The sequence below is a fragment of the Pan paniscus genome, chromosome 21, assembly GCF_029289425.2.
Source record: "Pan paniscus chromosome 21, NHGRI_mPanPan1-v2.0_pri, whole genome shotgun sequence".
NCBI classification, from domain to species: Eukaryota; Metazoa; Chordata; class Mammalia; order Primates; family Hominidae; genus Pan; species Pan paniscus.
In genome coordinates this window covers 26,868,510-26,940,598 of record NC_073270.2, presented here as the reverse complement: position 1 = coordinate 26,940,598, position 72,089 = coordinate 26,868,510, and the positions used below count along the sequence as shown (strand labels likewise).

Genomic DNA, 72,089 nt, shown 5'->3' with positions numbered 1-72,089 from the left:
TTCTGACCTCAGGTGATCCGCCCTCCTCGGCCTTCCAAAGTGCTGGGATTACAGGTGTGAGCCACTGCACCCAGCCCCAATGTACTATTTTTATTGTTCATTTTTTGTGCTTTTTGTGTCAAACCTAAGACGTTTTTGCCAAATTCAAGGTCACTAAGATTTTCACTTACGTTTTCTTTTTTTCTATTTTTTTTGTTTTGTTTTTGTTTTTGTTTTTGTTTTTGTTTTTGTTTTGAGATGAAGTCTTACTCTGTTGCCCAGGCTGGAGTGTAGTGGTGCAATCTCAGCTCACTGCAAGCTCCACCCCCTGGGTTCACACCATTCTCCTGCCTCAGCATCCCTAGTAGTTGGGACTACAGGGGCCCACCACCATGCCCAGCTAGTTTTTTTTGTATCTTTAGTAGAGATGAGGTTTCACCCTGTTAGTCAGGGTGGTCTCAATCTCCTGACCTCGTGATCCACCCGCCTCAGCCTCCCAAAGTGCTGGGAGTACAGGTGTGAGCCATCGCGCCCGACCAATTTTCGCTTATGTTTTCTTCTCTAAGTTTTATAATTATAGGGCTTTCATTTAGGTAAATTACCTATTTTGAATTAAAATTTTATATATGGTGTGGTAAGCATTGAGTTTCAGTCTTTCTGCATTAAGAATGATGTTAGCTTGGAGAGTGCTCTTTACTCCTGTGTTTTCTTAAGGGGTTTGTGTAGGATTGGTACTTTTCTTTGAGATGGAGTCTTGCTCTGTCATCCAGGCTGGAGTGCAGTGGTGCGATCTCAGCTCACTGCAACCTCCATCTCCCGGGTTCAAGCGATTCTACTGCCTCAGCCTCCTGAGTAGTTGGGATTACAGATGCGTGCCACCACACCTGGCTAATTTTTGTATTTTTGGTAGAGATGGGGTTTCACCATGTTGGCCAGGCTGGTCTCGAACTTCTGAACTCAAGTGATCCACCCACCTCAGCCTCCCAAAGTGTTGGGATTATAAGCATGAGCCACTGCGCCTGGCCTCTTTCTTGCTCTTTCTTTCTTTCTTTCTTTCCTTCTTTCTTTCTTTCTTCTTTTTTTCTTTCTTCTCTTTCTTTCTTTGTTTTTCTTTTTCTTTCTTCCTTTCTTTCTCTCTCTCTCTCTCTCCTCTTTCTCCTCTTTCTTTCTTTGAGTCTCGCTCTGTCACCCAGGCTAGAGTGGGCAATTGCGTGATCTCGGCTCACTGCAACCTCCTCTTCCTGGTTCAAGCAATTCTCCTGCTTCAGCCTCCCAAGTAGCTGGGATTACAAGCACCCACCACCATGCCTGGCTAATTTTTTGTATTTTTAGTAGGGTTTCGCCATGTTGGCCAGGCTGGTCTCGAACTCCTGACCTTAGGTGATCTACCAGCCTCAGCCTCCCAAAGTGGGTTCAGGTGTGAACCCACCACGTGTGACTGGGATTGATATTTTTTCATCCTTAGATATTTGATAGAATTCATCAGTGAAACTGTTGGGCCCAGAATTTTTTTGTGTGGGAAGAATTTAACTATGAACTCAATTTCTTTAATAGTTATAATTGAGACACTCAATTTTTTCTTGAGTCAGTTTGGGTATATTGTGTTGTTTAAGGTATCAGATTTATTGACACAATTTGTCACAATATTTCCTCATAATTTCAGTGCCTTTGAGATATGTTGCGATGTTGTTCCTCATGTTGATAATTTTTTATTATTTTTTAATCAGTCCGCCTAGGGGTTTATCAGTTTAATAGATTTTTGAAGAACTAGCTTTGGTTTCAATCATTTTCACTATTTTTCTAATTCACTGATTTCTACTCTTTATTGTTTTTTTCCTTCTCTAGTTGCCTGTGTATATATCATTTCTGACATCCTTCATTCTTTTTTGTATTCAGGTTTTCTTCTGATATTATTGTGTTTTTGCCTGAAGCACTTCATTTCTCTCAGTTTAGGTCTTTTGGCAATTAATTCTCTCAGCTTTTATTTGCCTGAAAAAGTTTTTATTTCTGAAGACTATTTTCACCAGATATAGAATTCTAGGTTGACAGTTTCAGTATTTTAAGAGATGTCATATCATTGTATTCTGGCTTGTATGGTTTCTGACTAGAAGCCTGTGGTCATTCTTAATTTTTCTTCATTAATATATAAAACACATTTTCTCCCCTGTGCTACTTGTTTTTTTGAGGCATTCTTTCTCTGTCATTCAGGCTGGAGAGCAGTGATACAATCTCGGCCCGCTGCAACCTCCACCTCCTGGGTTCAAGCAATTCTCATGCCTCATCCACCTGAGTAGCTGGGGCTGCAGGCACGCACTACCATGCCCAGCTAATTTTTTTTTTTTTTAGACGGAGTTTCACTCTTGTTGCCCAGGCTGGAGTGCAGTGATGTGATCTTGGCTCACCACAACCTCCGCCTCTCGGGTTCAACTGAATCTCCCGCCTCAGCCTCCCAAGTAGCTGGGATTGCACACATGCGCCACCGTGCCTGGCTAATTTTGTATTTTTAGTAGAGACGGGGTTTCTCCATGTTGGTCAGGCTGGTCTCGAACTCCTGACCTCAGGTGATCCATCCGCCTCAGCCTCCCAAAGTGCTGGGATTACAGGCGTGAGCCACTGTGCCTGGCCTCAGCTAATTTTTTGGATTTTTAGTAGGGACAAGTTTTCGCTCTGTTGGCCAGGCTGGTCTCGAATTCCTGGCCTCAAGTGATCTGCCTGCCTAACATATTCTAATATTTTTCCCAGTGTCTTTTTGTTTCAATTTTTCTTTTTTTTAAGCATACTGAAGTTTAAAATGTTTTTACTGCCATCAAATCTTTTTTCTATAATGTTTATTAACCTTTATGCCTAATTGCCCTTTCTTCCCTGATATCAAATAAATAAGTACCCCCACATTTTCTTTGAGTTTTCATGCAATGAAGAGTAATTTAAAAGATAATAAATGTATCTACAATTTATTTTCAAATAGTTCAGCCAAAATGAAGTTTTAGACACATACACAGACACACACAGAAAGCAAATATGTTAAAATGTTAACTACTGGTGAATCCAGATGAAGGATAAATGAGTGTCCATTATACTGTTCCTTCAACTTTTAAGTGAATTTGAAATTTTTTGGAATAGTAAGTTGGATGGGGAAAAATTCTTTGCCGTAAGCTAGAAATTAGCTAAGCTTCTAGGTGTTTTGTGACCCACCTTATCATGTGAAATATCTTTTATCATACAGTAGTCTGTGGGGTTTATAAGAAATGTTCTGCTGCATTAAAAAAAAAGAAATTTAAAAATATAGTGAATAAAGGTCATCTTCCATGGCTGAATACATTACCACAAATGTAATTTATAGAATTTTGTTTTTTAGCAGAAAGGTGTCTTAAAAACTCATTCATTAAAATGAGACGTGTTGTGTTGTAGTGTGATCCATTTCCATGTTATAGTTGAGAAACTGGATGTTCAGAAAAATTAACTGACCTAGTTAGTACCTCCTGAGTTGGAATTAACCCAGGACCCCTGACTCTAGTCCTGCTTTTTTTCCTCTAAAGTGTAAACCATGACTACTACTACTAACTAATACTTCTCTTTCCATCTCCCTCTCCCCATTCTCTCCCAACTGCCCACCTCCAGAAGTAAGGATTTAAAAAGAACTAAAAATTTTTAGATTTTTTTTAAATGTTAAGCCTAGGTATATCATTTATAGAAGAGTTAAATAAGCTTGAAAGAAAAAAATTACCTACAGTTTTACCACTTAAAAGTTATGAACATTTTCATGTTGATTCTTCCCTATTTGTGTGTGTATGATTTAAATTTAAATTGAATTGAATTTAATTTTATGGGTTTTTTTTTTTTTTTTTTTTTGCTGCTGCTCCTTGTGGAACAGGGCTAACCCCTAGGCAGTGTGTCCAGAGTCAGCCCGTATGAATACTTTAATGTGCTCACTTTGTACATTCTGTTTAACTTTACTTTTGCTTAAATACGTGCTTAGCTTCTTTTTGTGCCAATAAGTTTACAACTGTATTGTTAGTGGCTACTTAGAATTCCACATATGAATAAATAAAGTTCACTGATTAAAGTTATTTATATAACTTTATTTAAATATAGTTATTTATTTATTTATTTCATGCCTGTAATCCCAGCACTTTGGGAGGCTGAGGCAGGCAGATCACCAGAGGTCAGGAGTTTGAGACCAGCCTGGCCAACATGGTGAAACCCCATCTCTACTAAAAATACAAAAATTAGCCGGGCATGGTGGCAGGCGCCTGTAATCCCAGCTACTCTCAGGAGGCTGAAGCAAGAGAATTGCTTGAACCCGGGAGGTGGAGGTTGCAGTGAGCTGAGATTGCGCCATTGCACTCCAGCCTCGGGGACAAGAGTGAGACTTTGTCTCAAAAAATAAAAAATAAAAATAAAAATAAATAAAGGTACCCACTCCTTCTGTATCCTTGCTGACACCACACTTATTGTTTAACAAAAAGATTGTTAATTTGGTGATTGTTTTTAACTTATAATTTGTTAGTAAAATTTAACATTTTTTTATTTGTTTATTGGTTATTTTTCCTGTTTTGTAAATTATTTTTTCATATATGTTTCCCATTTTTCTGTTGGTTTGTTTTATATTGAGTTGTTAGAGTACATGTTTTGCAATGGTTTTCCTATTTAATCATTTGCCTTTTTAATTTGTTATTACTGTTTTGATAAGCAGAAGATTGTGTTTTTGCATGTGTGGGTTTTTTTGTTTTGTTTTGTTTTGTTTTGTTTTTGAGATGGAGTCTTCCTCTGTCACCCAGGTTGGAGTGCAGTGGTGCCATCTCTGCTCACTGCAATCTCCACCTCCCGGGTTCAAGCCATTCTCCTGCCTCAGCCTCCCAAGTAGCTGAGATTACAGGCTCACACCAACACACCTGGCTGATTTTTGTATTTTTAGTAGAGATGAGGTTTTACCATGTTGGCCAGGCTGGTCTCGAACTCCTCACCTCAAGTGATCTGCCTGCCTCAGCCTCCCAAAATGCTGGGATTACAGGTGTGAGCCATTGTGCTGAGCAGAAGACTGTTTTTTATTTTATCCATCAATTTTTCATTTTTGAAAACTAATGTCTTTTATATCTTTTGCTTTTGGCCTTCCTGAACCCAAGATAATGTATTCTTTTTTTTTTTAACTTGAGGCTTTTTGTGATTTGCTAATAAGCCTCTTATAAATGTTTGCTGTTACTTGGCTTTTTTTTAGGTAAGATATGAGGTAAGAATCTAATTCTTTTTCTTCAGGATTGGTATCTGGCTGTTTCAACCCAAGGTTGTAAGCTTCATGAAGGCAGATATCTTGTCTGTTTTGATCCACCACCCTATTCCTGTTATATAAGTAGGCACTTGAGGATTTGGTTTCTTATTAAATATTTAATATTTAGAAAGGAATTCAGTGGAATATATTCATTTGTAATATTAATTCTTTGGGCATGCATCAGAATCACCTGAGGAGCACTTTTGAAGTCTGCTGAATCAAAATGTAATTTCTTTTGCTATTATATATGTTTCTGTAACACAAATTTACTCATATGCATATAGTGGGAGAATGAAATTAATGTATCATGAAAGTCCTGGTGGTTCACCAAAGATCTTTCTTTATGCATTAACATTTCTAAGTTCTCAGAAGTACGCTGTCTCATAATGAAAGAAAAAGGCTTCACAACACATGAAGACTTAAAAATATTTGAACACTCTGCATTTAGTTTTCATTTACTGCAAGTAGTAACTGGCTTAGTGAATTTAGGAACTGTTGTGCTTCTCATAGTGTTAGTGAAGATTCGAGCACTGAAAAGACAATGTGAAGACAAATTTTCTTGTATGTTTTTTAATGTTGATAAAGGAGGGAGGGGGAGAAAAAGAGGTTGATAAAGATGGTTATATGCCAAATCTGACTTTTTTTTTCTTTTTTTTTTTTTTTGAGACGGAGTCTCGCTCTGTCACCCATGCTGGAGTGCAGTAGTGCAATCTCAGCTCACTGCAACCTCTCCCTCCTGGGTTCAAGCCACTCTCCTGCCTCAGCCTCCCAAGTAGCTGGGACTACAGGTGCCCACCACCACACCCAGCTAATTTTTGTATTTTTTAGTAGAGACGGGGTTTCACCATGTTGGTCAGGCTGGTCTTGAACTCCTGACCTTGTGATCTGCCCGCCTTGGCATCCCGAAGTGCTGGGATTACATGCATGAGCCACCATGCCCGGCCACTGATATTTTATTTAGATGAAACATACTGGTTTATTTTGGAAGCCAATGACCTCACGGATTTACATCTTAAGAGAGGGACATAAACTGTAGGGCTTAAAGCTGCCAAAGATTGACTGTATGCCAGATGCAAAGGATACTGGAGCTTTAACTCTATTAAGTTTATTAGAATTGTTATTGCTTTTTTTGGTGCTTTCCTCACAGAATTTTTCAGGTTTTAGGGTATAGCCATAATTTATTTTCCCAGAAGGCCTCTTAGATTCAGTGCATACTATTAGAGAATATGAGGCTTTTCATCAATGTATACTAGCTGAAATATCTGTACTAAGGTGTTTTGAAGCAACTGTCCAGTTATCTCCTGTATGCATTCTTGGCTCAGAACTATTGACTTTTCACAGTTCCTTAATCATTGTTTAATACATTTTAGGGTTCTGTAATCCTGTGAACCACCCTCATTGTAGGTTTCTCATAGTCTAAGTAAAATTAGTACTCTAAAATTTATCTGTTTCATAATATTGCTTATATCTTTACAGGAGACTGGAAATTAATAGGGTGTGTGTGGATGTGTGTTGGAGGATAGTGGATTTTGGGTGAAGGGGCTTTCATTCTGCTACAGTTCTGCTGATTTGGAGGTGCAATGGGATGTTTTTGGCTAAGGAAATGTTATGTATGCTGTAGTATGGGCTTTATGAAAGTAGGCCCAGAGATAGTAGCAGCTGAAGTTCCCAGGTCACTTCTCTGACTTGTGTACCTCACTTTTGATTTGGAAAGCCTGAAAACTTTTGATAGGAACACTTGGCCATGTTACAGTTGTTAAGTTGGGTGGACACACAAGTTTTACCTGGAATAATACTATTTCCCAGCTAGTTGTTCAGACCATTTGAAGAGCCATTGCAAGGAAATGGCTGAGAAGTTGGTATCTTCCTTTGTCATGATTGCATTATTTACCTATAAATTCTCTATAATTTCAGTATTGTTACACTAGAGGCTGATCAACACTAACTCACCTGACTTTGTATAGCTTTTAGGCTCTTCAAAATAGTACAGGGTATATCTAAACTATAAAAGTGAGGTGAGAATTTGCATATATGTAAATATGAAAGTTACTACTAAAGGTTTCATTAGACACATAGTACACATGGCTCTGCTGTGGTTTAAAACTGACTTTTTCATTTAAGGCAATCTGGACTCTATTAGTGAGAAATGAATTGTTTTTCTTGGTTTTATTCTCTAAAGGATCCAGCATTTGGAGGCAAACATGAAGCTCCATCCTCTCCAATTCTGAGGCAACCGTGTGGAGATGATCAAAATGCTTCACCTTCAAAACTTTCAAAGGAAGAGTTAATAGAGTCTATGGATCGTGTAGATCGAGAAATTGCAAAAGTAGAACAGCAGATCCTTAAACTGAAAAAGAAACAAGTAAAAGTCTTTGTCTAATATATTCTAAGAATGTATGTTTTTCTCCCTACAGAAGATATTTTTGAGTTTTCCATATTTTGAAACTTTACATAAAAGGAATCATTCCTTATATATTCTGACTTGCTGTTTTTTGCTACCATTGTGGTTTTCTTACATTCATTCATTTTCCTTGCTGCACTGTCTGATTATATGATTGTAGAGAGTGAAATTTGTTTGTCCATTCTATTTTTGATTTTTTTTAATAATCCATACAAACAATGGTGCTGTTTTTTGGTTCACATGTAGAGATTTTCCGTTGCATGTGCCCAGTAATGGCAGTGCTTGGCCCAAGATTATGCACAGTGAACTATTTAATAGATGATACCAAATTTGCTAAGAAGTAACACCTTTTTACATTCCCACTGGCAGCTTATGTGGGTACTGGTTTGTGAACATTCTTGCCTTTATATCATTTTTTCAGTTGAATATGAAATAGTCTTCTGTGGTTTGAAAGGAGGCTGAGCTTATTTTCATTTATTTGTGGGTTATTTGGGTTCCTTATATGCATTGTTCAAGTCTTTTGTCTATAGTCTCCTATTTCATCATTGAAACTTTTAAGATTTCCTGAAGTCCCTTGTCAGATATGTGTATAGAAGATTTGCCTAGTTTGAGGCCTGTCACTTCACTTTTAGCCCAGTATCCACTCTTAAGTGTACACTAAGTGCATTTTTTTTTCCTAGATTTGTAGTCTCACTGTGTCACCCAGGCTGGAGTGCAGTGATGTGACCTTGGCTCACTGCAACCTCTGTCTCCCAGGTTCAAGCGATTCTCCTGCAACAGCCTCCCGAGTAGCTGGGACTGCAGGCGCTTTAAGTGCTTTTCATGTATTCTTAAGTTGTACAGCTATCACCACTCTCTAACTCTAGAACATCACATCTTTATCATTTCAAAAAGAAACTCCATACTTACTAGCAGTTACTCCCCATTTCCCCCTTTCCCCAGCCCCTGGCAACCACTAGTCTATTCTCTGTCTCTATGGACTAGCATATGCCAAATATCAGAAAAAACAGAATCATATGTGACCTTTTGTGTTTGGCTTCATTTATTTAGCATGTTGTCCTGATTCATCCATGTTGTATCTTGTGTCAGCACTTCATTGCTTTATATGCCTGAATCCCATTGCATGAGTATACTATGTTTTGTTTATCCATTCATTAGTTGATGGATATTTGAGTTGTGTTCATTTTTTGACTATGATTATTAATGTACTGTGATGAGATTCATGTAATCGTTTTTGTGCGGACGTATTTTTACAATTTTCTTTATATATCTAGGAGTGGGCATATGGTAAATCTATGTTTAAATTTTTGAAAAACTTCAAAACTGTTTTCCGAAGTCTCTGTACCATTTTATATTATTACCAGCAGTGTATGGAGGTTCCATTTTTTCCTACCTCCTTGCCAACATCTGTTATTTTCGTTTTTTAAAAAAATATAGCCATCCTTGTAGATGTGAAGTTGTATCTAGTTGTAGTTTTCACTTGCATATCCTTAATGACTAATGATGTTGAGCATCCTTGCGTGTGCTGATTGGCCATTTGTATATCTTTTTAGAGAAATGTTCATTTAGACTGTTTGCTCATTTAATTGGGTTGTCTTTTTGTTATTCTAAGAATTCTTTATATATTCTGGACATTAGTTCCTCATCAGATGTATGACTTAATAGATATTTTCTCTCATTCTGTGGGTTCTTTTCACTTTCCTGATGGTATCCTTTGATGTACAAAAGTTTTGAATTTTGTTAAAGTCCAGTTTGTTTTTTCCTTTTGTCACTCTCGCATTTGGTGTTGTATCTAAGACCCGTTGCCTAATTCACGGTCACAGATTTATACCTATGTTTTCTTCTACAAATTTTATAGTTTTACCCCTTATATTTGGGTCTTTGATCCTGATAGTGTTTTTTTGGTGAACAGAATTTGTTTAGGTTTTATATGAAAACCCACTGGGGCTATTAAGGTAGTCTTTCTATATTATCTTTAGAAGTTTTATGGTTTTGCTTCTCATCTGATTCTTAATCCACTGGAAACTACATGTTGTATAGTCAGTGTTCATTTATATTTACTCACATATTTGTCTTCTTACGTACTCACCATTTCTTCTCGCAATTCAAGTCTTCCATCTAGGGGAACACCCTTCTAATGAAGAACATCTCTTAGAATTTCCTTTAGTGAAGGTCTTTTAGTTAGCAAATTGAGTATTTATTTGGTTTTTATGACTTAAATATTGTCTTATATTTGGCCTTTTTAGTAAAAGATATATTAATTTCATATGTGATTATTTTTTCTTAGTACATTGTCTCCTTGCTTCCATTTTTAAGACATTAGCTCTTGGTCTAAATCCATATTCTTTCATGGATAATGTGAATTTTCTCTCTGTTTGTTTTCAATATATTCTTTTCTTCAGGGTTCCATTATTTTTATGATGATACATTTAGGTGATTTTTTTTTCCCTTTTAAATTGAGCTTCCTGAATATGAAGGGTGGAGTTTTTCATCACTTTGGGAAAATTCCAAGCCATTATCTTTTTTACAAAACCTTTCTAACAGTTTATTGTTCTACTTATGAAATCCTGTTAGTTGTAACATCTTATCACTCTTGTCTTCCATGTCTTTTGTTTCTTTCTTACTTTTTACTTCTTTGGGCTTCATTCTGAGCAATTTCTTCAGCCTGTCTTCCAGTTTACATTTTCCTTTTCAATTATATGTAATCTGCTGTCAAATCTGTCTTCAATTTCAACAATTATGTTTTTATTTCTGGAATTTCTGTTTGGCTCCTTCTCAAATCTGCCTGGTCATTTTTTAAAATGTTTTTTTGCTTTCATTGAGTTGTATTAAATTTTTATTATATGCCCAACAATTCTAATTAAGTCTTTATTGGTTTGATTTTGCTGAGTCTCTTTTCTTTTTTTTTTTTGTCTTTATTTTCTTTACTTGTACAATGGTAATAATCTAGTAATAACACCAACTAAATCACATGATTGTTTTATGAATTGAGATAATGAATAGATTCATTATCTCATAATATGTGGTACATAGTAAATGTACATGCGATCCATTATAATAATTAGAAATAATGAAATATAATGTATGATTATTATGAAATGTACCAGAGCCACAAATTTTATTGAGTGATATAAAAGACAACTAGAGAAAACAAAGAAATATGCCATAGCTAGATGGAAACAGTAATAATAATGTTGTGTGTTCATCTTTGACTAAATCATGTCTCATACAATTTCAATAAAATTCCAATTAAATTTATTTTTAAAACATGGCAAATACATTGTAAAGTTAATGTAAAAGAACAAACAGGGCCAGGCCCAGTGGCTCAACCTATAATCCCAGCACTTTGGGAGGCTGAGGCGGGCATATCACGAGGTCAGGAGATCGAGACCATCCTGGCTAACACAGTGAAACCCCATCTCTACTATAATACAAAAAATTTGCTGGGCGTGGTTGTAGGTGCCTGTAGTCCCAGCTACTCAGGAGTCTGAGGCAGGAGAATGGAGTGAACCCAGGAGGAGGAGCTTGTGGTGAGTGGAGATCACGCCACTGCACTCCAGCTTGGGTGACAGAGCGAGATTCCATCTCAAAAATAAAATAAATTATAAAAAGAAAAAGAATTTGTGTCTTGTTTCCTCATTAATGTTGGTTGAAAGCATGTTTGCACGTGTCTTTGATTTGCATTTTATTAACATCGATTGGCATATTAAAAGTCCCTCTGAGCTTACCTGCTCTAAAAAAATGTAAGAAAAAGGGCCTGTGGGAAGGACTATGAGGCAGAGGGGCTGGTGTGAGCACATGCTGGGCAGGAGGAAAGAGGTAATGACCAGGACCAGGGAAATCCCCAAACCCAGCAAGTCAGGGAGCCAAATGAAAGCCTTTCATCCTGTATCGGCCACCTAACCCCATCGATACTACAAGTGAACATTCCCTTTTAGAGATACTCATTGTCCTGTTTTTTCTGTAATCTTGGAATCTGATTTCTCCCATTAGCCTTTCACAGGACTAAAATTTCACATTAGAATGCTATTCTTTAGAAGGCATCTTCTTAGATTAGGCTGCAAGGAGATTGAGGAAGTTACTGTCAGTCACTTATATCCCACAGGGACATTAATTCACCAGAGCTTTGGTGGGGGAGTAGAGGAGCTCATTACAAGCAGTTGTGGATGCTGCACAGAGTGTAAAGGGGGCAGAAGGATCCAGGACACCTAGGCCTGGAGATAGCGCTAATGCTGGGAGGTACCGTTATTATCCCCATTTTACAGAGGAGGAAACAGACACAGGCAGGTAATGTGATCAAGACCATGCTGCCGCGCAGTACAGGAGCCAGGATCTAAACCCAGGCAGCCTGCCTTGCCATCAGAGCTCTCACCCATAACCTCGTGCTGCCGTTAAGCAGGATTGCCCTGTGGCCAGGGGCACAGCTTCTGGGTTCACGTTCCAGCTTCTCTACCATTTCCAGCTGTGTGACCTCGGGCAAGTTACTTGCCTGTGCTCAGTGTCCTCTGCATAGTGGGTATAGCAATACCTGCCTCATGGAGTCCCTTAAGTGAGTTAATAGCTGTAACATGCTTAGAATGGTGCCATGCGCATCGTCACCATCCAGTACATATGGGCTATCATGCCTGAATCCCAGATGGACACATATCCCTGAAGGGTCTAAAATCTAGGATCCTGAAATGCCTGGCACTGGGATCCTGAAATCCTCTGGCAGCATTCTAACATATTTTGGCTGCAGAATTGTACCCTGCTTCCCGGGGCTAGAAGGTGTGGGATCAGCTGCTTACTCAGTTCAGCCCCAAAGTAGGCAAAGAAGGTTTTGTCACAGGCTTGCCTGAGGCCCAGCCCCTGTAACCTCCCGTTGTCCCTCCCTTGCCTGCTCCCTCACCCAGATTCACACATGCACTCCAGGCCTTCTGGGCCCCAAGGGAAGGAGAGAGGGTGGGGATTGGGTTCACTGGTCCACCAAAGCATGCTGCCTCCAGCCCTGCTGAACTGGTTGGTCCAGGGAATGGGCCTGGAGCTGAAGGGGTCTTGCCCTCCCTTTACCTTTAAGCCTTGATTTGCAGTGATCCAAGAGCTTCATATCTTCCTGTGAGCCTGTCTGGATGTTTATGCTGGATGACACGGGCCCCTTCTGGCAGGGGTGCACAGGGGTGCACAGGTGCACATGGCTGGCAGCCATGGCAGGTGAGGAGACCTTGGCAGATGAGAAGACCTTCTGCTTCAGCTTCAATGTATGGGTCTTCTGGCTCTCAGTACATTCCTCCTGAGCCATGATGGTCCCCAGTCCAATGAAACCTTCTGTGGCAGCATCATGGTGTCCAGGGGTATAATCTGGAGCATGTGCCAGCGCTGCCCCAAGGTATGTGGTTGTGGGGCTGAGTGGAGCCAGAAGGGCTGGATCTTGTACCTCCATTCCATGTTTCAGCCCCATCCTTCAATCATCTTCTTGTTCTTTTCATTTTGACTCACTGTTTTATTCTGTCTTCTCTTCTGAGCACCCATCCATTCATTTATCCATTCATCCATCTATTCATCCATCCATTCATCTCAGCATCAATCTATCAATCCATGCATGCATCCATTTATTTGTCCAACCACCCACCCATCTATCTGTCCATCATTTGGCATAAAGATTGATCAGAAGCCTCCTGGTTCTGGAGCCATAGACCAAACACAGTGGGGAGACATGATGAAAAACAACATATGATTTGTGTGCTTGAAACAAAAGTTAATGAGTGCTTACCACCTGCCTGGCAGTCCTGCATTCAGGGTGCAGTTCTCCCCTCATCCTGAGCTTTTTGGTACCTTCTATAGTTTCATTTTGTAGTAGAGAAGGCTGAGCCTCGTAAAGTGGGGTCATACAGCTATGTAGTGGAGTTTGGATTGGAGCTCAGATGTGTGTGACTTAGGCGTCACCCTCTGCCTTGAGTCCTCCACTCCAGGGTCCCAGAGCTGCTGAGCATTCTGGGGTTGGTCAGCTCTAACCTGGGTGGCATGCATTGAGGAACTCTCCATATTTTGGAGTTTTATTGTATTCCTAGCCTTAGTGATGGCAAGGACCCTGCTTTGGGAGACCTGGGTTCTAGTTCCAGTCCTGTCGCAAACTTCCTGTGTGATCTTTGTCTTTCTGAGTCCAGTATTTGCATCTGCATAATAGGACACAAGCACCAATTTTCACAGCCTCATAGAGGTATTACAGAGGTCAGAGAAGAGAAGAGATATATGAATATTTGTAGACTGTAGAGTGTTTTGTTTAGGTGAAGGGCTGTCAGGTCCTGACAACCCTCTGGAATGAACATGTCAGAAGGTGTAAACCTTCAATGCCCAGAGAGGTGGAGTGACTCTTCCAAGGTCATGTAGCTAGTCAGAGACAGACCTAGGGGAAAAAAGGGAGAGAAACATGGATTCTAACTTGGGCTCTGTCTCTAACTGCCTGAGAGACTGCTCAAGCCCCTTCCCTCTCTAGGCCTGTTTCCTTGTTTTTAGAATATGTGAGACAGGATGAGGGGATGGATGGGGAGGATATCTGGGGGCCCTGCTAGAACTCACCTCTAGGGCCCAGGCTTGGGAATCCCCAGAACCCCCATATTGTCCTTTACACCTGGGTGGCTGTGCTCAAGGGCTCAGGGAGGGGGGACTCTTGCGGCCCTGGACTCCCTAGCCCTTACCCTTCTGTGGGCCCACCCTGGGATATCAGCGTGTTCGGTGCTGAAATGGTCTGAGCTGGTTTGTAGTCATTTCCGAGGCAGTTTATGGCACCCTCACCTCTGTCTGTGCTATGTCCTGAGCAGAGGTCCGGGGAGGAGTCCTGGGGGCCAGAGCCACCCATGTCACCACTAGCCATGGTAGTCCTCTTCCCCGTGAGGAGGCTGCACCCTGGGAGATGGCATCGGGTGGAACGGAGCATCTGTCCTGACCTCCCCGTTAAGCAGAGGTGGCTCTGGGACTGTGGGCAGAGATATTGGAGTGGCAGTGGGAAACGAAGTGGAGGAGGAAATATTGCTGGGTACTAATGAGTCACAGTTGATAGACTCATGTCTTCATGTGCTTTGGAGGCACTGTGGTGGGATGCAGATGGCATATGTTTTGGTGACCTACAGGCTTACATTCAAATAGCTGTTACCTCATGTTTCACGTCTGTGACCTTGGCAGGGGGAGCTCCTCAACCCCGAACCTTGCACAGCTGAGTGGGAGAGACCAGAGGGGTCTTGTGTTGTCAGGGACCTGGCATCATGCCTGGAACAGAGCACTTGCAAAATCTTCATTCTCAAGATTGGCGTTTGTAGCTCTGGGGGATACACACAGAGGTCTCTCTATGTATGGGCAGGTACATGTGGATAGGTGTGGGTCTCTTTGTGTGTGTGGGAGTGCATGTTTCAGGGACACAGGCTATCAAAACCAGCACAAGGTGACTCCAATAAGGGAAGGGAAGAAAGCGCATGGTAAACCAGGAAGACACTCTAGAGATGAGGCTTCCTGCACTCCACATGGCCTCTTGGTGCCTGTGCCATTGTAGCCTTCAGTACTCATGCTTGTCCTACCCTCCGGGTCCTCCCCTGGATCTCAGTGCCTGGCCCGTGGAAAGCTTCAGTAAATGGGGAAACACAAATATAAGGGAATATAACTAGCTAATTAGGGTAATTAAGTGAGGAGTAGCCATTTCCAACATGCCTTAAGCTGTCCCTGATTTTTAGGGGCTGGAGGTCTAGTGAGAGAGACAATTTGCGGCATAATGGGGAGGAAGTAGGATTCACAGAGAAGGTGAGCTTGGCTTTGTAGGTTAAGTAGAAATTCACCAGGCAGAGAAGATGTAGGAAGACGCTCCAGGCAGAAGAGTAACAGGATCAAAGCCATGTGGTGAAAGAACAAGGCAAGTGGGTCAGCAATGCTACTAGAGGGGGAGGGGAAAAAGTCAAGGTGGAAATGGAGGGGTCTCAGGTCCTCAGTGCCTTGGGTGTTATGCTAAGGGATTTGGATCTTACCCTTTAGTCAAAGGGACAAGGGAGGGACATGACCAGGTTTGCAGTTTGAGAAGATTACCAGGCTGATATCTGGAAAGAGGAAGGTCTGGAGCAGCGAGACCAATGGGAGGCTTCTTTGCTCAGGTGAGAGACAGTGGTCATCTGGATTAGGCAGAATTTGAAGCCAAGGCTGTAGGAACTGAGAAGACAGTTCCAGTTTACCATATGAGGAGTACCTGCTGTGGCTGGCAGAGCACCAGCACTTCTACCCAGATTATCTCATTAAAATTCGAAAGTAGACCTGGTCAGATTGCTCAATGTTCTGCCGAAACACAAATCTGACTGCATACTCTCCTGCTGATAAATCTCCAAGGATGCCTCTGATTCGGGCAAAGCCTGAGCTTCTTAGTTTTCTGTTCTGGGGGTCTCCATTGTTTGATATCCCCTCCCCAGCTTCAACTCTGTCTGTTCCTTCCCATCAAAGTACCTGTATTTTAATATGCTACCTCCTCTTCTTTTCCTCCAAGATTTTCATAATTGTGGTTGTGATGATGATAATGATGGTGATGGTGAAGGTGGTGATAATGATAGTGATAGTTATGTTGAGGATGATGGTGAGGATAGTGATAGTGATAATGTTGGTGTTGATGAGGAGGGTGATGGTGAAGGTGGTGATAATGATAGTGATAGTTATGCTGAGGATGATGATGGTGAGAATGGTGAAGGTGAGCATGGTGATGGTGATGATAAGGATGGTGATGCTAAGGTGATAATGATGGTGATGATGAGGAAGGTGATGGTGAAGGTGGTGATAATGATAGTGATAGTTATGCTGAGGATGATGATGAGAATGGTGAGAAAGGTGAAGGTGAGCGTGGTGATGGTGATGGTAAGGATGGTGATGATGAGGTGGTAATGATGGTGATGGTCAGGATGGTGATGGTGATAATGAAGATGATGGTGATGGTGAGGATGGTGATAGTGAAGGTGGTGATAGATATTGATAGTTAAGGTGAGGATGCTGCCGCTGATGCTGGTGAGAATGGTGAGGGTGAGACTGATGATGATAATGAGTATGGTGATGGTGAGTATGGGGATGGTGATGGTGCACCCCTTGATTTGGCAATTCGACATCTAAGAATTGTTCATTTCTTCTAGGATTTTTGCTTTTGAGTCAAGACTTCTCTATGTTGCCCAGGCTGGCCACGAACTACTGGCCAGAGTGATCCTCCCACCTTGGCCTCCTGAGTAGCTGTGATTACAGGCATGAACCGTGGTGCCTGGCTTTACCCTAGAAATTTATCCTGAGGAAATAATCAGAGAAGTGTGCCAAGTGGTACTTAGAGAAGGGTATTTATTGTTGCATCGATGATAGTAGGTAAGATGTGGGAAGAATGTAAATGTCCAGCAATAAGAGATTGGACTGCATACAGCAATAATTGTGCTACAGCTAGGCAAGGGGCTGGCTTATGGCCATTCAGAACACAGACCCTCCTGATTGAGTCAAATCTCCTGTCAATGCTCTCACACACCACACACCTCCCTCCTTTTCAGCACAAATTACAATCGTAATTTTACATTTCTTTGTGAACCTCTTTGATGAATTTCTGTATCCCTCATTAGATGCTAAGCTCCATGGAGGCAAGGAGTATACTATGTTCATTATTGTGTCCTCCATGCCAAGTTAAGTTCCTGGAACACAGTACACTCTCAATAATTTGTTGTTAAATGAATGACTGAATCTATATTTCTTAGTATGGAAAGATGTTGGAAATATGCAATTAAGAGAAAGAGCAGATTATAAAACAGCATGCATGCTGTAGTACAGACTGCAAATTCCCTCCTTTCTTGACCTTCTTTGGGGGACCACATGCGCACTCTCAGTCAATAAATTATGATTGATCCAAAGTCAATCATGACAATGCTATTCTCTACTGCTAGGGATGGTCATGAGATCAGGTTCTGGCCAATCTAAACAGATTTCCAGACCTAAAGAGAAATCCTCTGGGGGTCACCTCTGAAGTTCCTGCTTTTCTAATAAGAATACAGAAGTGACTGCTTTTGCTGCCCTTGTAAACTCATGTAGTGGTTGGAGCTGCAGTAGCCGTCTTACAGCCATGAGCTAAATTCCAATAGACTCACAAAGATACTGGGCCTAACATTGTTGAACCAGTGAACCATAGCCAGGAACCATAGGCACTCTAACCATGTAAGAAAAATGAACCTGTCTTTGTTTAAGTGACTGAATTTTCAGATTAATTCAGTCCCAACAGATACAGAGCATGATCCCATATATACCTGTATGTGCAAATATGAATAGAAAAATAATTAAAGTGATTATCACTGTGTGGTAGGATTCTCCTTCATTTTTTTTATTTTATAAAGTTTTCCCAAAGGGCATGTAAATAATAATCAGACAAATATTTCTGAACATTCAGAAAATAAACAATGGGACTAATTTTATTTTTAAAAAATAAACAAAATATTGGGGCCCCAGAATGCAGTTCACTACCATATGGTAAGTTAATTAGCCATGACCAAGATGAACACTTGTGGGTGTCCTGGAGGACAGGTTCTGCAGCAGTGAGAGGTCCCCTCCAGAACAGTATGTGGTTCCAAACTCCTGAGGGAGGCGGGGCAAACCCCAAGGAAGTAGACGAGAACCTGAGTGAGGCTCTGTGGGGAGAGAGGATGTTCCTCAGCCCTCATGAGGACATGTCAGTTTCACTTGAGATTAAGCCCCAGCCTTGGCTGGGAAGCCTGCCAGGCAGGTTCTCAGCAGCATGGGGTGATAACAGGAGGAGGGGAAGCCTGGCAAGCTGGGGCAGCTCTGGGGTCTTCAGGTGGAGCTGTCTCAGGCAGCAACTGTGTTGGATGTAAACACAGATTTCCAGGAAGCAGAGCGTTGCAATCTCTCCCACCACAAACCTGGACCATCAGGGATGTTTCCATAGCAGCATGTATGCCAGTGAGGAATCTGGACATGATCTGTGATCCCCTCTCCCACTTTTCCTTTTCTCTTAGAATGGGACAGAGCAGCCTGGAGCAGCTAGTGTCCTGTAGTGACTCCAGTTTGCTGCTCTCTTCCTTATCTTCTTCCTCCTGCCCTCTGTCTCCTCTGCATCCTTCACCTTCTACATCAGGAATCTCAAGTCACCGGGCCGAGCCTGGGCTTCTCATCTAAATCACGGAGTGCCAGTCAATGCCTCCCTTCCTCTTCCCAGGGAGCAACTTCAATCTTCCCTGCCTGCAGTGGGGAGTTAGACCCTGCTCCTTATTCCCTGTGGGACCATCCGCAGCCTGTTTCCTCACCCCTGTAATGGGACTGCCGTCCTCCCTGCCCACCTGGCAGTGCTAATTCCAGGCCGGGGGCCCTCCTGGGAAAATCACCAGTGTGGGTGACACGATGGGTGTTTGTGTGTGTGGAGGGGTGGGGCTGCCACCTGGCCATTTACAGACCCCTTCCTTCCTCTCTCCCTGTGCTTGTCCCATGTCAGGAATCCCTCTCCTTTGTGCCATGAAACATAAGGCATTTTCCGAACCATCATGTCATGGAGCCTAGCTTCTCCTTGGTGAAGTTGGAGTTATTGTCACCATTTTACTGATGAGTAAAATGAGGCTCAGAAAGGGGAAAGTCGTTGCCCGGGTTCCGCTGTGGACTTACAGTGGAGCTGGGATTAGGATGCGTGTTCTGGATTCCTGGTGGGGTCCTGGCCCATCTGCAGCTAAGGCCTGTCTTTCTGCTCCCATGAGGTCCCTTTTCCATTCCTTTCCTCGCCATGACAGCCACTGTCAGTCACCACCACCCAGGGTCTGTGCTCACTGTCACACCACCCCTCGCTGACTCCTGCGTCTGGGCTGGAACCCACCATGCCCATCAGAAAGATTTTCCTCAATGGTGGTTGGGCTACAAATCCACTCTCCCCAGACTGACACAAATTGCACTACAGGGGGCCGCAACTGTAGGAGTTTCTGGTCTAGAGAGAGAGATGGTCCCATAGAAATGTCAACATCACTTGGTGAAGAGGAGAGTGGAAACACAGGAGAAAGTTCAGGGAATGACGTCAGGAGGAGATAGACCTTGAGTTGGGTCTTGAGGGATATGTAAGAGCTACCAGGCAAGGAACGCTGGGAAGGGCATTCCAGGAGGAAGGAGCAGCATTCTCCAAGGCTCAGACTGGTCTGGTGGCTACAAGATAGAGCTGGGTGACCTGGACCCCTTAAGACAGTGCTCCCTTTTCAGGAGGAAATCTGCAGCTCCCATACTTTGGGCTGTCTCAGAGTCCCCCAGAGATCTTGGGAAATTCCTGGGTCCAGTTCCCAGGGATTCTGGTCCAGGCAGAGGAATCCACACTTCTCACAGGCAGGGGCTGTGACCTCACCCCACAGTTCTGATGCAGTTGGTCCCTGGATCACTCTTGGAGAAATACAAGCAGGACTGAGAGGCTTTGACCCAAGCACTGTGCAGGGGGTGGGATGGGGATAGATGGGGAATGGGCCAGAGGAATAGTGGTTGGAGCTATACCTTCCTGGACCACCCTGTCTAAAATGTGGCTCTCCCATCCCCCTTTCCCACTGATACATTCTATCCTCCTTCACTTTTCCTTTATTTTATTTTTTGTAGATACAGGGTCTCACTATGTTACCCAGACTGGTCTCAAATTCCTGACCTCAACCATCCTCACATCTCGGCCTCCCAAAGTACTAGGATTACAGGCATGAAGCATCATGCTCTCATCACCAACTCACATGCTGAACATTTGACTAGTTTATTTATTATCTGTTTCACCCTACTAGCATGAGGGCTACATGAGGAAAGGGACTTTGTCTATGTCATTCACTGCTGTAGCCAAGTGTCTACAATGTGTAAGGACATGGAAGCTGTTTCTGTTTTGGTTTGTAATTTTAATTTTGGGAAGCAGAAGATATCTGAGTGGACTCAGTGGCTGACAGGAAAAGGGAGAACAGTCTTGGTGTGCACTAGAGTGACAGGGAGACCTAGACAGAGAGATGTCAGAGGACAGTTCCTGGAAGAGGCTGACAGAAAGGTGGGGCAACTGGGGAGGGTCTCTCTGGACCTCAATTCCTTTGAAGCTGGCAGGGAGGAAGGAAGTGCATGGGTGGAGAAGAATGCCTGAAGAAGACCTCCTTGGCTTCCATATTCTTCATGAAGTGACAAGTGAGGGGCTTCCTGGGAAGAGAGGGCAGGAGGGGAACAAATGTAGGCTGGTGATGGTGGGCCTGCAGCAGTGCCCCAGGGTGAAGGGGTGAGTGCATTACTGAGGCTGGACCCTGGTCATGACCCTTGCCTTGGCCTCAAGACTCATTAAAAACCAGCCTCCTCCAGTGAGCTTAGATTATGCCACTGCACTCCAGCCTGGAGACAGAGTGAGACTCCGTCTCAAAAACAAAAACGAAAAAACAGCCTCCAGTCCCAATGTGCCCAGCTGGACCATGCGCTTCTTCCTGGATGTGCCACCATCACAACTGGAACACAAATCCTGAGTCACTGCCTCTAGAAAGCCTGCCTGGATTCAGTGCCCATCTGACTGGGCTCCTGCAGCACCTGGTCTGACACTACTATGTGACTTGCCTCTGCCTGCCTCTTATCACAGGTGCCTGTGTTTTTACCTGCCTCAGTGAGGGCTTTTGAGGCCCGGGCCAGGCTGATCCATCTTAGGGGCTACAGCAGGTGCCAGCAATGGCTGGGCTGTGTCAGGGCTGGGCAATAGGCAGGCCAGGTTCTCACGCTGGGCAGGGGTGCCCTTTGTGGGCTCAACTGGGCATGACCACTGCTTCTGAGTGGCCAGAAGATTCCTGGGAGAGGCCCCTTCATCTTGGGCTGACCCTCACTCCCCAGTTCCTTCCTCCCACCCTCACTTGCTGAAACCCTTTTGCATGTCCTCAAAATCCTGCTCCAGCACCAGCAGCCCCCTGGGTTTCAGCAGCCTCAGGGAACTCTTCCTTTTCTTCCTTGCTGTGAGTAAGAGGCCCGATCCCCTGAGGACACTGCTGCCTTGCTGTCCTCTGCTGCAGCCCTTCCCTGGGCCTGAGCAGGATAGGTCCTCCTTGCTTCTCATTGCCTCCCTCTTTCAGCTCATCATCCTGCTCTCCCATAAAAATCCATTCATGTGCCACGAAATGATGTTTCCGTCAACCCAGACCTCATGTGCAGTGGTGGACCCATGAAACTATAATGGAGCCGAAAGACACCTACTGCCTAGCCCAGTGACATAACAATTGTAACGTTATGGCACAGTTACTTTAAAAATATATTTATTAAAAAAGATTTATAATTCTATACAAAAAGAAATATATATCTCATAGTGTAGCCTAAGTGTCCAGTGTTTATAAAATCTACAGTAGCGCGCAGTCATGTCCTAGGACTTCAACTTCACTCACCACTCACTGACTCACCCAGAGAAGCCTCCAGCCCTGCACGTTCCATTCATGACAAGTGTCCTAGACCAGTACCATACTATATTTTTATATAGTGCAATACTACGTTTTTACTGTACTTTTCATGATACGTTTAGATGCACAAGTACTGACCATTGTGCTACAACTGCCAATAGTATTCACTGCAGTAACCTGTGCCCAGGTGTGCAGCCTGAGAGCAGTAGGCTGTGCCATAGAGCCTAGGTGTACGGTAGATACAATATTGAGGTGTGTGTAAACACACTCTGGTGTTTGCACAAAGAAAAATTACCCAAGGACACGGTGACACATGAAGGGAATCAATATTGAAGCTCTTGCCCTCAGATTGCACCCAGGGCCACATCCCTATGCATTGAAGACTTGGCTCCCGGTTCACGGGCACTTTATCCTGCTGAGGTGATGTCAACATGCACATAGAGAGTCCTCCTCATGTTCTGGCTCTTGGTTCCTCCACTCCTAGAGACCTTGTCTCCACCCTCCCTGAGTAACCCACTCCTACCTGTATAATCTTGTCCTTGTCACTGCAGAAACTGTAGCTACTCCAGACACTCAATTTCAAACACCCTTTTTTTGACCACCACTTTCCTTTTTCCAGCTGCCTCCCAACTCCAACACACTTCAATGACTCCAAATTTTCACTTTTGTGTCTCACTCACTTTCTTGCAAATTTCCCCCCCTCCCAGCTGAGACTATATGGCCCAGCCTGTCATCCACCCTCTCTAACACTCTCCACTCTCTTGCCCCACAATTAATTGTACTCCCAGGGGAAAACTGCACTCTGCTGAAAACCAGGCATCCATTCCCTCTGCTCCTGCACTCAGGTGGCCGAGCACAGCCAGAGAGAAACACACATGCCTTTTGCTCTCATTTAATCATCAAGCCCAAACGTCCAGTGGGCCCTGGATGATGTCCTACAAACTCACTCATTTCCTGATGCCATAAGTCTGCCAGACTTCTTTATTTGTCATCTTAATAAAAATATATATAATCTAAGCATGTTATGAATACCAACTGATTTAATTATCATCAAACTCTATAAATCTGTTCTATAATAATCACTATTTCACAGCTGAGGAGATGCTGGCACAGGAAGAGATGAAGTGACTTGCCCTGGAGCCCAGGCACCCAGCTCTGGAAGTGCTGCCCTGTCCCCAGGCAACAGTATCTTGCCTTCTCCTTCCTCCTTAAACCTCTAAAACCTTCCTCAGCTTTCCTTACACCTGTTGCCTTGCTTCCTATTTCAATTTGAAAATAGATGCAATAAAGAGAGAACCTTCCCTGGATCCCACCCCCACATCTCCCCAGCTGCTTGCCTCTGTGCTTCCTTCTCCACCTTCACTTGTTATTGTAGCTGGAGTGTCTCCACTCATGTTAGGGGCGACTTTTCTCCATCATATCCACATCACATCCACATCATGTCCACAGTTCAACCCTCAGGTTCTTTCCTGAGTGTCCGCTTTGCACACTGCCCGGTTCCACAATGCAGGTCTCCCACCCATCTCACACCCTGCATGCTTACTTATTCATCATCTGTTCTGCTCTACTACAGTGAGGGGCAGGGATTCTGGGTATCTTATTCACTGCAGATTCCAGCATCTAGAGCAGTACCTGGCACCTAGAAGGTGTTGGTATTTAATGAAGTCAGTCATTTTATATGTCAGGCTCTGGCCTGGTGCTGGGGACACTAGGGTGATTCAGACAGGTCCCTGCTTATACCAAGTTTACAGTCCCATAGGGGAGACAAACACATTATCTGACAAATTTGCAGGCAGCCATTTATATTTTTCATCTTACAAAGCAGCCATTATTGTACTTGAGAGGAAATGCACTCAAGCCGTGAGCTGTAGCCCCACCTCCCCTACCTCAGGACAGAAAGCCCCAGGCTGCAGCCCTTACATTCCTTGGCCTCCATGGCTCCCTGGACTTTAGGAAACATCTAGTAATGGAGTCCAAGTCCACTTTGACTCAGAGCTGTGGGATGTCAACAAGGTGCTTCCCCTCTCTGGTCCTCAATGTCTTTGTCTATTACAAGAGATGATGGTGCCAGCTCAGTGAGCTCCACAGGGCTGGGGCAAATGGGACAGGGAGGGTGACAATGCTTTGTGGACAGAGAGGAGGAATTCTGTGTGGCTACCAGAAAGGCACCATGTTTATTTGACAATTTCAAACATGACAGAACTGCAGAACACAGACATCAAGACTCCCCTGTAATTCCATTTGGTGTCTAAAGCTTAGATTTTGTTTTGTTTAGGCAGTGGCAAACATTATGTATAGATATAGATGTGGGATCATAAAATGTGTTTAAAAGTTATTGATGCGGGACAACTTTGCATATCAATACAGAAGCATTTATTTGATTTGTTTTAATAGCTGTGAAATATCCCACTGTATGAAGCGACTAAAATCTGTCCTTGTATTGTGGATATTTGGATTGATGAACCATTGGAACAAAACAGAGAGGGCAATCAAAGCATTTGACAGCCTGGCAGATCAAAGTGAGAGGTTTATTACAGAAGACAGTAATGCTAAAAGGGGAGGAGAGCTAAGTGAATCCACCTGCTGCAATCAGAGCCCAGAATCCCACCACCCTAAGACGCAGGGGACAACGCGGCCAAAAGGGCAGAGGCCCCCAGGGCTCCCAGCCATGCCAGATGCAAACTTGTAATCCCACCCTGTGTGTGGGCTTCCTATGCCCTGGACAGTCTTTCCTGAGACAGAGGCTGTTTTAAGAGCTTAGAGCACCCATTCTACAGCAGAATTTCTTATGAATGAGGTCCCTGTTCTGTGCTCCTCATCTATCCTGGGCCCTTTTCCCAACTTGACTTTCGGTAGTGGGTGGATAGAGGCCCCAGGTAAACACCAGGCCCCAGGTGGACATCAGGGCTCAAGTGGACACACAGGCTCCAGGTGTATATCAGGCCCCATGTATATACCATTTTCCTGGTACGTATTAGTAACCAAGGGGACACTGGACTCCAGGTGTACATCAGGCTCACAGGTGAACACCCAGGCCCCATATGGACACTAGCCTACAGGTGAGCATCAGGCTGCAGGAGGATACCCAGGCCTTAGGTAGATATCAGGCCCTATAAGGACACCAGGCCTCAGGTGGACATCAGGGCCCAGTTGGGGACTCAAGTTCTAGGAAGACACCCAGGCCTCAAGTAGCATCAGGGCCAAGGTGGACACTAGACTCCAGGTGGACATCAGGCCCTAGTTGGACACTAGGCCCTAGGTGGACACCTGGGACCCTGGTGACCATCAGGCCCCAGATTAACTCCAGGCCTTAGGTGAACATCTGATCCCAGTTGGATATCAGACCCCAGGAGAACATCAGTCCCCAGGTGGATATCAGCTTCCAAGTTGGCATCAGGCCACAAGTGGACACTGGACTTGAGGCGTACATCAGACCTCAGATGGACACCCAGGCCCCAGGTGTACATCAGGCTCAGGTGGAAATCAAGGCACAGGTAACACCAAGGCACAGGTGGTTACCTAGGCTTCAGGTAGACATCAGACCCCAGGTGGACACCTGGGTCTCCGGTGGTCATCAGGCCCTAGGTGGAAACTCAGGTCCCAGGTGCACATCACGTTCCAAGTGGACATCCAGGCCCCATGGTGATACCCAGGTTCCAGGTGGGCACTGGGCCCCAGATGAACACCAGGCTCCGGGTAGATACCAGAACCTGGGTGGACACCCAGCTCTGAGGTGGATATCGGGCTCCAGGTGGACATCAAGCCTCAGGTAGATATCTAGTCCCCAGGTGGACATAAGACCCCAGCTCGACACCAGACCCTGGGTGGATACCTAGGTCTTGGGTGGATGCATCTCCAGCTGAACATCAGGCTCCAGGTGGACACCCAGGCCCTAGGTGAACACTAGGTCTTAGGTGGACATTAGGCCCCAAGTGGACAACCAGGTCCCAGGTGGACACCCAGCCTTAACATGGACATCGGGCCCTAGGTAGACAGCAGGTTCAAGGTGCATATGAGGCTCCCGATAAACACCGGTCCTCAGGGAGACCCTTGTCCCCAGGTGAACACCAGCACTCAGGAAGACATCCACCGCCACCTGCACATCATTCCCCAGGTGTATACCTAGGCCCTGTGGGAGCACCAGGCCCCAAGTGAGTACATAGATCCCTGGTGGCCATTAGGCACCAGGTTGACACCCAGGGCTTAAGTGGACATGAGGCCCCAGATGAATGCTAGTCCCCAGGTGGATAAATAGGCCCCAGGCATACATCAGATCTGAGATCTATACTCAGTCTTCAGGTGGACACTAGGCCCCAGGCAGACACCAGACCCCAGGTGGATACCAGGCCCTATGTAGACACCAGTCTGCAGGTGGACAGCAGGCCCCAAGGAGACATTATGCCCTGGGTTGACACCTAGGCTTCAGGGCAACACTAGGCCACAAGTGGTTACCTATGCCCCAGGTGGACATCAAGCTTTAGTGGAATTCCTAGTCACCAACTGAACATCAGGCCACAGGTGGATGCCCAGGCTCTAGGTGAATACCAGGCCTCACATGGACATTAGGCCCCAGGTGAACATCAAGCCCCAAGTGAATATCTAGGTTCCTGGTGAACATCAGTACCCAGGTGGCACTCAGGCCCTACACTGAGGCCAAAAGCAGAAATCAGAACATATGTGGACACTCAGGGCCCAGGTGGCTATCAGGCCCCAGGTTTATATCACTTTCCTGGTAGACATCAGTACCCACGTAGACACTGGACTTCAGGTATACATCAGGTTCCTAGGTGGACACCCAGGCCCCAGGTGGACACCAGCCTACAAGTGGACATCAGACCACAGGAGGACACCCGGGCCCCAGATAGATATCAGACTCCAGAGGAACACCCAGGCCTCAGGTGGACATCAGGTCCCAGGTTAATTCCAGGCCCCAGATGGAACTCAGGCCCCACCTGGACACAAGTCCCTAGGTAGATACATAGGCTCTGTAGGCCCTGGGGAACATCAGGCCTTAGGTGAAGTTCTAGGCTACAGGTGGACATCTTGCTCCAGTTGGACATCTGGTCCCAAATGGACATCGGTCTCCAGGTGGACACAAAGTCCCAAGTTGGACATCAGGCACCAGGAGGACTTTAGTCCTCTCTGGTGATCACCAGCTCCCAGGTTGACATCAGGCTACAAGTTGACACCTCGGGCCCAGATGGACATGTGACCCCATATGAACACTAGTCCCCAGTCAGCTAGGGCCTGGGTCCACCTGGAGCCTGATGCTTAGCTAGAGACTGGATATCCACCTGAGGCCTAGGTATCTACCCAAGGACTGGTGTCAAAGTGGGGCCTGACATCCACCTGGGGACTAGGTATCCACCTGGGGGCTTGATGTCCACCTCGAGCCAGATGACCTTCTGGAGTCTGATGTCCACCACAGGCCTGGGTGTCCATCTGGGGCCTGGTGTTGATTTGGATTCCAATGTCTACCTGGAACCTGGGGCCATGTTGTCCATTTGGAGCCTGGAGTTTTCACCTGGGGCCTGATAGACATCTGGCCCCAGTAAATATCAGCCTGGGGCCTGGTTGTCCACTTAGAGCCTGGAGTTTTCACCTAGGGCCTGAAGATCACCTGGGACCCGGGTGTCCACCTGGGACATCAGGCTCCAGGTGTACACCCAGGCTCCAGGGTACAACAGGCCCCAAAAGAACTCCAGACCATATTAAACATCAAGTCTCAGGTGGATGCCCAGGCCCCATGTGTACACCAGGCCCCAAGTAGACAGTGGACACCAGCTAAACATTAGCCCCAAGGTTGACACCCATACTACTGGTGGGTATCAGGCCCCAGGTGAATACCTATCCTTCAGGTGTGCATCAGTCCCCAGGTGAACATAAGGCCACAGATAGACATCACGTCTCAGGTGCACATCTGGCTCCAGGTAAACATCAGGCCTTAGGTGGATACCCAATCCCCAGGTGGACATCAGAGACCAGGTTGACACAAAAAATTCCCAGTGGGTATCATGTCCCAGTGGACGTCCAGGCTCCAGGTAAACACCCCAGCCCCACTGTAACCGCAACCACCATAACGAGAAATGGTAGGTCTAAGTACCATCATGCTCCTTGCTCACAAAAGGATGCGTAGATATTTTATTCAAAACACAACTCCATTCATCACTCTGAGCAGCGATGTGTAGAAAGGAAAAGAAAAATAAACCAGGCCTCAAGGATTCCATCCAAAATGAGGTAGATATTATAAGGGACAGAAATCCCCAAATGAAATGTTATAGTTGACATAGAATAGTCTTTAAAAGCCATTAACTTTCTCGCACATTTGATTCAAGGCATTATTTCCAGAGACTGAACCTAGAAAGAATTGCTTAAAACTAGGAGTCTTGTTCCAGCCTAGATCCCACACTGTTGAACATCTATACTTAGTACACCACATTATACACAGCACTGACATGACCTGTGTGCATTTAATTTTCTAATCCTTGTTCATCTCTGGCATATATATATATATATATGACCTATGTAACATACATACATACAAGTACACACACACACAAAAAGTATATAAGGGTAGGATAGTATAATTGTGCAGTAACGTTTTTTGTGAAAGTGGTGGAAAGTGGATTGCGTTGGCGACATGCTGTAATGTGCTTCCATTGGCAGAAGTGAGGCTTTCAAAACTAGTCGTTTTCATTTTTCTCTAGCAACTGGGAAGATTAATAATTGAAGATGTGTTGGTATAAAAATAATCATAATAATCACAATGAAGTGGTGTTAATAATTATATCACAAGATATAATAAACTATAGATTTTATAAGATGTCGAAAAAAAGATGCCATAAAATCTTTCAGATGATTGACATGTTAAATGCGGCCTCCTGTGCCGCCCTGGGGCGCCACTCTCGCTGGGTTCTTGGCGGTGCTCACCCTACTCCACCTGCTCAGCCCAGGCTCCTGCACCCCGGAGTCACGCCATGGGAGCGAGGACCTTGCCGCGGCCCTAGACAAGGACAATGAGGAGCGGGTGCACGTGGAGTCCCCGCGGATAGGCTGGACGCAGGGCAGGAGCCTTTGCAGGGGTGCACAGCCTCCTCTGGAAGCCCTGGTCTCTGCCCGGTGCCTGCTGAGCCCTGTGAGCTCCGCGGCGGTGGAGCCAGGCCTGCACTGCCTGCTCTCGGCCCCGCCTGCGGACCCTCTGCCCTTTGTCTTGCCCATGGGGCCCGGGGCCTCAGCTGGCCCGGGGTTCCTGAAGTTAGCTGACGATGGGCTGGCCTCTGGGACTGGGTCGTAGGCCTTGTGCACTGGCCGCCACTTCACCAGCACCAGGCCTACCTGCGATGCTGCTGGAGATGCGGGATGCCCGGGCTCGGGCTCTGCTGGGTCCCCTGGCGCTGCGAACCCCATCACCTTCCATCGCGGCCACCATGCTGCCTGCTGGTCAGCCCTGGTCTGCAGCCTTCCTGGGACCACTCCGGCCCCAAGGAGGCATCACTCACAGCCGCTTGCGACACCGGGGCCGCCTGAATCTCCGCCAGGGCTGCGCCGCGCAAATGGCTCCAGCCAGCCAGCCCTGGCCCATGAGCAGGACTTTCCGCTCCCCCAGAAGATTGCCCTGGGCAGGGATACACGGCTATGGAGGATGTAGCGGATACCTTCTGAAGTTTGTGGACACTCCTCTGCCACACCAAAAGTTTCACCATCAGCTGCGATGCCGACTGAGGCGCAGAGACCCCTTCGGGATGTGGACCAGGCAGTGACTTTGCTGGGCATCCGCAGTGCTGACCACCCCAAGTGCAGATCCCCACTTCGTGTTCCTCCTCTCCACGTTCCACATCCAAAGTTCTCTCACCATTTCTAAGCAGGAGAAATCAAAAGAAACTGAAATCAGAAAGAGAGAGAGAGAGAGAGAGAAAGCCATGAGCAAAAAAAAGAGCAAAACCTTTTGGAAAGCGTAAAACGCCCCAAAGCCAAAAACTAATTCTTACCTCTTTTAAACCTTCTGCACTTCTCCAATGATTAATGATTTATTTTTTTTAACCACTGGCAATTCGCAATTATTAACTTCTCTGGCATTAATAAATAGAAATTGAATCACAGGTGGGAGTATAATTTGTATTATATGAAGGTTTTCATATTTTAAAAAATAATTGTCCAGTTTTTCTCCATGGATTAACAATTAATGGGAAATTTTCAACATTGCTGTGTTAATGTCTCCTGAGATAATTAGATGTGAATAATTTTTATAAACAGAATTTCCTGGGTGGAATTTCTCATCTTCAGGAGCTCCATAAATAACCGTGTCCCAAGAGAACTGTGAATTTGGGGACTGCAGGAACTGAGTCCCAATCGTCCAGCCTGGAAGCTTTTGGGTGATCATTCTTGCAGGTGACTTCACTGCCTTCTGTTGAAGGACCAGTGAGAGCCTGGGGGTTTCAACCTACAAGAGCCTTACCATTTTAGGGTTAGCATTCACAATGAGGAAAAGGCATACTTTTTTGATATTCTCCGTATGTAATAAAAATAGTTACCAAAACAAAGCAAAGTGTGAGTGGTGACTATTGAGAGGACCCTTTCTATCTTTGCTGGATTCCCAGAGATTTCTGAGTTTCTTTTGGAGTCAATAGTATTTCCATGTTAATTCTGAGCTCTTAAAGCCCGCAATATGAGTTGCAGCCAGTGACTAGAGTTGCAGCCAGTGACTAGAGTTGCAGCCAGTGACTAGTGTTGCAGCTTGTTAAACTGATCACTGGTGATCAGCCTTTTCGTTCTGCTCACTTCTTAAAAGGTCAGCTTGGTCAGGGATTAGTGCTACCCTGCCAGAAATAAGCAGTTAGGAATCAAGTAAAGGAGTCAGCTAAAAGCGTAATTACTAAGTAGTGAGGTCACAGCTAGATGGTTGTTGATCTCATTTTCTCTCTGCTGCTGATTTCAAGGCTTTATACCGTGTTTTGATGTTACATAGAATGTATAGTATGAAGTACAAACAGTCTGTTAGCTTCTTGGAGCTATACTCCATTACTGGAGCAGGGGACAACAATTTGAAGGATATTACTACTTAGTTTAATCTGCCTTTGGCTAGAATAAACTTCAAGTTCCAAGGGCTGGGTTCAGTTGTTGTGCAAATTTAGATTGTTGCGGTAAAATTTCCAAAAAAAAGGATAGGACTCTTTAGATGAAATAAGAATTTAACCGTATTTGAACCCTGTTAAAGGCCAGACAAGTTTAGGCAAAATCCCATGACTGAATACTCTGATGAGTCCCTTTAAATTCCGACATATAATGTATGTTGGTAAATATGATACGTGCACTGGAAAAGGATGTGTATTCAGTAGTTGTTGAGTGTCACGTTCTGTATATGTCAGTTTATGTCAAGTTTGTTCATTGTGTTCATCCAATCTCCCTTTCTCTTATGGATTTTTTTCTCTTGGTTCCATCGGTAATTGAAAGGTATGTTAAAATCTATATTGTAGATTAGTCCATTTTTCTTTTAGTTATATCAGTTTCTGTATTAAATAACTTGAAGGGATATTTTATATTTATACATATTTAAAATTGGCATACTTTTCTAGTGACTGACATCGTAAAATCTTTATCTTAGCAATATTTCTTGGCTTAAGTCTAAACTGTCAATAATAACATAGCAACATAAGCTTTGTGCTGATTAGTGTTTGCAGGCATGTTTTCCATTGTTTTACTTCCAAATGTCTGGATTCTTGTATTCAGATAAATTAATTAAAACATAAAAATAAATACAAAGCATTAAAAAGTAAATATTCTAAAAATCCAGCCAGAGATGTTTCACTTTTAACTGAAGTGTTTAGGACCACGGCTCTCACACTGTGTGCTAAGGTGCCCTGAGATGCTGTGTTTAACTGACAGGGGCACCAGTGGATAGCATGTGAGTCTGCGTATGTGTGTGTCTGTATTTGAGACGGGGATCTCACTCTGTCCCCCAGGCTGGAGTGGAGTGGTGAGGTCTAGGCTCACTGCGGCCTCTGCCTCCCTGAGTAGCTGGGACAACAGGCATGCACCACTATGCCTGGCTAAGTTTTCTAATTGTAGTAGAGATGGGGTTTTGCCAGGTTGCCCAGGCTGTATATTTTTGAGAGAAACAAAGCAACATTTGCTGGAGACCTTAAGAACTACTAGCCTGAGGCAGTTCAGAGTTTCAAAAGTAGTTAGTTAGAAGTGCATTTCTTTACCTTTAAGGTGGGTGTTGTTAATTACCGCGATAAAAGCAAGTATTGTGCTAAAGTCAGTGTGGAATAGGAATAAGGTCCAGTGGTTGAGATCCAGTCCAATTTTAAGATTTGAAAAGTTGTGCTGTGTGCCCAACAGGCACACACATCCCATTAGTAAGTAAATTGTGCTTTTTTAAGAAAGAAACAAAATTACTGTTTCTACTTCCATTGCGTGTTATTTTTTATGTATACTTGCAAATCCATCACCAAAATAAAAATAATGAACATATCCAGCACTCATAAAAGTTTCCCCTTGCCCTTTTATAATCCCAAACTTTTTGTATCTTCCTACCTTACCACTCTCCCTGGCAATCACCAATCTGTCACTATAAAATAGTTTGCCTTGTCTAGACATTTATACAAATGAAGTGTACTATAGACCCATTTTAGGAGGGGTCTGGCATCTTTCACACAGCATAATTATTTTGAGATTCAGCTATATGGCAGGCATAAATAGGCCATTAATTTTATGACTGAGTAGTATCCTATTGTGCAGATCGGTCACAACTTATATATCCATTTGCCTGTTGATGGGTTTTTGCATTGCTTCTGGTTTTGGACTTATGCAAATACATTTGCAATGAACATTCATGTATATAAGTTCTTCTAACTTTGAGTAAATATTAGGAGTGTAATAATTAATAGGTTTAGGTTTAGTTTTAAGAGACTGTCAAAATGTTTGCCAAAATGGTTGTACCATTTTATATTTTTATCAGCAGTATATAAGAATTCCACACTCTTGCCAACATTTTGTATGGGCCTTCTTTTAAAATTTTAGACATTTTCATGTTTGTACAATAGTATTTTATTGTGGTTCCATAATGCCTAATAATATTTAGTATCTATGTACTTATATGCCATCTGTATATACTTGGTAAAGTGTATGTTCACGTTTATTTTGCTTCTTTCTTTTTTGTTTCTTTCTTTGCTTATTTTCTCATTATTAAATTTTAATAGTTTCTTTATATACTCTGGATTCAAATCCCTTATTAGATATGAGACTTGCCAGTATTTTCCCCTTGAGTTTTCTTTTTTGTTCTCATAACACTATCTTTCAAATAGCAGATGCTTTTAATTTTGATGGGGTCCAATTTATTAATTGTTCTTGTGCATTTGGTTTTTGGGGCTTCATCTAAGACATTTTTGATTAACTGAATATTACAAAGATTTTTTTCCTGTATTTTCATCTAAAAGTTCATAGCTTTTAATACTTTATTTTATATTTAAGTCAATGGTCCCATAAGCGACAGAGCTTTAACCCAAGTCGCTTATATAAAACCCAGGGGCTTATATAAAATCATCAAGAAATGTTCTCCTTCTTTCTCTTGACACTTTTCCTTTTGTTTTAGCCTCATTTTTTCCTTCTGAAGATGACTCTCTTCTCTCTCTGTAGCAAGAGATAGTGCTACAAATAACACACTTACTTTGTCCTCGCAGACCACAGTGGTAGAAAAAGCAAGAGTCCTTCCTCATGATTCCAAAAAAAAGTACTGAAACAGTTGCTATGATCCAAGGGTGGAGTCTTACACGGTTTCACTGTGTTAGCTAGGATGGTCTTGATCTCCTGACCTTGTGATCCACCCACCTTGGCCTCCCAAGGTACTGCGATTACAGGCATGAGCTACCATGCCCGGCCACAAGACATAGATTTTCTATATGCACATCAAGGGAGGTGGTGTTCTAGGTTGCTACAGGACAGAGCTATCCTGTATTCCAGTTGGTTTTTTTTATGATCACCTGTAGGGCTGGGGCTGGTAGGTTGGGTCAGGCTTAGTTGGTTCTCATTGAAATGGTCCTCAAAGAAAAGGGGGGCTCTCAAGAGGAGAGTTGCTGAACACCCCACCCAAAAATAGCCACTGTGTACATACCTACAATTCCTTGACATTTTATAAGCAACTGGTTGGGTGGAAAATGACTAGAAATTCAGTTGTCATTAACTTTCCTTTATAATGTCAGTAGAATGAGCCATACATTTCACATGTTGTGGGTTATGTCCATGATAGTCATTTCTGTATATTAAGTATCAATTTGGAGTATCATCTGAAGAAATATAATATTTTTTGACATTATCCTTAAATTAATATCTTTAGGATAAAGAATTATAGGATAAAAGAAAAGTCTAGGATAGAAATAAAAGAATAGAGAAAATAGGAGCATGGATATACTGCAGAAAATGGCCAAACAGGAAAAGTACTTGTGAGAGGTATTGAAGTACATAATTGATATCACATAGACCTCCAGGAAATTACAACTACTGGCATAAGAACAAACTATCTGAATAGTCTTTGCTAATACTGAGTCTTTTCTGCTTGCAAAAGAAGTAAGAATGGTAAGGAATTGGGACATTGCTCAGATAGGCCTCAATGCATTTATTCATTTACCTGTTGATGGGGTTTGGGGGTATTAATGAAAGATGTTAATAAATAATAATGGGCATGTGAGATAATCATAATTGATTTGTCCATTTGGTCTGAAGAAAATGTTGCCTACCTTCTTTTTTGTCGAGGGATTCATTTTTAATGTCATGTTGGATTCTATGGCTTACTAAATGTGTAATTGCCTATTTATGGATTCTGAAGAATTTTATAAAATGTATTTGCCAAAAATTTTGAAAGCTTAGAACTTCTCCAAGGAAGAAGTTCTTTAGTGCTTTAGTGCTGTCCTGACAAATATAGTAGCCATAGCCATGTGAATATTGAACACTTGAAATGTGGCTAGGCTGGACTGAGATGTGCTGTCAGGGTAAAACATACACCAGATTTTGAAGACTTAGCAGGAAATAAAATTAAACATATCTAATTAATAACTTTTATATTGGTTAGACATTGAAATAATATTTTGTATGTATTTTACATATAAATATGCATTCATGTGTATGTGTAATTAATATCTTCATATGAAATACTTCTCAATTACAATTGGAAGAATGATGACTTTGTGGTGGAGAAATCTGGCACAAACTTGATCATGTGCCTCCTGCTGGGATGTCCTAGGAAGACCACAGCATTATTTCTGTGGTTTTCTTGTGAAAGATACGTGACCTAAGTCTGGATGTGGAAACAGATCAGATGGAAAAAGGTGAACACATCCTTCATAAATGCTTATGCTCTTAAAACTCTTAAGGTTATGAAAAATAGGGAAAAACAGAGGAACTCTTTGAAGTTGAAAGAGCTTAAGAGACGACAATTAATGCAATGGGAAATCCTGGATTGGATCCTGGATTACAAAGTTCAAAAAAAAATGTATTTAGGGCACAACTGAGAAAATTTGGATGAGATTATAGCATCTGTTGATTGGACAGTAGTGTTGGGTGAATGCTGATATCCTGATGTGGATGATTATATTCTGGTTATGAGAACTTTTCCCACATTCCTCATCATTTGCCCAGTGGGTTCATGGACAATGTGGCGATGGTAGCAGGAGAAGATGCTACATGTTTCCAATAACATGAACTTCCCTGCAGCAGTGCTGCCTACTGCCCAGCTGAGTGCCCTGACTGCCGACAATGAGCAATGCTGAGACCCTGGAAAGAGGAACTGTCTTGCCTAGACCAGACAGAATTCTGGTAATGTGGTAATATTTTTCCCTTCCTTCATGGAAGTGGTAAAGAATTGCCCTCACTGGAATAGATGCATATCAGAATATGGACTCCACTTCATATGCTTCTCATAGCATCAAATTATTTACATTTGCTGAGTTCTAATTCTCTGCTATCATACAATTACTACTGATGATGGAGCTTATTTTACAAGAAAAGAAGTGATGCGATGGGCTTCAGCCCATATTTATTGGTCTTGTGACAACCCACATCACCCAGAGGAATATGACCTCACAAGAATCAGTTACTTCACCAACTGTGAGACCCTGAGGGGCTGGGTTTCTATCCTACAAGATGTGTTAGAAGCCCTGACCCAAGAGCCGCCTACCCAGAATGCATGGTTTCATGTAGCAAGGATCCTTGTGATGGTGGTGATAATGATGGTGAGGATGGTGATGGTGAAGGTGGAGGTGGTGATAATGAAGTGATAGTTATGTTGAGGATGATGAAGGTGATGATGATGGTGAGAATGGTAAAGGTGAACAAGGTGATGGTGAGAATGGTGATGGTGGTGATTGTGATGGTGATGATAAGGATGGTGATGGCGAAGGTGGTGATGATAATAGTGGTAGTTATGGTAAGGATAATGGTGATGATGATGAGGATGATGATGGTGAGAATGGTGATAGTGACGATGATAGCGATGGTAATGATAATGATGGTGAGAATGGCGAGGGTAAGAATGGTGATGGCGATGATGATAGTGTTGGTGATTGTAAGATGGTGATGGCAATCATGGTGATGATGATAATGGTGCTGACTGGGCTATGAGGTAATGGAGGCAGAAAAGTGGCAGTTTCCAGGAAGTATAGAGCCAGCTGGGAAATGCAAGGTAACCTTAGTAGGGGTGGAAGATGTAGGGCCCCTGCCTCATTTCTAGACATCTGGGGAAAGATCACCCCTCACAGTAGTTCCAGGAACCCCTCCATCCAGCATTTCCTTCTCTCAATCAGCATGGAGCTTTTGGGGTGCAGAGAAGTGTCTTCTATTCACTGCACTCTGTGGGAAGGGAAAAGGGGGAGTGCTATTTATGAACTCAGTATAATACAGTAGGGTCTCATCTAATAAATTTTGGGAGAATTTTCAGCTGAAGAGAGGAAGCCTCAGAGAAGTCAGGTAACTTTATCTTCAATAGCATCCAGTTGTGATTTATTGAGCAGTTACTATGTACCAGGCAACATGCTGGGTGGTTCCTTATATGTTATCTCATGAAATCCTACAGCAACACAAGGAGACAGGCATAACTACCCCATTATAAAAATTGTGGTAAAATAAACTAAAATTTACTGTCTAACTATGTTTAAATGTACATTTCAGTGGCATTAAATACATTCGCAATGTTGTCCAACCGATTTCCAGAATGCTTCTCATCTTGTAAAACTACAATTCTGTAACTCATTTAAAAACAACTCCCCAATCACCACCCTCCCCAGGACCTGGTAGCCACCATTCTCCAGTCTGTCTCTATGGATTTGACTACTCTAGATGCCTTGGAAAAGTGGAATAATACAGCATTTGTCTTTTTGGTCTGGCTTATTTTGCTCAGCCTAATGTCCTCAAGGTTCGTTCTTGACACTGCAGGTGTCAGAATCTCCTTCCTTTTCAAGGCTGAACACTATTCCACTCTATGCATAGACAGCATTTTGTTGATGCGTCCATCCATCCATGGACACTTGGGTTGCTTCCACCTTTTGGTTATTGTGGATGCTGCTGCTCTGAACATGGTTGTGCAAGTATCTCTTCCAGGCTAGCCCCATTACATAGAAGAGCATAGAGAGATTCTGGGAGGAGGGATGACCTGTCCGGGGCCTTTGTTGAGGTCCTGGTGGAGGATCTCCCAGACCTCAAAGGCAGAGCTCCTCTCCTCACCCCACTGTCTTTCTTAGGACCTGCCTCCTGCTCCACCACACAGTGCCCATTCCCTGGTACTAGACTTGCCAAGGCCTCTTGATCCCTGAAAGTTCAGGGACAGGAACTGGTGGGCACAACTACAGTCACTCACTTCTCTGTCCCCTACTGCAGATTCTGTGCCAAACAATACATGATAATGACCTGCTTTCCACTCTTTCACCAGATGTGGATGAGGCACCTACTGCATGCCAGGCATGGGTGGGCAATGGACAGAGACCCCTGGGAAATAAGTAGATGTGAGCTCCTCAAGGCCTGGGGCATCCCTTTCACTTGCTGCTACCCTGTGAGGGATGGAGGGGCACCCTGAAGCATTGGAGAAGTGCATGAGTGACCTAGCTCAGATGATGATATCATAGTAACCCTGTTTATTATTTATCACCTACCATGTGCCAGGCCTTGTGCGAAGTACTTTCCACACATTACCTGCCATAAAGCTCAGAGACAACTGTAGGAATGAACCTGTTATAACTCCCACTTTACAGGGGAGGAAACTGATGCCCAGAGAGGTGAACTAGTCTTCCCCAGGCCTTGCAGCTAGTCTCTGGGATGTGGATCCAGGCGGTCTGACTCAAGAGATCCCCTCATCCTCTTGGTTTTTGCTCCTGCAGCCCTCTGGCCTGTCCCCAGGACCCTGTAACCTTGGCCACCCCCAAGATGACCTGGACATGGGCTTCAGCAAAGGCAGCAACCCCAGCATATCTCCATTTGATAGGGAGGAACCTCAGGCCCACCACAGGAGCCCTGGGCTGCAGGTGGTGTAGGTGCTGGCTGAACCACAGTGCACCCATGTTGGAGGATGCAGCCTAGGAGGGGCAGCAGCAGGAGGTCTCCCTGCCCAACAACTGGTAGTGGTACCTGAGAACAAAGGAGGAGAAGGAGGCTTTGGACACAGGTGTGGAGAAGCCCAAGGAGGAAGAAGACTTGGACTATGGGCTGCTGGATGGCCTCAAGGACCCCCTCCCCGAAAAGGAATTTTGAGACTTATACCCAGGGCTGAGATGAAAGTGCTCCCTATTTTCTATCCTGGAACTCCTGCAAACCTCGGTGTGACATCACAGGGCCTCATTTCCCTATTTGTAAAATGGGATTTTATGGGGGTTCCAATGAGAGACTGGACCGAGAGCATTTTGAGAATTGTAAAAAATGTTCATTGAGGGAATAATTATTATCAATGGGCCATTGCTCTTCCAATAGTTAGTATTCTTTAGCAAATATTTGAAGGTAAAATATGATTTATTGAGGAGGTTTTTTAGCAGCTGAGGCCCTCAAGAGTCTTTTCTGTCTCCGTTCAAAGCTGGCCTCTGACAGGGACCTTCTTGGTGCTGCCCCTGGGCCCCTCATTCTTTGTGCAGGCTTCTCAGGGTTCTTATTTCTATTGCATCTTGTGGTTCCCTGGTGGATGGCATGCTCCATCTTCACTCAGAGCTAACTGCATCTCCTCCAGGCCCATGTCCCTTGTGCAGCACCCATTGCTCCCTCACCAGGATTCAAAACCTCCTGTGACTGACCTCTGCTGACCTCCCCACTTTATCTCCCCTCATTCTTTCTGCTCCTCCAGTTCCATGCCTGCGCCCCTCAATCCTGTGGCTCACACTTGCACCCAAGCTCTTCTCCATCAGGATTTGCTTGGCTCCCTTTTCTGCTAGGCAAATCTGTGTTCATCCTTCCAAGCCTTGCACAGATGTCCTCCTCTGAAAGCTCTCCCTGAGGTCATAGAGTCCTGGAACAAGGTAGTCATTGCTCCTCTGCTGCCTCTGCGTTTTGTGCCTTTATCACTTTGGTGTGACTGCCCGCCTCCTGCTGAAGGGAGGCATTTTGGCTTTACTCACCTCAGTATCTCCTGGGTCCAGCTGGGTGTCTGGCCTGGCCCAGAATCAGTGCTCATCAAGGGTGTATAGAACTCACAAGGACCCAGGAATGTTTTGTAAATAATACCACCCTCCCACACTTCTCCAATGCTTACTTTCTAAGCTCCTTTACTCTTTGACATTCAAATTTCTAAATGGCCTGTATGTATTTACAAAGCCTGGGAAAACACCTTCACAGGACAAACACACCCCACAGGCACAATGTATTTGCATTGACTAGGATTATGGATGAAATCCAGCCTTCTGGCAAATGAATCATTTGGCATTGGCTGAGTATCTGCTCTGTGCCAGATACTAAGCTGTGATCTCTAGAAAGAGACATGAACTACGGACACAGTCCTTGACCCCGAAGAGCTCAGAATCCAGTGAGCTTGATTTCTTGTAAGTTAGAGACAGAGTTCAGAGCAGAAGCTGAGGCAGGAGAAGAGAAGTAAGATGGACACACCAGAGGCAGTGACAGCCACACAGCTGTCTGGGGACACTGAGTGCAACAACGAATAGCTTAGGCTGCCTTGGCAGCCCACGAAGGTATCACAGTTTCCTATTGCAGCATCTCAGTGATGCTTTTGTTATGCTGATCTCTGTAAAGCCCCTCTGTGCCCCAGCCCAGGATGGTGACTGCCATGCTGTGGAGAAAAGGGCAGTGACCAGGACCACAGGCTCAGAGCTTGCACCCTGGACCACCTGGGAATGGGAGCCCTTCACATGTTGTCTACCTCTGTGTTCAGGTTGGGGGTCCTGGCCAAGGAAGGGAGATGACCCCCATGCTGGGTCAAAAGGACACACTCCCGGGAACAGACTATCTCTTCTTTCTGGGTAATTTCTGCCTCTGCAGTGAATGGTGAAACCAGACACATCCTCTCTGTTGATATGACACAAAGACAGGCGTTCCTGCTCATGGGCTGAATCTTCAGATGAGGGGAGGTGTAGCACACTCCTGTGCTCTGCTGACTAAGGCAGGGACACATGTCACCCCATCGGAATGAGTGTCAGACCAATGGTTAAAATAAAATCATTTTCAATATTCAAAGGAATCACCTTCATTCATCTACAAATACTTTTCCTTTTCTTTCTTTTTTTTTTTTTTTTTTTTTTTTTTGAGAAGGAGTTTTGCTCTGTCGCCTAGGCTGGAGTGCAGTGGCATGATCTTGGCTCACCGCAACTTCCGCCTCCTGGGTTCAAGTGATTCTCCTGCCTCAGCCTCCAGAGTAGCTGGGATTACAGGCGGCCACCACCACATCTGGCTAATTCTTGTATTTTTCATAGAGACAAGGTTTCACTATATTAGCCAGGCTGGTCTTGAGTTCCTGAACTTTTGATCTGCCTGCCTTGGCCTCCTAAATTGCTGGGATTACAGGTGTGAGCCACCGCGTCTGGCCCAAGTTTTTTTCTATAAAGCCACATATTGCACTCATGGTAGGGTAAATGATGCATCATGCCTGCTGGCCACATGGTCCCTATCAGGACAGCGAGTGCCCACCACCATAGCACAGTTCTGTGCAGTGCCTGTGTGGTGCTGAATCTCAGGAGCAGCCCCGATCCTGTGAACCACAACTACAGGGACCTTAGACATAAGCAAATACTTCTGGTGGCCAGGCCTGCCAGCAAGCAGATGCTAACCCTGTCCTGGGGGCCTGCAGGGATGTCGGGCCAGTGCAGAGGTGGTGAGACCCATGTCTGGTCTCCCCAACTCCCACCCATGCTATGCAATGGGGGCGACCACGCACCTGATCTGCCTGGGAGGGTCCTAGTGTGCCCACTGCCTTGCTGAGTTATGAGGGATGCTGCCTCTCACATCTCACCGGTATCGCATTTGAAGGACAAATTATGTCTTCCCTTCCCCACCCTGTGGACCTCCGTTTCCTCATGTGCAAGTGGGGGATGATATGGTTACATGGTTATGCAGTGGGGGTATCGATGGGATCCATCTGTCAATACCCTGCATCCAGTGACCACCTGGAGCACACCTGCAGTTCGCAAGTTAGGCTTCCTGCTGCAGTGAGGGGAGCAAGCACTGCCTGGAGCCAGGGAGCTTCTCTGAAGGAGGTGTTGGAAAGGACTTGTTCCAGAATTTGGGCTTGTATTGGGAGCTTGGGGGAGGGTTGAAAGAAGCCTTTGCTCCAGATTGTATGCTGTCAGAGGCAGGGTGGATTCTATCACCTGGCATCTTCCCCAATCTTACCTAGAAGGAAGGAAGACAAGACCAAAGCTAACGCTGCAATTGACAGAGGTAGTGGTCATGACATAGACACAGGGGAGGGGGTGTGAGGTCATTTTTGTCCATGTTTTGCATGAGCTGAGCCATGATAGCTACCAAGTGACCTTGCTTTGTCTTTACCCATCATGGTCACAGAGCGACCTTGTCTGATGCTGACAACCTGTGCAGTTCAACAGGAGAACACCAACATCTTGCCAGCAGTGGCTGCCGTCCTCCTGAGGCCTCACTGCTCCTCCTCTGGGGCCTACTGCTGACCATGGGAGGTGTGGAGTGGGAAGGGAATATGCCGTGGGTTTTGTTTTTTTTTTTTTTGCAGAACAAGGACAGGGGACTCTGATGCCTTCAGCTCTGGCCATCCTGAGTGCTGTGATCTGCTTCCCCTGCTTCCTACACCACCCGCAATCCCACCACGCTGCTGCAGTCACTGCCAACTCATAGTGCCTTCTAAGGGCCCCAGTGTCTCTGGGACACCCCTCTCCCCTGGGAGGGAAGCAAGGTGCTCATGAATGTCCCAGGTGGAGGTGCTGAGAAAGTGTGGAGATGCCTTCTTGAGTGTCAAAGTCTGGGATTCCAGCTTTCAGCCTCAGGATCCAGGTGTGTGTGCTGAAGTGGAATTTTCTTCTCTCGTTCACTCTCCTGTCTGGTCAGAGGAACTTGGGGAGTTTCCTCTCTAGGGGAGGGAAAGGCCCTGGAGAGGTGGCCTTGCCCTGAACTGGGAAGGGGTGGGCATGGGAAAGCAGGGGCCTGGGCTCTGCCTACTGCTTCCTGAGAGCTTGGGCATAGCACTGCCCTCCCTCAGCTCCTGTCTCCTTTCTCTGTATGATTAGGTGGAGGTGGATGGGATTCTGCTTCTACTCCCAGTCCTTGGGCACCATGACAGGTACTCACACACTTATGACCCCATCTGGTCTTTGGAATAGCACTGGGGGATGGATCTGTCAATCTCATGTTGCAAATGTTTGTTCTAAATCCCACACTCTGAAGTCAGAAAGACCTGGGTTAGCCCTCAGCCACTGACGGTTGCTTGCTATGTGACCTTGGACAAGTCACTGCCCTTCTCTGAGCCTCAACACCCACTTTTACACAGGGGGAGAATAATACCTCCCTCTTGGGCTGCTGTGAAGCAGAGCTAATGCGTACATTGCCTCAGGCACATTGCAGGTGCTCAAAGTGTTGGTCGTTCCTTCCCTTTTTAGGTCTCCATTTCCTCATCTACACAGTAGGGAGAAACTCTGTCCTGATTATAAATAAGACAATAGGTGAATGCACTCAGCAAGCCTGGGGGCAAGGATGCGTAGAGAAGCTTCTTGCAAAGGTGAAGAATGTGTGCTCTGAGCCCCGTGCTGAGAGGCAGGTGAGAGGACAGCAAGCCCAGCGACTGAGGCCTACAAAATGCCCCCTGCAGAGAGGGAGGAGGAGCAGTGTTCTAAGGCGGGTGGGAGGCAGCATCCCCAGTGCTTGCAGGAGGAGCAGGACTGTTGTGCTTGCTCAGGTGGGTGGTAGGTTAGGTTCTTAGGTATCTGCTGGTATCAGATGCTGCACAAGCATCATCTCCGTGAACTTAATCTTTCCATCATCCCTGAGAGGTGGGCATTACAGGGGCATAGTGGGATTGAAACACAGGTCCCCTGAGCCTGTGCCTTTTCTACAAGGCAATTTAGTTCACATGTAATAATAGGACCCAAAAATACACCTGCTATGCTGTGCTCACCTGATTTCATAACATCCTTGTGACCTGCCAGGTTGGTGAACTGTCATCATTTTATGGATGAGAAAACTAAGGCTCAGAGAGGGTGAATAATTTGCTCATCCTTCCAAAGAACTAAAGGGAAGAGAGGTGCTATAGCTGTGGGGCCTTCTGTTCCTGGTAGGAAGTGTGCAGTACCCGAGGACATTCTGACCCCAGTGCAGGCAGGAGAAAAGGCACATCAACAAATCCAGCAGCAAGCTTCCACTGAGGGCCTCCCTGGCCTTTCCTTGCACTAGTGCTGAGGGAGAAACAGCCTTGTTCCTTCACCTAACATGGCTTCTTGCTGCCCCCAGGATAAAGGTCAGAGTCCTCAGGTCTGTGTTTGAGACTCTTCATGGTTTGGTCCCACCTGCGTTTCCAGTGAAATCCTCTACCAGGGTCCCCAGTGCAGCAGCCCTGGCCACCTGTCCCATCCTACCATCCTGACTTGGCTCAAGCTGCTCCCTCTGTCCCATGGTCTTCACACATAGAACAAGGAGAAGCTTGATATAGGCTAACCTGAATTTTCCATTTGAGAGCATTTTCAGCTTCTGGAAACAGACATTTCACCCAAAATTCCAGATTCCCTGCTTCTCTGAAAATACATACATACATACATACATATATAAATCTGCTCTTACTCTGCACTATTCTGTTTTCTGAGACAGAGTTCCACTCTTGTTGCCCAGGCTGGAGTGCAGTGGTGTGATCTCCACTCCCCACAACCTCCGCCACCCAGTTTCAAGTAAGTCTCCTGCCTCAGACTCCTGAGTAGCTGGGATTTACAGGCATGCACCACCATAGCCGGCTAATTTTCATGTACTTTTTTTAGTAGAGATGGAGTTTCATGATGTTGGTCAGGCTGGTCTCCAACTCTTGACCTCAGGTGATCTACCAGCCTCGGCCTCCCAAAGTGCTGGGATTCCAGGTGTCAGCCACCTCACTTGTCCAGTCTGCACTATTCCTTAGTGTCAGACAATTTGAGCCGAACAATGTCTTTCTCATTTGGACGTGACCTTCAGGGTCTAATTTTTGTATTTTTAGTATAGATCAGGTTTTTTTTCTTTTTTTTGACAGAGTTTCACTCTTGTCCCCCAGGCCAGATGGTGCAGTGGCATGATCTCAGCTCAATGTAACCTCCGCCTCCTGGGTTCAAGTGATTCTTCTGCCTCAACCTCCCGAGTAGCTGGGATTACAGTCGCCTGACACCACACCCAGCTAATTTTTTGTATTTTTAGTAGAAACAGGGTTTCACCATGTTGGGCAGACCGGTCTCGAACTCCTGACCTTAGGTGATCCACCCTCCTCAGCCTCCCAAAGTGTGGAATTACAGGCTTGAGCCAGAGCCTGGCCTCACCTGGCTAATTCTTTGTATATTTGAAGAGACAGGGTTTCACTGTGTTGGACAGGATGGTCTTGATCTCCTGACTTTGTGATCCGCTGGCCTCAGCCTCCCAAAGAACTGGGATTAGAGGTGTGAGCCACTGCACCCGGCCTCAATGTAGCTTATTATCAAAGTATTTACACAGAAAAATTAATCAAAGGGCACAAGCATTTCAATACTTGGGTTAAGATGAAATCTGTGGCCGGAAGAGGGCCAGACTCACATGAAATGTTTTGTGCATGAAGGAACCACAACTTAAAATGATTTTCTGTTATTCGTTTTGGTATGTTATTTTGGAAATGTGATTAATCACGTATGTAAAGGACGTTGGGAAGAATTTCCAGATACTCTGATATGCATGACATCTTAATCACACAATATAAAGCAAGGCTATCTTAGGAAATTAGGTATCACTGCCAAGGACCTTTACATGAGATGATAAATTAAAATTACTATTAAATTTGTAACAGTCAGATGGGTTGGCAGGCAAGTTGCGTCATTTTTTTCTCCGTATTTTTTCTTTTTCCTTGATTCAATAAAACAAACTTAAACGCCAGTTATCTGCAGAACCCTCACTAGACTATGTTTAATGATATGTGAAACACAGCCTGCATGCTCACAGATCCTTGCCACGTCCCGTTCCCATCCTCTCAAAACCTGTGTTACCCTGTGGCTAGATTTCTCAAGGAGATGAAAGAGAGAGACGAATGAGATCCATCTTCTTTCAGGTCGCTCTGCACTGCTCCTGCAGGTAGACAATGACCTCTCCGGTGAGGCTATTATCCTTGGCTTGGGGGTGGAGGCCTTAATCCTAGAAAAGAGGCCTCTCAGGGTGGGGAGGTGATTTAAATTCTCATGAGAGAGACGCAGCTCCCCACCTCATCTGGACCTTCACAAACCTAAACTGGAACCGCCGGAAAAATGACTGACAACGGGCCACACAAGCCAGGCAGAGACGCGGGGAGAGGCTGACCACAAGAAAGGCGGACGTAGAAGATACCGTCCTCTGGCGCACAGGGCACATATGTCCCAACACACACACACACACGCACACGCACACAGGGACACAGAGCAAAAGAGTGAGAAAAGGGAGAGAGAGAAACAAGAGAGAGACATACGCACACACACAAACGCACAGACATACAGCAGTGGCACGGTAACACCTACACCCAGGCAGCCCCTGAATTTTCAGGGTTCTGCTCTCCACGACTACAACCCACTGGTGAGAGAGCAGCCCACGGGCACACAAGCAAACCTCTCCTTTTTTGAAGAGACTCACTGGCACACCGTCCACGCAGGCCTGAACCTGGGATCCCGCGCTGCTTGCCCGGCCCTCTGCCTGCAGTTTCTTCCTCCTGGACGACCCTCCGTGAATCCCGGCCTCCAGAGACTATCCTGTTGATGCCCTGGGCAGGACTGGTCTTAGCCCCGACTCTGACTAATCCCTCTAGTACCAGGTACTCGGGAGGCGTAGGCAAGAGAATCACTTGAACTTGGGCGGCAGAGTTTGCAGTCAGCTGAGATCCCGCCACTGCACTCGACTGAGTGACAGAGTGAGATTCCGACTATAAAAAAAAAAAAAAAAGATAGAAAAGAAAAATGACCACGGAGCGGCGGCTGCGGGGACTGGGGTGGCGGCGGGTGAAGTGAAGATTGGGAAAAGGGCTTCGTCGACCCTCCCCGAATCCGGGCCTGAGGCTGGGATCTCGCGCTGCCGCCCCGGCGATCCGCCTGAGGTTTCTACCTTCTGAGGTTTCTTCCTTCTGAGGTTTCTTTCTGGTGGTCAACCCTCCGAGAATCCCAGGTTCCGGAGACCATCCTGTTAATGCCCTGGCCAGGACTGCTCTCAGACCCGACTCTGATTCACTATCACACGGGGCTCCTACTTCGCAAAGTCTCAGGGACCCATTCACGGGCAACAGTGGCAATCACTACGACCAAAGCGGAGGCTCAGGCCTTGCGCATGCGCACTGGCGAGACCGACTCCCCGCTTGCTCCGCAGAGTCCGGCGGCGGATCCTTTAAAAAATGGCGGTGACGCGCGGCTGAGGGGACTGGGGCAGCGGTGGCGGCGGCAGCGCAGTCCGGGGCGGCGGGTGGAAAGAGGACTACGATAGGGTCCTGCGGGAGACCCAAGGGTTGTACCCATAGAGTACAACCTGTCATCAGGACCTTCTTGATCGGTCTTCTGCTTCGGTTACCGGTGGAGGAGGAGCTTCAGGGTGCGTCTGGGCTCTCTGGACTCCTCTTCGACCTGACTATGGATCCCACGGGGTGATCAGGAATGGGGTTACAATGCAGTGAGGCGGGAAGGGTCTCGCTGGGGCACAGAAAGATCCTAAGGGCTGCAAAGCGAACTGTCAGCTGAAAATGCACTGACCCATGAGCCCACTGCCTCCCTCCTTCCTAGGTGGAGCAGTGGCCTGACTTCATCTCCAAGGTTCGGGGCTCTGGCATCCCGACACTGCTTTCCGCAGCATGTGCAAGGAGAGACAGAGGTGAGTCCAAGATGGAGCCAATGTGACCACACGTGGCACTAATGTTCCCCAAGAGCAGATGGAGTCAGGGTGGGTCTTTGAGGCCATATGGGGTGATGCTGAGACAGATAGTGACGTCCAGATGTGCGCAGGTGGGTCACTGGGACCTCCCACACAAAGCCAAGGAAAAGCCAAGCACACTAGAAAACCTGTGAGACAGGGCCTGTGCCTGAGTCCAAGCCACATTCAGGGATGGCTGCCAGAGGTGCCAAGAGGTTTTGAGAAACGACACCACACCGACATCCCGCCACCGGTAGGTACCCCTGACGCCACCTCCCCTGCACCCAGCAAAACCCAGTCCCTTTGGCTCCCTGACATCCATGGCAGCCAAAAGATTCAGTGCTTAGAGGCACTTTCCCCAGGAGCAGAGGAACGGGATGGCCCTCAGGAATGAGAGAGGAAGGGCAGGTGGGATGCAACACTAACTTTTCTAGAAGGCAAAGGTCAGCCACAGTGGGGTTGCCTCCCGCTCTTCCTGGATGGACCACAAAGCCATCACTTGGGACATGCAGACAAAGGGAGCTTCCCTGTCCAAGACAGGTATGGAAGCCCAGAACTCCAGGATCATGACACCCTATCATCCAGAAATAGGTTTGGAGAGGGAAGCAATCATAAAAGGGACCCCAACGAAATTTCTTCCTAATGGACTGGGAAGTGTTCTTTGTTGAAGACATTGAGCCAGACTAAGAAGCCTCTAGGCTTCACAGGAACTGAGCAGACAGAACAAGAGGGAGGACAGAGCAGAGGCCAATGCCACAGCACAATGCCACTATCACGGGCATCCGGGAGAATGTGCCAAATGGGTGACTTGGCCAGGAAGGCCAGCGTTTGAGTGACAGAGATGCTTGCCCCATCTTGTAGCCAGCTTCCTTCTCCGTCCCAGTGTATAGCTGTGGGTAGATTTCTCAATGAGGGCAAAGGGCGAGAGGAGTGAGAACCATCTTCTTGAAGCTCTGTGGGCACACTCCTGCAGGTGGACAATGAGCACCTCTGAGGCCTTTGTCCTTGGCTGGGGTGCAGTCGTCTTGATCCTAGCAAGGAGGCAGCACAGGATGGGAAGGATATTAAAACTCCTGCAAGACAGGCCGGAGGCACGAAGCCCCTTCACCGAAGCACAGCCATGGAGAACTCCTGCTATGCCAAAATTCAGGGACTGGATACGAAGACAACAGTGGAAATCACTGTGACGAGACAATCAGCTAGAGCCACGCGGAGGCACACTGGCTGGGCCGACTAAAGCTCTGGTGCTGGAAGGAAGGCAGCTGCCCCTTTAAACAATGGCTACTGCGCAGTAGCAGATGGGCTCCTGTTGCAGCCTCGGCAGCGACTGGATCCGGGGTAAAGTTTGCAGCGGCCTGGTAGAGGGTGTGGCCGGTGTCCTGTCCCAGGGCGAAACCCCCAGAAGTCCTGTCCTCAGTACGTCCTTGAGCCGACTCCCACCAAGGGAGGGAGAGCTACAGGATGCCTGCTGGGTTCTCGGGACTCCCCTTCAGATCCGATTTTGGCCCCCTCCGAGTGAGATAGGATGGGCTCACCACATCTTTTGAGGCAGGCAGGGCATCGCTGCAGCACAGAATGATCCCATGGGTCTCAAGGCGTGGTGTCAGCTGAAAATTCACTGATCCATCAGCCCTCTGCCTCCCTTCTCCTTTGAAAGAACACTGGCCTGCCCGGCTTCTAAAAGCCATGGGGCTCCGGAAGCCAACCGCAATTTACAGGACACGTGCAAACAGGAACAAGGGCGAATCCCAGGTGGAGACCATGCAATGACGTGTGGCACTGGCCCATCCCACAGCAGATGGCGTGGATGTGTGTAACCAGAGGAATGTGTGGCGACGGCAAAACAAAGGGTGGTGTCTAAGCATGTGCCTGGTGGAAGGGGGGGACAAGTGACATTTCCATCACAGCAATGAAAAATTAAAGAACACCTGGGAACCAGCAGGGGGCTTGTGACTGACCGGATACAAAATTTGAAATTCCTGCCAGAGGAGCAAAGAGGGTTCTGCAAATTTCACCCCAATGCCAAAGCTCCATCGCCCATGTAGCCCTCACACAACGTCCCGTGCACCAAGCCCCAGCCCCAACACCAGCCCCAGCCCCCAGCCCAAGACCCAGCCCAGTCCCCTTGGTTCCCTGACATTCGTTAAGGCCAAAAGATCCAGGGAGACAGTCCACCCAGGAGAAGAGGAGAGGATGTCCCTCAAGAATGAGACAGGAAGTGCAGAGGAAATGCGACACCACCTGTGCTAGAAGACAAGGCCAGTCCCGGTCTCCTAGCGCTCATTCTAGGCAATCCACCCACCCATGAAGGGAAACATGGAGAACAAGCAAGCTTTCCTGTCTGAGACACTTATGGGAGCAAAGAGCTCCATGGTCACGAGATCTGCCCAATCAAGCAGAAAGAGGTTTGGAGAGAGAAACAATCATAACAGGGATCTCCAGGAAATGTCTCCCTGACAGACTGGGAAGTCAAGGACTGGGAAGTCCCTAACAGACAGGGAAGACATGTGGCCAGAGCGAGAGGCATCTAGGACAGGGGAGGCAGAGCAAGAGGGAGGACAGAGCAGAAAGAGCAAGAGGGAGAACAGAGCAGAGGGAGGACAGAGCAAGAGGGAGGAGAGAGCAGAGGCCGGAGCCCAGGCCGGATACAGCACCATGCCACCGCCACAGGCATAAGAGGAGGGGTTCCAAAAGGGTGGCTTGTCCAGCGAGGTCAACATTCCAGTGACAGGGATTGTTGCCATCTCTCATTCCCGGCTTCCTCTTGCAGACTGTATCATGGTGTGGCTTCATCTCTCAGAGAAGAGCCGTGAAAAGATACAAGCATCTTCTCTGATGTGGGTCCGCTGCTCTCCTGCGGGACAAAGAGCTCCTGTGGGGCTCTTGTCCTCGGCTGCAGTGTGATCATTTTGATCTTAGGAGAGAGGCCGCTCAGGATGGGGATGAGATTTCAATTGCTCCGGGACCTATGCATCTCTTCACGTAGGCCAGGACTTCACACACCCAAAGCGGATCCGGGGCGGCGAAAACGATTGACAACCGGCCTCATGACCAAGGCAGAGACGCAGAAAGAGGGTCACCAAAGACAGGCCGCCATGCGAGAAACCGCTTTGTGGCGCAAAGGGCACATTCTGCCAAAGACACACACGCACACAGGCGCACACACACAACCCACTGAGAGAGGGAAAGAAACACACAGAGACTGAGAGACAGAGAGAGAAGAGAGAATGGGAGAAACACACACAGACACACACAGACACACACACACACACAGACACAGACACACAAAAAGTATCATTCAGGAGAGGCATTGAAACGCACACACCCAGGCAAACCCTGAGTCTGCGGGGATCGGCTCTCGACGAGAACGACCCTCGTGTGAGAGAGCACCCCAGGGGCAGGCAGGCCGACCTGTCGTCGAGATCACGGAGGGCGGCACGACTTTTGGGGAGACTCACCACAACCCACACCGTCATGGCAGGCCTGACGCTGGGATGCAGTGCTGCTATCTCCGGACTCCGCCTGGGGTTTCCTCATCCTGGTCGGCCCTTTGAGACTCCTGGCATCTGGAGACGTTCCCGTCGACCCCGTGGAGAGGTCAGGCCAGAGCTTCAGAGCCCCAACACACAAGTACTGCCACGGAGGGCTCCTGCTTTGTCAAGCCTCAGGGAGTGGTTTCTAAGAAAATCGTGGGAACCACTGTGAGGGGAAAAGAAGCTTGGGCCTCGCGCATGCGCATTGTCTGGGCCGACTCGCGCTACCCTCCTCACAGGCAGGCTGCGTCCCCTTTAAATAAGTATGCGCATTGTCGGCCGACTCGCGCTATGCTCCTCACAGGCAGGCTGCGTCCCCTTTAAATAACGCCGCCGCTGCGCCAGGGCAGCGAGGCTCCTGCTGCATCCTCCGCGGTGGCTGGATCCGGGGTCCAGTTTGGGTGGCGTGAGAGAGAGGGCCGCGGGTGTCTTGTCCTGTCCCAGGGCCAAACCCTGAGGAATCCTGTCCTCAGGACCACCTTGAGCTGAATTCCACCGAGGGAGGGGGACATCAGGACGCCTGCTGTGTTCTCAGGACTCTCCTTCAGATCCGATTTTGGCCCCCTCGGAGTGAGATAGGATGGGCTCACCACATCTGGTGAGGCAAGCATCGCCTCGCTGCAGCAGAGAATGATTGCATAGGTCTCAAGACCTAGTGTCAGCTGCAAATTCATTGATCCCTCAGGCCTCTGCCCCCCTCCTCCTTTGAAAGAGCAGGGGCCTGACCTGCTTCTAAAAGACCTGGGGATCCGGAAAGCCAAACGCCCTTTGCAGGACACCTGAAAACAGGAACAAGGGCGAATCTGAGGTGTAGACAATGCGACCAAGCGTTGCACTGGCGTATCCCACAGCAGAAGGTGAGAATGTGTGTCACCGGAGACATACGGGGCGACGGCGAAACAAATGGTGGTATCCAGGCATGTGCCAGCGGAAGGGGGGAAGGAGTGAGCCCTGCATCAATGCCAAGGAAAATCGAAGAACACCTGGGAGCCGGCGGGTGGGGGCGCCTGTGCCTGACCCAAGCCACGTTTTCAAATGCCTACCAGAGGAGCGAAGAGGTTTCTGCAAAATTCTCCCCACCCCCAACACTCCACCGCGCTGGTAGCCCCGAGGCGACTTCGGCTGCACCCAGCCCCAGCCCCAGCCCCAGCCCCAGCCCAGTCCCTCTGGGTCCCTGACATTCGTTTGAGACAGAAGATCAAGGGAGTCTTTCCACCCAGGAGCAGAGGAGAGGATGACCCTCAAGAAGGAGACAGGCCGCCGAGCGAGAAACCGCTTTGTGGCACACAGGGCTCATTGGGCCAAAGACACACACGCACACGGGCACTCACACACAAACCGACAGAGGGGAAAGAAACACACAGAGACTGAGAGACAGAGAGAGAAGGGAGAATGGGAGACACACACACTCACAGACGCACACACAAACACACACACACACACACAGACACACACACAGTGTCCTTGAGCAGAGGCATTGAAACACACACCCCTAGGCAACCCCTGAGGCTTCGGGGTTCTGCTGTTGACGAGATCGACCCTCGGGTGAGGGTGCACCGCAGGGGTACTCAGGCCGACCTGTCCTCGAGATCACGGCGGCACGACTTTTGGCGAGACTCACCCCAAGCAACACCGTCCGGGCAGCCCTGAGGCTGGGATGCCGTGCTGCCTCCCCGCGACTCCGCCTGGGATTTCCTCATTCTGGTCAGCCCTTTGCGACTCCTGCCATCCGGAGACGTTTCCGTCGACCCCGAGGAGAGGTCAGGCCGGAGCCTCAGAGCCCCGACACACAAGCACTGCCACGGAGGGCTCCTGCTTTGCCAAGCCTCGGGGACTGGTTTCTAAGACAACTGTGGGAACCACTGTGACGGGAGAAGGCGCTGGCGCCTCACGCATGCGCACTGGCCCGCCCGACTCGCGCTCCGCTCCTGGCAGTCAGGCTGCGTCCCCTTTAAATAACGCCACCACAGAGCGGCGGCAGCGAGGCTCCTGCTGCAGCCGTGGCGGCGGCTTGATCCCTGCTGCAGTATGTGGCGGCGGCTGGATCCCTGCTCCAGTTTGTGGCGGCGTGGGAGACGGGACAGCGGGTGTCTTGTCCTGTCCCCGGGCCAACCCCCAGGAGTCCTGTCCTCGGGAACTCCTTGAGCTGACTTCCACCGAGGGAGGGAGGGGAGCTTCAGGACGCCTGCTGTGTTCTCAGGACACCCCTTCAGATCCCATTTCGGCCCCCACCGAGGGAGATAGGATGGGCTCGCCACATGTGCTGAGGCAGGCAGGGCCTCGCTGCAGCCAGGAATGATCCCATAGGTCTCCAGGCCAAGTGTCAGCTGCAAATTCACTGAACCTTCAACCCTCTGCCTCCCTCATCCTTTGAAAGAGCAGTGGCCTACCCCTCTTCTAAAAGCCCTGGGGCTCAGGAAAGCCGACCACGCTTTACAGGACTCGTGCAAACAAGAACAGGGGCGAATGCGAGGTGGAGACCATGTGAACACGAACGGCACTGGCGTGTCCCACAGCAGATGGTGTGAACGTGTGTCACCGGAGGCAAACGGGGCGACGGCAAAAGAAACGGTGGTGTCCAGGCATGTGCCGGTGCAAGGGGGGATCGAGAGACCTATCCATCAATGCCAAGGAAAATCGAAGAACACTGGGAACCGGTGGGTGGGGGCGCCTGTGCCTGACCCAAGCCACGTTTTCAAATGCCTACCAGAGGAGCAAAGAGGTTTCTGCAAAATTCTCCCCACCCCCAACCCTCCACCGCGCTGGTATCCCTGAGGCAACTTCGGCTGCACCCAGCCCCAGCCCCAGCCCCAGCCAAGTCCCTTTGGGTCCCTGACATTCGTTTGAGACAGAAGATCAAGGGAGTCTTTCCACCCAGGAGCAGAGGAGAGGATGACCCTCAAGAAGGAGACAGGCCGCCAAGCGAGTAACCGCTTTGTGGCGCACAGGGCACATTGGGCCAAAGACACACACGCACATGGGCACTCACACACAAACCGACAGAGGGGAAAGAAACACACAGAGACAGAGAGACAGAGAGAGAAGGGAGAATGGGAGACACACACACACACCCTCACAGACGGACACACAAACACACACACACACTCACAGACACACACACAGAGTCCTTGAGCAGAGGCATTGAAACACACACCCCTAGGCAACCCCTGAGGCTTCGGGGTTCTGCTCTTGACGAGATCGACCCTCGGCTGAGGGAGCACCGCAGGGGTACTCAGGCCGACCTGTCCTCGACATCACGGCGGCACGACTTTTGACGAGACTCACCCCAACCAACACCGTCCGGGCAGCCCTGAGGCTGGGATGCCGTGCTGCCTCTCCCGGACTCCGCCTGGGATTTCCTCACTCTGGTGGGCCCTTTGCGACTCCTGGCATCCGGGGACGTTCCCGTCCACCCCGAGAGGTCAGGCCGGTGCCTCAGAGCCCCGACACACACGCACTGCCACGGAGGGCTCCTGCTTTGCCAAGCCTCGGGGACTGGTTTCTAAGACAACGGTGGGAACCACTGTGACGGGAGAAGGCGCTGGCGCCTCGCGCATGCGCACTGGCCCGCCCGACTCGCGCTCCGCTCCTGGCAGTCAGGCTGCGTCCCTTTTAAATAATGCGACCGCAGCGCGGTGGCAGCGAGGCTCCTGCTGCAGCCGCGGCGGCGGCTGGATCCGTGCTCCAGTTTGTGGCGGCGTGGGAGACGGGACCGCGGGTGTCTTGTCCTGTCCCAGGGCCAACCCCCAGGAGTCCTGTCCTCAGGAACTCCTTGAGCTGACTTCCACTGAGGGAGGGAGGGGGAGCTTCAGGACGCCTGCTGTGTTCTCAGGTCACCCCTTCAGATCCCATTTCGGCCCCCACCGAGTGAGATAGGATGGGCTCGCCACATGTGCTGAGGCAGGCAGGGCCTCGCTGCAGCCAAGAATGATCCCATAGGTCTCCAGGCCAAGTGTCAGCTGCAAATTCACTGATCCTTCAACCCTCTGCCTCCCTCCTCCTTTGAAAGAGTAGTGGCCTACCCTGCTTCTAAAAGCCCTGGGGCTCTGGAAAGCCGACCGGGCTTTACAGGACTCGTGCAAACAAGAACATGGGCGAATTCGAGGTGGAGACCATGTGAACCCGAATGGCACTGGCGTATCCCACAGCAGATGGTGTGAACTTGTGTCACCGGAGGCATACGGGGCGACGGCGAAAGAAACGGTGGTGTCCAGGCATGTGCCGGTGCAAGGGGGTACGACTGCCCTATCCATCAATGCCAAGGAAAATCGAAGAACACCTGGGACCTGGCGGGTGACGGCGCCTGTGCCTGACCAAGCCACGTTTTCAAATGCCTACCAGAGGAGCAAAGAGGTTTCTGCAAAATTCTCCCCAACCCCAACCCTCCACCGCGCTGGTAGCCCTGAGGCAACTTCGGCTGCACCCAGTCCCAGGCCCAGCCAGATCCCCAGCCCCAGCCCAGTCCCTGTGGGACCCTGACATTCGTTTGGGACAGAACATCAAGGGAGTCTTTCTACCCAGGAGCAGAGGAGAGGATGACCCTCAAGAAGGAGACAGGCCGCCATGCCAGAAACCGCTTTGTGGCGCACAGGGCACATTCCGCCAAAGACACACACGCACCCGGGCACTCACACCCAAACCGACAGAGAGGAAAGAAGCACGCAGAGACTGAGAGTCATAGAGAGAAGAGAGACGGGGACACACACACACACACACTCACAGACAGACACACAAGCACACACACAGACACACACACAGAGTCCTTGAGCAGAGGCATTGAAACACACCCCTAGGCATCCCCTGAGGCTTCGGGGTTCTGCTCTTGATGAGATCGACCCTCGAGTGAGGGAGCACCGCCGGGGTACTCAGGCCGACCTGTCCTCGAGATCACGGCGGCACGACTTTTGGCGAGACTCACCCCAAGCAACACCGTCCGGGCAGCCCTGAGGCTGGGATGCCGTGCTGCCTCCCCCGGACTCCGCCTGGGATTTCCTCAAAGGGTCGGCCCTTTGCGACTCCTGCCATCCGGAGACGTTCCTGTCGACCCCGAGGAGAGGTCAGGCCGGAGCCTCAGAGCCCCGACACACAAGCACTGCCACGGAGGGCTCCTGCTTTGCCAAGCTTGGGCGACTGGTTTCTAAGACAACCGTGGGAACCACTGTGACGGAAGAACTCGCTGGCGCCTCGGATATGCGCATTGGCTGGCCTGACTCGCGGTCTGCTCCTGGCAGTCAGGCTGGGTCCCCTTTAAATTACGCCACTCCAGCGCGGCGGTAGCGAGGCTCCTGCTGCAGCCACGGTGGCGGCTGGATCCGGGCTCCAGTTTGGGGCGTCGTTGTATAGGGGACCGCGGGTGTCTTGTCCTGACCCAGGGCCAAACCCCCAGGAGTCCTGTCCTCATGACCTCCTTGAGCCGACTTCCACCGAGGGAAGTAGGGTGAGCTTCAGGATGCCTGCTGTGGTCTCAGGACTCCCCTTCAGGTCTGATTTTGACCCCCACCGAGTGAGATAGCATGGGCTCGCCACATCTGGTGAGGCAGGCAGGGCCTCGCTGCAGCACACAATGATCCCATGGGTCTCAAGGCATGCTGTCAGCTGAAATTTCAAAGATCCATCAGCCCTCTGCCTCCCTTCTCCTTTGAAAGAACACTGGCCTGCCCGGCTTCTAAAAGCCCTGGGGCTCTGGAAGCCAATCGCAGTTTACAGGACAAGTGCAAACAGGAACAGGGGCGAATCCCAGGTGGAGACCATGCGTTGACATGTGTCACTGACCAATCCCACTGCAGATGGCTTGAATGTGTGTAACCAGAGGAATGTGGGGCGACGGCAAAACAAACGATGCTGTCTAGGCATGTCCCCGGTGGAAGGGAGGATCAAGTGACATTTCCATCACAGCAATGAAAAATTAAAGAACACTTGGGAAACACGAGGCAGCTTGTGACTGACCGGATCCAAAATTTGAAATTCCTGCCAGAGGAACAAATAGGTTTCTGCAAAATTCACCCCAAGGCCAAAGCTCCACCGCCCAGGTAGCCCTCACGCTACCTCCCCTGCACCAAGCCCCAGCCCCAGCACCAGCAACAGCCCCAGCCCCAGCCCCAGACCCAGCCCAGTCACCTTGGTTCCCTGACTTTCGTTACGGGCAAAAGATCCAGGGAGACAGTCCACCCAGAAGCAGAGGAGAGGTGTCCCTCAACAAGGAGACAGGAATTGCAGCGGAAATGGGACACTACCTGTTCTTGAAGACAAGGCCAGTCACCGTCGCCTAGCACTCCTTCTAGGTAATCCACGCACCTATGAAGGGAAACATGGAGAACAAGCAAGCTTTCCTGTCTGAGACACTTATGGGAGCAAAGAGCTCCACGGTCACGAGATCTGCCCAATCAAGCAGAAACAGGTTTGGAGAGAGAAACAATCATAACAGGGATCTCCAGGAAATGTCTCCCTGACAGACTGGGAAGTCCCTGATGGACAGGGAAGACATGTGGCCAGAGAGAGAGGCATCTGGGACAGGGGAGACAGAGCAAGAGGGAGGACAGAGCAGAAGGAGCAAGAGGGAGGACAGAGTAGAGGGAGGACAGAGCAAGAAGAAGGAGAGAGCAGAGGCCGGAGCCCACGCAGGAAACAGCATGGTGCCACCGCCACGGGCATAAGGGGAGGGGATCCAAAAGGGTGGCTCGTCCAGAGAAACCAGCGATCCAGTGACAGGGATTGTTGCCATCTCCCATTCCCGGCTTCCTCTTGCAGACTGTATCATGCTATGGCTTCATTTCTCAGAGAAGAGCCGTGAAAAGATACAAGCATCTTCTCTGACGTGGGTCCGCTGCTCTCCTGTGGGACAAAGAGCTCCTGTGGGGCTCTTGTCCTCAGCTGCAGTGTTTTCATCTTCCTGCTAGAAAAGAGCCTGCTCAGGATGAGGATGAGATTTCAATTGCTCCAGGACCGATGCATCTCCTCACGTGGGCCAGGCCTTCACACACCCAAAGCGGATCCGCGGCCGCGAAAACGATTGACAACCGGCCTCATGACCCAGGCAGAGATGCAGAAAGAGGCTCACCAAAGACAGGCCGCCATGCGAGAAACCGCTTTGTGGCGCACAGGGCACATTCGGCCAAAGACACACATGGACACGGGCACACACACACAAACCCACAGAGAGAGGGAAAGAAACTCACAGAGATTGAGAGACAGAGAGAGAAGAGAGAATGGGAGACACACACACAGACACACAGACACACACACAGAGTCATGCAGCAGAGGCATGAAAACACACACCCCCAAGCAACCCCTGAGGCTGTGGGGTTCTGCTGTCGACCCTCTGGTGAGAGAGCACCCCAGGGGCACGCATTCCGACCTGTCTTCGAGATCTCTGACGGCGGCACGACTTTTGGGGAGACTCACCCCAACCAACACCGTCCCGGCAGGCCTGAGGCTGGGATGCCGTGCTGCTTCCCCCAGACTCCGCCTGGGGTTTCCTCATCCTGGTCGGCCCTTTGCGACTCCTGGCATCTGGAAACCTTCCCGTCGACCCCGTGGAGAGGTCAGGCCGGAGCCTCAGAGCTCCGACACACAAGCACTGGCACGGAGGGCTCCTGCTTAGCCGAGCCTCAGAGACTGGTTTCTAAGACAGCTGTGGGAAGCACTGTGATGGGAGAAGCCGCTTGTGCCTCATGCATGTGCATTGGCTCGGCCAACTCGCTCTCCGCTCCTGGCAGGCAGGCTGCGTCCTCTTTAAATAATGCCACCGCTGCGCGGCGGCTGGATCCGGGCTCCAGTTTGGGGCGGCGTGGGAGAGGCGACCGCGGGTGTCTTGTCCTGTCCCAGGGCCAACCCCCAGGAGTCCTGTCCTCAGGACCTCCTTGAGCTGACTTCCACCTTGGGAGGAAGGGGAAGCTTCAGGACGCCTGCTGTGTTCTCGGGACTCCCCTTCAGATCCCATTTTGGCCCACTCCGAGTGAGATAGGATGGGCTCGCCACATCTGGTGAGGCAGGCAGGGCCTCGCTGCAGCACAGAATGATCCCATAGGTCTCAAGGCCTAGTGTCAGCTGCAAATTCACTGATCCATCAGCCCTCTGCCTACCTCCTCCTTTGAAAGAGCAGTGACCTGCCCCGCTTCTAAAAGCCCTGGTGCTCCGGAAAGCCCACCGCGCTTTACAGGACACCTGCAGGCAGGAACCAGGGCAAATCTGATGTGGAGACCATGTGACCACGCGTGGCACTGGCGTATCCCACAGCAGATGGTGTGAATGTGTGTCACCGGAGGCATACGGAGCGACGGCGAAAGAAACGGTGGTGTCCAGGCATGTGCCGGTGGAAGGGTGGAACGAGTGAACTTTCCCACAATGCCAAGGAAAATCGAAGAACACCTGGGACCTGGGGGGTGGCAGGGGGCGTGTGCCTGACCCAAGCCATGTTTTCAAATGCCTAGCAGAGGAGCAAAGACGTTTCTGCAAAATTCGCCCAACCTCTAACCCTCCACCGCCCTGGTAGCCCTGACGGAACTTGGGCTACACCCAGCCCCAGCCCCAGCCCCAGCCCAGTCCCTTTGGTTCCCTGACATTCGTTTCGGACAGAAGGTCATGGGAGTCAGTCCACCCAGGAGCAGAGAAGAGGATGCCCCTCAAGAATGAGACAGGAAGCGCAGAGGAAATGCGACACCACCTGTCGTGGAAGACAAGGCCAGTCACGGTCGCCTAGCGCTCTTTCTAGGCAATCCACCCACCCATGAGGGGAAACGTGGAGAAGAAGGAAGCTTCCCTGCCTGAGACACGTATGGAAGTCAAGAGCTCCAGGGTCATGAGACCTGCCCAATCCAGCAGAAACACGTTTGGAGAGAGAAACAGTCATGACACGGATCTCCAGGTAGTGTCTCCCTGACGTACTGGGAAGTCATCTTTGCTGAATACATTTGGCAAGAGCGAGAGGCATCCAGGCCCCTGAGAAACAGGGGAGGCAGAGCGAGAGGGAGGAGAGAGCAGAGGCCGGAGCCCAGGCAGGGTACAGCACCGTGCCACCTCCACGGGCATAAGGGGAGGGGTTCCAAAAGCGTGGCTTGTCCAGAGAGGCCAGCGTTCCAGTGACAGGGATTGTTGTCATCTCCCATTCCCGGCTTCCTCTTGCAGACCGTAGCGTGGTGTGGCTTCATTTCTCAGAGAAGAGCCGTGAAAAGATACAAGCATCTTCTCTGACGTGGGACCTCTGCTCTCCTGCCGGACAAAGAGCTCCTGTGGGGCTCTTGTCCTCGGCTGCAGTGTGTTCATCTTGGTCCTAGGAAAGAGGCCGCTCAGGATGGGGATGAGATTTCAATTGCTCCGGGACCGACGCATCTCCTTACGTGGGCCAGGCCTTCACACACCCAAAGCGGATCCGCGGCCGCGAAAACGATTGACAACCGGCCTCATGACCCAGGCAGAGATGCAGAAAGAGGCTCACCAAAGACAGGCCGCCATGCGAGAAACCGCTTTGTGGCGCACAGGGCACATTCGGCTAAAGACACACACGCACTCGGTCACACACACACAAACCCACAGAGAGAGGGAAAGAAACACACAGAGACTGAGAGGTAGAGAGAGAAGACAGAATGGGAGACACACACAGAGTCATACAGCAGAGGCATTGAAACACACACCCCCACGCAACCCCTGAGGCTTCGGGGTTCTGCTCTCGACGAGAACGACCCTCGGGTGAGAGAGCAGCCCAGGGGCACGCAGGCCGACCTGTCCTCGAGATCACGGCGGCACGACTTTTGGCGAGACTCACCCCAACCAACACCGTCCGGGCAGCCCTGAGGCTGGGATGCCGTGCTGCTTCCCCCGGACTCCGCCTGGGGTTTCCTCATCCTGGTCGGCCCTTTGGGACTCCTGGCATCCGGAGATGATCCCGTCGACCCCGTGAAGAGGTCAGGCCGGAGCCTCAGAGCCCCGACACCCAAGCACTGCCAAGGAGGGCTCCTGCTTTGCCAAGCCTCGGGGACTGGTTTCTAAGACAACCGTGGGAACCACTGTGATGGGAGAAGAAGCTCGCGCCTCGCGCATGCGCATTGGCTGGGCCTACTCGCGCTCTGCTCCTGGTAGTCAGGCTGCGTCCCCTTTAAATAATGCCACCGCTGCTCAGTGACGGCGGGGCTCCTGCTGCAGCTGCGGCGGCGGCTGGATCCGTGGTCCAGTTTGGGGCGGCATGGGAGAGGGGGCCTTAACTATACTGTCCGAAGGCCAAACCCGCAGGAGTCCAGTCTTCAGGAAGTCCTTTACCCGACTTCCACTGAGGGAGGGGGAGCTTCAGAGCGACTGCTGGGTTCTCAGGCTCCTCTTCAGATCCGAGTTTGGACCCCTCCGGGTGAGAAAGGATGGGCTCAGCACATCTGGTGACGCAGGTAGGGCCTCGCTGCAGCACAGAATGATCCCATGGCCCTCAAGGAGTGACGTCAGCTGAAAGTTCACTTATCCGTGAGCCCTCTGCCTCCCTCCTCCGTTGAAAGAGCAGTGGCGTGCCCCGCTTCTAAAAGCCCTGGGGCTCCTGCAAGAGGACACCGCTTTCCAGGACAGGTGCAAACAGGGTCGGTGCGAATCCGAGGTGGAGACAATGCGATCACGCGTGGCACTGGCGTATCCCTCAGTAGATGGTGTGAATTTGTGTCACCGGAGGGATATTTGGCGATGGTGAAACCAACAATGGTTCCAGGCATGTGCCCGGTGGAAAGGCGGAACAAGTGGCCTTTCCCTTAGTGCCAAGGAAAATCAAAGAACACCTGGGAACAAGGAGGAGTCCTGTGCCTCAGTGCAAGCCACATTTTGAAATGCCTACCAGAGGAGCAAAGAGATTTCTACAACATTCACTCCACCCCAAAGCCTCCACCGCCCAGGTAGCCCTGATGCAACCTCCCCTGCACCCAGCCCCAACCCCATCCAGGCCCAGTGCAGTTCCCTTGGTTTCCCGACATTCATTACAGCCAAAAGATTCAGGAAGTCAGTCTACCTATGTGCAGAGGAGAGGACGTCCCTCATTTGTGAGACAGGACATGCAGAGGTAAGGGGACACCATCTGTCCTGGAAGACAAGGCCAGTCATGATCGCCTAGCGCTCATTCTAGGCAATCCACCTACCCACGAGGTGAAACAAGGAGGCCAAGGAAGCTTCCCTGTCTGAGACAAGTATGGAAGCCAAGTGTTCCAGGCTCATCAGACCTGCCCAATCCAGCAGAAACAGGTTTGGAGAGAGAAAGAGTTATGACAAGGATCTCCAGGAAGTTTCTCCCTGATGGACTCGGAAGTGATCTTCGTAGAAGTTATTCAGCCAGACCAAGAGGCAACTGGGCCCCTCAGAAACAGGGAAGACAGGGCAAGAGGGAGGACAGAGCAGAGGCCAGAGCCCAGGCAGGTTACAGAACCTTGCCACCGCCACGGGCATAAGGTGAGGGGTGCAAAACGCATGACTTATCCAGAGAGGCCAGTCTTCCAGGGACAGTGATTGTCGCCATCTCCAATTCCCGGCTTCCTCTTCAGAATTGTATTGTGGTGTGGCTTCATTGCTCAGAGAAGAGCCGTGCAAGGGTACAACCATCTTCTTGGAGGTGGGTCTTCTCCTCTCCTGCTGGACAATGAGCTACTGTGGCATTTTGTCCTGGGCTGGAGTGTGGTCCCCTTGATCCTAGAAAAGAGGCCGCTCAGGATGCAGATGAGACGTCGATTGCTCCGGGATCGACGCATCTCCTCACGTGATCGAGGCCTCGCAAACCCAAAGTGGAACCGCCTTGAAAACGATGGACAACCGGCCACAGGACCCAGGCAGAGATGCAGAAAGAGGCTCACCAAAGACTGGCCGACGTTCAAAAAATCGCATTTTGGCGAACAGAGCACAGTCGTCCAAAGACACACACGCACATGGGCATACACACAGAAACACACACACACACACAGAGACCGACAGAGAGAGGGAAAGAAACACACAGAGGGTGAGAGACAGAGAAGAGAGAATGGGAGACACACACACACACAGTCCTACAGCGGTGGCACAGAAACACACACTCCCAGGCAACCCCTGAGGCTAACAAATAGTGGAAAATGTGTATCTAAGCATACACTTGGAACAGAAATATGAAAAACCGAAAGTAAGAGATATTATGAAGGATCAAATACGAAATGACCCAGTGCTAAAGAGGCAACAAAGAAAATTGTAGAAGTAAATGACAACAGGCATTGTGCCTTAATGAGTTTGTCCTACTATATAAGAAAATACACTAGGCTGGGTAATTTCTGAAGAACAGAAATGTATTTCTCACAGTTCCACAGGGCAGAAGTCCAAGATCAAGGTGCCAGCAGGATTGGTGTCTGGTGAGGGCCTGGTCTCTGCATCCAAGATGGTATCTTGTGCACTGTGTCTTCAGGAAGAGATGCAGTGTCCTCACATGGCAGAAGGCAGAAGGGCAAAACAGGGGAAGCCCACTCCCTCCAGTCCTTGTGTAAGGACCTAAACTCTTTCGTGAAGACTCTCCCTTCATGACTGAATCACTACCTAAAAGCCCTTCTTCCTAATCCTATGACATTAGTGATTAATTTTAGGGGGGCACATTCAGAACATAGCACCCTATATTCAATTTCTTAAAAATTATTTTGTTGTTTTGCTTTTGTGTTTTTCAAATGGCTTAAAGTGCACAAAATTGGATTAATCATAATCCTTGGCTCATAGCATACCTTGGCTCCTATTTCATCCTTGTTTGTGCGTGGACGTCTGTGTAAATGTATTTGAATAATATGGTAATCACTTGTGAACTTACAACACAACCAAAGAACTAGGGTTCTGACCCTAATATCTGCTCTTCCTCTGTCCTTTTTCCTGATTTTCACCCTTCAGCCCGAGGGTAACTACTACCCTGAATTTATGTTTAGGATTCTCTTCCTTTAAAAAAAACTTGTTTTATGGCATACATATGATTACCCTAAATGACATATTATTTAGTTTTTAAGGATATAATTTATTTACCCATTCTCCTATTAATTTACCCATTCTCCTATTAATGAACATTTGGCTTATTTCCAGATTTTTGCTATTATGAATGGCATTACATGAGCATTTTTTTTTTTTTTTTTTTACTACTTCTGGTACATATGGGCAAGAGTTTCTTCAGGGCCTATTGTAGAGGTATTACTTTTCCATAACATATGAGAATGCTCAAACTTATAAGATAATCCAAATTGCTTTCCAAAGCAGTTGTTCTAATTTAAACTCTCACCTCCTGTATTAGTTCGAGATGATCTTGTTGATCCACAGTCTCTCCATATTTGGTGATATGGTTTGGCTGTGTCCACACCCAAATCCCAGCTTGAATTCTATCTCCCAGAATTCCCACATGTTATGGGAGGGACCCAGGGTGAGGTAATTGAATCACAGAGGCCAGTCTTCCCTGTGATATTCTCATGATAGTGAATAAGTCTCATGAGATCTGATGGGTTTATCAGGAGTTTCTGCTTTGTCTTCCTCCTCATTTTCTCTTGCTGCTGCCATGTAAGAAGTGCCTTTTACCTCCTGCCATGACTCTGAGGTGTCCCCCACCATGTGGCACTGTAAATCCAATTACAATTCTTTTTCTTTACATCTCTTTTTCTTCTCAGACTTGAGTATGTCTTTTTCAGCAGTGTGAAAACAGACTAATACAGTAAATTGATACCCGTGGTGTGGGGTGCTGCAGAAAAGATACCCAAAAATGTGCAAGTGACTTTGAAACTTGGTAACAGGCAGAGGGTGGAACAGTTTGGAGGGCTCAGAAGAACACTGGAAAATGTGGGAAAATTTGGAACCTCCTAGAGGCTTGCTGAATGACTTTGACAAAAATGCTGATAGTGTTTTGAACAATAAGGTCCAGGCTGAGGTGGTCTCAGATGGAGATGAGGAACTTGTTGTGAACTGGAGCAAAGGTAACTCTCGTTATGTTTTAGCAAAGAGAATGGCAGCATTTTGCCCCTGTCCTAGAGATTTGTGGAACTTTGAACTTGAGAGAGATGATTTAGGTTATCTGCTGGAAGAAATTTTGAAGCAGTAAAGCATTCAAGAGGTGACTTGGGTGATGTTAAAGGCCTTTGGTTTTATAAAGGAAGCAGAGCATACCGTTTTGGAAAATTTGCAGCCTGACAATGTGATAGAGAAGAAAATCCCATTTTCTGAGGATAAATTCAAGGTGTTTGCAGAAATTTGCATAAGTAACAAGAAGCTGAATGTTAATCCCAAAAACAATGGGGAAAAATGTCTACAGGACATGTCATAGGTCATCACAGCAGCCCCTCCCATCACAAACCCAGGGCCTAGGAGGATAAAATGGATTTCTGGGCTGGGCCAGGTTCACTGTGCTGTGTGAAGCCTAGGGCCTTGTTTCCCTGCATTTCAGCCCCTCCAGCCATGGCTGAAAGGGGACAACATAGAACTCAGGCCATGGCCTTGAGAGTGCAAGCCTTGGCAGCTTCCACATTGTTTTCAGCCTGCACATGCATAGAAGTCAAGAATTGAGGTTTGGAAACCTCCACCTACATTTCAGAGGATGATTGAAAACACCTGGATATCCAAGCAGAAGTTTGCTGCAGGGGTGGTGCTCTGATGGAAAACCTCTGCTAGGGCTGTGCAGTAGGGAAATGTGGAGTCGGAGCCCCTACACAGAGTCCCTACTGGGGCACTTCCTAGTGGAGCTGTGAGGAGAGGGCCACTCTCCTCCAGAGGGGTCCTCCAGACCCCAGAATGGTAGATTCACTGACAGCTTGCACCATGAGCCTGGAAAAGCTGCGGGCACTCGACATCAGCCCATGTAAACAGCCACGAGGTGGGCTATACCCTGCAAAGCCACAGGGGCAGAACTACCCAAGGCTGTGGGAGCCGACCTCTTGCATCAGCATGACCTTGATGTGAAACATGGAGTCAAAGGAGATCATTTTGGAGCTTTAAAATTTGACTATCTTGCTGGATTTTGGACTTGCATGGGGTCTGTAACCCCTTTCTTTTGGCCAATTGCTCCCATTTGGAACAGCTGTGTTTACTCAATTATCTGTACCCCCATTGTACCTAGGAAGTAACTAGCTTGACTTGGATTTTACAGGGTCATAGGCAGAAGAGACTTGCCTTGTCTCAGATGAGACTTTGGACAGTGGATATTTGGGTTAATGCTGAAATGAGTTAAGATTTTGGGGGACAGTTGGGAAGGCATGATCATATTTGAAGTGTGAGGACATGAGATTTGGAGGGGCCAGGAGCAGAATAATATGGTTTGTCTATGTCCCTACCCACATCTCAACTTGAATTGTATTGCTCAGGATTCCCATGTGTTCGGGGAGGGAACCAGGGGGAGGTAGTTGAATCTTTGGGGCTGGTCTTTCCCATGCTATTCTTGTGATAGTGAATAAATCTCACAAGATCTGATGGGTTAGTGGTTTCATCTTTGGCTTCTTTTGCCTCCTTCTCATATTCTCTTGCCACTGCCATGTAAGAAGTGCTGTTCATCCACCGCCATAACTCTGAGGCCTCCTCAGCCATGTGGAATCTTAATCCAATTAAGCCACTTTTTCTTCCCTGTCTCAGGTATGTCTTTATCAGCAGTGTGAATATAGACTAATACACTTCATATTGTCAAACTTCTTAATATTTGTGGAGAGAATAGATGTGTAGTATCTTGTGCATTTCCCTGATTAGTAATGAGGTTGAGAAAATTTTTATGTTTTGCAGGCTTTCCCTTTTGTGAAATCCCTATTAATGTCTTTTCCCAATTTTCTGTTGGGTTGCTATTTTTAAAATTAATTCATAGGAGCTCCTTATACTTATTTGATATGATATTAATCTTTCGTAGGTTTTAGGTACTGCAAATATCTTCTCTAATTTATAGTTTATGTTTTGACTTTTTACTTTTATTTTTTAATTTCTTTTTTTTTGTTTTTGAGACAGAGTCTGGCTCTGTCATTCAGGCTGGAGTGCAGTGGCTCACTGCAACCTCCACCTCCCGGGTTCAGACCATTCTCGTGCCTCAGCTTCCCAAGTAGCTGGGATTACAGGTGTCTGCCACTAATGCCTGGCTAATTTCTTGTATTTAATAGAGATGGGGTTTCACCATGTTGGCCAGCCTGGTCTCAAACTCCTGACCTCAGGTGATGTACTATTGGGATTACAGGCTTGAGACACTGTGCCCAGCCTATCTTTCCACTTTTTGATGTAAAAAGTTCTTAATTTTGTGATAGTCAAAATGTCTAATCTTTTTTAATGGTTAAATGGCTTTTTGTGGCTCATTCACTTACATTTTCTACTAAAAGTTTTAAAGTTTTGTTTCTGACATGTAAGTCTTTGTCCATCTGGAATTTAATGTTTGTATGTAGAGTGAGGCAGGAATATAATTTCATTTTGTTTCTTATATCAATAACCATTATTTTTCTATTCTATTTATTGAAAAGTCCTTTCTTTGCTTGCTGATCTGCCATGTCACCTACATCACATATCAAAGATTAAATTTGTGGAGATTTGCTTGGGAGCTCTCTATTCTGTTTCATTAGTCAGTTTATCAGTGAGGACCACACTGTCTTAATTGCTGTAGCTTTATAAAGGTTCTGATATTTGCCAGCACAAATCTTTCCTCTTCCTCAATGTCTTTGATATTCTTGGCCCTTCCCTTTTCCATATATATACATTTTTTCCATATATATATATATGTATATATATATATATATATATATATAATTAGAGAGAGAGAGAGGTATCACTTTGTTGCCCAGGCTTGAGGACAGTGGTGCAATCACAGCTCACTTCAGACTTGAATTCCTGGACTCAAGAGCTCCTCCTACCTCAGCTTCCCAAGTAACTGGGACTCTAAGGCATGCACCACCACATCCAGCTAATTTTTAAAAAAATTATTATATTTTGCAATGATGGGGATCTTGCTATGCTGCCCAGGCTGGTCTCAAACTTTTGACCTCAAGCAATCCTCCCACCTCAGGCTCCCAAAGTGCTGGGATCACAAGAGTGAGCCACCACACCTGACTTCATTTTCCATATTTTAAGATCATTTTTAAAAAGCTACTCAAGACTGCTTTTTTCTCTTGGTGTTACTTTCAACCCCCTTACTTAGCCTTGGAAATACTGTTAGTGAAGAAAATCTAAAGAGTCAAAAAGTAAAATATTCTTTCTTTTCTTCAAATTGCAAAAGAGCAGAAACCCTCCTGAATCATAAAGCTAGTTTTGATAAATTGGTGAACTGAGAGCATACACAGTATTATTAATTCTGTTCTAATTTCTGCTTCACTGTGGAGTGTCTTCACAGAGTCTTAAAAGATTATTGCTATGAAATATTCTTATACATGTAACACATAACCTCTACAATTCTGCAGTTGTACTTGGCTGTCTTACCTAATACTCAGTTGCTTTGCTTCATAATATTTAAATTGGCACCTCTAATTTCCAAAAGGCATAAATACTAGTATAGATTTTTAGTTAAGCCAGAAGAAAGTAGACTTTATTTACTAACATAACTTATATGTAAAGTTTTAATAAATCTCCCTGCTCCTTTTCTTTTGCATCATAACAACCACTGAAAATAATATTTCTATAGCAGTTGGGGGTAAATGGACAATGACTTTTGTGGCCAGAGGTGAATGGCCCAGGGGCTCCTGCACCCCAGGTCCCACTGAGCCTGCCACACAGCTGAGGGCATCGGCATTTCCACACACCTACAGTACACACTGTCCCAGAACACAGATTCGATGCTCTCCTTTATTCAAATGAGGAGTTGAGAGTATTGTCATTGTAATTAAATTAATAAATATATATTTATACACTGTTAAAATCTGATTGGATTTGTGTCCCTTCACAAAACAAATTGCTTAAATGAAACCACAGATTTAACATAAATGAGTACGTTTGCTTCTATGATATGCTCTTTTAAATGGAATTGGAATCTAATTTGAAATGTGAATTAAAAGTTTAAATATTCAACTCAATTACATTTAGATTTTTGTTTTGTTTTGTTTTGAGACGGAGTTTAGCTCTTGTCACCCAGGCTGGAATGCAATGGCACAATCTCAGCTCACTGCAACCACCTTCTCCCGGGTTCAAGAAATTCTCTTGCCTCAACCTCCTGAGTAGCTGGGATTACAGGTGCCTGCCACCATGCCTGGCTAATTTTTGTATTTTCAGTAGAGATGGGGTTTCACCATGCTGGCCAGGCTGGTCTTGAACTCCTGACCTCACGTGATCCACCCACCTCAGCCTCCCAAAGTGCTGGGATTACAGGTGTGAGCCACCACGCTTGGCCTTTTTAGATTATTTTACTTTATTTTAGTTACTTATTTTTATGACTTTATTGTGATAAAAATGCTAGCTTTTTAAGAAAATCAATCAATATAACAAAGAACATAGAAGATGATCAACAAGCATTCCCACCTCCATGATCTGGAAATAACTGTCATCAATCCAAAAACTGACACATGGTGGATCCCTTCACACCAGTTCCCAGTACAAAGTAACCCCTTGCTTGTAGAAAACATTATTATTATCATTAGTATTTTCGAGAAAGAATTTGAGTCTTGTAGCCCAGGCTGGAGTGCAACCTCTGCCTCCCAGGATCAAAGTATTCTCCTGCCTCAGCCTCCCAAGCAGCTGGGATTACAGGCATGCACCATGATGGCCTGCTAATTTTTTGTATTTTTAGTAGAGACAGGGTTTCACCATGTTGGCCAGGTTGGTCTCGAACTCCTGACCTCAGGTGATCCACTTGCCTCAACCTTCTAAAGTGTTGGGATTACAGGCATGAACCACCACACCTGGACTGGAAAACATTATTCAATGGCAAACAGTAGCAGTATGCTTGGGGGTTTTAGAATTGATTATTTTCATATGTCTAGAAAAGTTCAATGCATTACCTTAAGCTATAATCCCAGGGCAGAGTCTCATCTGTTAATAGGGGGCTGGTCTAAGGGTCCTTCCAGCTCTCAGATTAATGGTTTCCCATGATGAACTGCTCCCTGCCACCCATCCATCCTTGGTTTTGTTTATTCATTTGTTTGTTTTTACAGGACAAGTTCTCACTATATTGCCCAGGCTGGTCTTGAACTCCAGGCCTTAAGCGATCCTCCTTCCTTGGCCTCCCAAAGTGTTAGAGTTACAGATGTGAGCCTTTGTGCTCAGCCCATCCTTGGCTGTTCAAGTGTGGAGGTAAATTGTAGGTGCCAAGTTTACCTCCAGGTCAGAAGGGGCAGATGCCCCAGGAAAGAATCATAACCCTAACCAGGCCTCCCACTGCATGAAGACCTTATTTTCTGAAGCTTAAACCTGGACAAAGGTCTGACCAGTAGCACTGTGTTCATGAATATCAGGTCAAAAATTTAATACTGGGACTATCCAGAAGAACATGGTAGATGCAGGTGCAGTCTGCAGTCCAGTGGTCAGCCACAAAAACAGGCTACCTGTTCTTTCTCTTTATCATGGAGTCCTTGATATAAAAATCGATGACACTTTCTTGCTTCTGGTGTGCTTCCCTTTCTTCTTCATTTTCCGTAAGTAGTTTTCTCCATCCCACCTCCCAACAGGCCACAGTCAATTCAGGACATTTTAACCATGAAAATCAGTCTACATAACATGAATTTAGAGGCCAGGCAGGTTGGCCCATGTCTGTAATCCCAGCACTCTGGGAGGTTGAAGTGGGAGAATGGATTGAGCTTAGGAGTTTGAGACCAGCCTGGGCAACATGGTGAAACCCTGTCTCTAACCAAAAATAAATGAATAAAAAAAAAATAAGCCATGTATGGTGGTGCATGCTACTAGTCCAGCTACTCAGGAGGCTGAGGTGGGAGGATTGCTTGAGTCAAGGAGGTCAAGTCTGAAGTGGGCCAAGATCATGCCACTGCAATCCAGCCTGGGCAACAGAGTGAGACCTTATCTCAAGAGAAAAAAAAGATTTATAGGACAGACTGAATCTCTTATTACAAGCCAATGCTCATTTGCCATTCCATAAATCCTAGGGCACCTTGTAAGAATTATGCCAAATCTACTCTACCTGTGCTCTATAAATGGATTCACTATTGTAGATGCCACTAAGAACATTCATGATTCACCAGAGGTGGTAAAAGTAACAGCATTAATAGGAGTTTGGAAGAAGTTCATTCCAACCCTCATAAATGACTTTGAGGGGTTCAAGACTTTAGCAGAGGAAGTAACCACAGATGTGGTGAAGATAGCAAGAGAACTAGTATTACAAGTGGAGCCTGAAGATGTGAGTGAACTGCAGCAATATATATATATATTTTTTTGAGATGGATTTTTGCTCTTGTTGCCCAGGCTGGAGTGCAATGGTGCAATCTCAGCTCACTGCAACCTCCACCTCCTGGTTTCAAGTGATTCTCCTGCCTCAGCCTCCCGAGTAGCTGGTATTGTAGGCATGTGCCACAACACCTGGCTAATTTTGTATTTTTAGTAGAGACGGAGTTTCACCATATTGTCCAGGCTGGTCTCGAACTCCCAACGTCAGATGATCTACTCACCTCAGCCTACAAAAGTGGTGGGATTACAGGCATGAGCCACCGCACCTGGCCAAATTCCTGCAATCTTAATGGATGAAGAGTTGCTTATTATGAATGAGCAAAGAAAGTGGTTTCTTGGGATGGAATCTACTCCTGGTGAAGATGCCGTGAACATTGTGGAAAGAACAACAAAGGACTTAGAATATTCCATATACTTAGTTGATAGAGGAGTGGCAGGGTTTGAGAGGATAGGTTCCAGTTTTGTTATAAATTCTACTGTGGGTAAAATGCTACCAAACTGTACAGCATGCTACCGTGAAATCTTTTGTGAAAGCAAGAGTCAGTCAATGCCGCAAGCTGCATTGTCATGTTATTTTAAGATATTCCCACACCCTCTCCAGCCCTCAGCAACCATCACCCTGATCAGTCGGTAGCTATCAACACTGAGTCAAGACCATCCACCAGCAAAATGATGATGACTTGCTGAAGGCCCAGATGATGGTTAGCATTTTTTGGCAATCAAGTATTTTCAAAATAAGGTATATACATTATATTTCAGACATAATGCTA

The 72,089-nt window shown here is 47.4% G+C and overlaps 1 protein-coding gene across 16 annotated transcripts; it reads right to left on the bottom strand.

Annotated features, from left to right (window-relative positions):
- Positions 1–28,154: 28,154 nt before the first annotated feature.
- On the bottom strand, positions 28,155–67,700 carry LOC103784135 (protein FAM182B-like). Of its 16 annotated transcripts, none has more exons than XR_008622328.2 (4): positions 60,809–67,700; positions 41,587–41,830; positions 36,769–36,868; positions 28,155–29,908 (listed from the first exon to the last, which is right to left on the bottom strand). XR_008622328.2 is itself a non-coding variant. In XM_063600954.1 (3 exons), the coding sequence occupies exon 3, from the start codon at positions 29,432–29,434 to the stop codon at positions 28,895–28,897; it is 540 nt and encodes a 179-aa protein (XP_063457024.1). In that variant the 5' UTR covers positions 29,435–29,908; positions 36,769–36,868; positions 58,450–58,668; the 3' UTR covers positions 28,155–28,894. The 16 variants fall into 16 exon arrangements, 8 of the variants coding, with proteins under 8 accessions (XP_063457024.1, XP_054960936.1, XP_063457025.1 ...); XR_008622332.2 differs by lacking the exon at positions 60,809–67,700 and adding an exon at positions 58,450–60,788; XR_008622329.1 differs by lacking the exon at positions 60,809–67,700 and adding an exon at positions 55,967–56,683.
- Positions 67,701–72,089: the final 4,389 nt, after the last annotated feature.

What these genes read in the sequence shown, in the direction of transcription:
- LOC103784135 (XM_063600954.1), bottom strand. Translation starts at nt 29,434, where the DNA reads ATGGGGTTCGCAGCGCCAGGGGACCCAGCAGAGCCCGAGCCCGGGCAT.